The 70910-nt window shown below is 43.4% G+C and overlaps 5 protein-coding genes and 1 long non-coding RNA gene across 6 annotated transcripts in view; 3 read left to right on the top strand and 3 right to left on the bottom strand.

The window, feature by feature from the left end:
• Positions 1-12691: 12691 nt before the first annotated feature.
• LOC106609326 (ethanolamine kinase 1) lies at positions 12692-29344 on the bottom strand. The gene is made up of 8 exons (XM_014208016.3): positions 29053-29344; positions 23943-24202; positions 23053-23193; positions 21951-22093; positions 18168-18251; positions 17685-17845; positions 16328-16401; positions 12692-15872 (listed from the first exon to the last, which is right to left on the bottom strand). Exons 1-8 carry the CDS (start codon positions 29197-29199, stop codon positions 15800-15802), a joined length of 1083 nt encoding a protein of 360 aa, XP_014063491.1. The 5' UTR covers positions 29200-29344; the 3' UTR covers positions 12692-15799.
• Positions 27923-36332, top strand: LOC145880033 (uncharacterized). The gene is made up of 2 exons (XR_014392921.1): positions 27923-28301; positions 35736-36332. It is a non-coding gene; the product is annotated as an uncharacterized LOC145880033 (long non-coding RNA).
• A 1067-nt stretch (positions 36333-37399) lies between these two features.
• LOC106609327 (NOP protein chaperone 1) lies at positions 37400-41791 on the top strand. Its single transcript, XM_014208017.3, has 4 exons — positions 37400-37841; positions 38131-38214; positions 38458-38591; positions 39646-41791. The coding sequence occupies exons 1-4, from the start codon at positions 37745-37747 to the stop codon at positions 39832-39834; spliced, it is 504 nt and encodes a 167-aa protein (XP_014063492.1). The 5' UTR covers positions 37400-37744; the 3' UTR covers positions 39835-41791.
• Positions 41792-42081: 290 nt separating this feature from the next.
• LOC106609325 (mitochondrial 10-formyltetrahydrofolate dehydrogenase) lies at positions 42082-59778 on the bottom strand. Its single transcript, XM_045721995.2, has 23 exons — positions 59573-59778; positions 57951-58095; positions 54704-54938; positions 52261-52426; positions 52023-52124; positions 51425-51514; positions 51121-51255; positions 50737-50862; positions 50481-50572; positions 50150-50297; positions 47254-47373; positions 46928-47055; positions 46593-46743; positions 46333-46403; positions 46049-46154; positions 45682-45769; positions 45361-45454; positions 45169-45268; positions 44959-45057; positions 44615-44780; positions 43506-43611; positions 43189-43388; positions 42082-42939 (listed from the first exon to the last, which is right to left on the bottom strand). Exons 1-23 carry the CDS (start codon positions 59618-59620, stop codon positions 42884-42886), a joined length of 2772 nt encoding a protein of 923 aa, XP_045577951.1. The 5' UTR covers positions 59621-59778; the 3' UTR covers positions 42082-42883.
• A 1940-nt stretch (positions 59779-61718) lies between these two features.
• Positions 61719-68875, bottom strand: LOC106609324 (sorting and assembly machinery component 50 homolog B). The gene is made up of 15 exons (XM_014208014.3): positions 68684-68875; positions 68243-68356; positions 68010-68111; positions 67814-67901; positions 67533-67639; positions 67084-67214; positions 66439-66526; positions 66194-66322; positions 66007-66078; positions 65827-65913; positions 65637-65707; positions 65407-65474; positions 65148-65294; positions 63259-63400; positions 61719-62411 (listed from the first exon to the last, which is right to left on the bottom strand). Exons 1-15 carry the CDS (start codon positions 68702-68704, stop codon positions 62366-62368), a joined length of 1413 nt encoding a protein of 470 aa, XP_014063489.3. The 5' UTR covers positions 68705-68875; the 3' UTR covers positions 61719-62365.
• Positions 68876-69608: 733 nt separating this feature from the next.
• The window catches only part of LOC106609323 (signal peptide, CUB and EGF-like domain-containing protein 1), a 105799-nt gene continuing 104497 nt past the window's right edge, over positions 69609-70910 (top strand). The window contains exon 1 of the mRNA XM_082977217.1: positions 69609-69778. Coding sequence (XP_082833343.1) covers positions 69691-69778 — 88 coding nt within the window. The 5' untranslated portion in view covers positions 69609-69690. The remainder of the gene's footprint in view (positions 69779-70910) is intronic.

Below are 70910 nucleotides of genomic sequence, written 5' to 3' on the forward strand. Positions count from 1 at the left end.
TTGGTATTAACATAACAAGTTTCAACAACTGAGACATAAACTGAACAAGTTCCACAGACATGTGACTAACAGAAATGGAATAATGTGTCCCTGAACAAAGGGGGGGGGGGGGGGGGTCAAAATCAAAAGTAACAGTCAGGATCTGCTGTGGCCACCAGCTGCATTAAGTACTGCTGTGCGTCTCCTCGTGGACTGCACCAGATTTGCCAGTTCGTGCTGTGAGATATTACCTCACTCTTCCACCAAGGCACCTGCAAGTTCCCAGACATTTCTGGGGGGGAATGGCCCTAGCCCTCACCCTCCGATCCAACATGACCCAGACGTGCTCAATGGGATTGAGATCCGCGCTCTTCGCTGGCCATGGCAGAACACTGACATTCCTGTCTTGCAGGAAATCATGCACAGAACAAGCAGTATGGCTGGTGGCATTGTCATGCGGGAGGGGCATGTCAGGATGAGCCTGCAGGAAGGGTACCACATGAGGGAGGAGGATGTCTTCCCTGTAATGCACAGCGTTGAGATTGCCTGCAATGACAACAAGCTCAGTCCGATGATGCTGCAGCACACCGCCCCAGACCATGACAAACCCTCCACCTCCAAATTGATCCTGCTCCAGAGTACAGGCCTCGGTGTAATGCTCATTCCTTCGACGATAAACGCGAATCCAACCATCACCCCTGGTGAGACAAAACCGCGGCTCATCAGTGAAGAGCACTTTTTGCCAGTCCTGTCTGGTCCAGCGACGGTGGGTTTGTGTCCATAGGCGATGTTGTTGCCGGTGATGTCTGGTGAGGACCTGCCTTACAACTGGCCTACAAATCCTCAGTCCAGCCTCTCTCAGCCTATTGCGGACAGTCTAAGCACTAATGGAGGGATTGTGAGTTCCTGGTGTAACTCGGGCAGTTGTTGTTGCCATCCTGTACATGTCCTGCAGGTGTGATGTTCGGATGTACCGATCCTGTGCAGGTGTTGTTACATGAGGTCTGCCACTGCGAGGACAATCAGCTGTCCGTCCTGTCTCCCTGTAGCGTTGTCTTAGGCGTCTCACAGTACGGACATTGCAATTTATTGCCCTGGCCACATCTGCAGTCCTCATGCCTCCTTGCAGTATGCCTAAGGCACGTTCACGCAGATGAGCAGGGACCCTGGGCATCTTTCTCTTGGTGTTTTTCAGAGTCAGTAGAAAGGCCTCTTTAGTATCTTAAGTTTTCATAACTGTGACCTTAATTGTCTACCGTCTGTAAGCTGTTAGTGTCTTAATGACCATTCCACAGGTTCATTAATTGTTTATGGTTCATTGAACCATGGGAAGCATGGGAAACACTGTTTAAACCCTTTACAATGAAGATCTGTGAAGTTAATTGGATTTTTACAAATTATCTTCGAAAGACAGGGTCCTGAAAAAGTTTATTTTTTTGCTGAGTTTAGTAACTTTAACTTGAAAAAAGATTGGTTACTGTGTTTTTATTTATTTTCTAGAGAAGGTGGTTTTAAAACACAAATTCATCATAGGAGGAAGACATATTTAGGCCAAAAAATGTAGTAAAAATTAGAACATTTACAAAGTGGGTTACTTAGGTTACTGAAATGTATGTTTTTGGATTAGGAATCTTTCAAGCACTCTACACATACAAAATATAACCTTTCTATCTATTTTCTTCTCCTCTCTTCTGTTATCTTCTTTTTCTATATATATAGAAGTATGGGTACATTTAGACTAAATCAATAACTTTCAATGAAGGGAAAATGATCTTGTTGGAACATTGGAATTACACGATCAAAGAAATGTCAGTGCAGTAATGTATAAATAACATGAACAAATAAATAATGTTATCATTTTAGATGCATTATGTTGATTACAATGACACCTGCCAATCAATGAACACATTTTGTAACATCTCTTATGTTCTGTGTGGAGACCTGTTTTTTCTCTGGTAGGTAAAGCAGGATAAATGTGTGGTAAATAACTCATAGACTGATCATAGAGATACAATATAATATGATGTGAACTATCTAATTATGTGAGACTGAACAACACTGGCTTTGCCTCAAAGTATATTTCCCTCCATTTTGTCTGAAACAAAAATGTTCATTTAGGGGCACAATTTCGCACTCGGTCTCTAAAGTAAAATGTATTTTAAAGGAATGTCTATAATTATTTAAATGTTCTATTCTATCATGTCTGTCATATTATATTTTGCCTTCTGTTTTGAGCTTGTACAATGTTTAAATATATTATCACAATTCTCAGTAAAGCAACTCAAAATGAATAGATTAATCTAGGTTGATCCGTTATATTTATAAGTATTTAATCCAGATATTAAAAGCTAAATTGTTAAGAGGATGTGAATTGGAGTTTAATTATTGTGGTGCATTAGAATCTCTCATATCTAACAACTGGAGAATATATTGATTACATTCATGTGGACTTCTTACTTGTGGTCAAATGTACCAAATTATAAATTGTAAATATATCCTTTCTATTGAGGCGATTGTGATATTATGGCGTCAATATTCAGAGGTATCTAGATAAGTGTTCATTAAGGTCTGCCTTAAGACCGATCTATCTCAAGATCAGTCACATTGGCCAAATGATAAGACCTAAACGTTTTGCAAAGCTCACTGCTACCATCTGGTGGAAAAACTGGGAAATGTACAATTTGTGTGTTGAAAAATAATGCCTCGTGCACTCGGTCAGTATGAGCTATGAGGTGCAGGAGGCATAAAGTTTCTATAGAAATGTTATCTTCCCTCTCTGACTCACTGACCGAAATCACTTCTATGTAGGGACTGTGTGTGTGTGTGTGTGTGTGTGTGTGTGTGTGTGTGTGTGTGTGTGTGTGTGTGTGTGTGTGTGTGTGTGTGTGTGTGTGTGTGTGTGTGTGTGTGTGTGTGTGTGTGTGTGTGTGTGTGTGTGTGTGTGTGTGTGTGTGTGTGTGTGTGTGTGTGTGTGCGCGCGTGCGCGTGCGACAGTGGAGGCTGCTGAGTGGAAGAAGGCTCATAATAATGGCTGGAACAGAATAAATGGAATGGCATCAAACACTTGGAAACCAGGTGGAATGGTTTTAATACCAGTCCACCTATACCTCTCCTGTCATTACCATGAGCCCGTCCTCCCCAATTAAGGTGCCACCAACCTCCTGTGGTGTGTGTGTGTGCGTTTTATCAAGCAACTGTTTCCTGCCTTCTGTCTACCTATTCTCCTGTTCCCCGACTCCCACAATGCCCTGCTGTCCATTTGGCCCCCCTCCACTTTGCCAGAATGCTCCTGTGAGCTCCTGACGTATCTCACCATCCCAGCTCCTAGGCCACACACACACACACACACACACACACACACACACACACACACACACACACACACACACACACACACACACACACACACACACACACACACACACACACACACACACACACACACACACACACACACACACACACACACACACACACACACACACACACACATACAGCCCTCTTGAGCCAGACAGAGAGGGCAGAGAGAACATGTCATCTGCGATGTGGATTGTGTTTAATGTAGTCTTGTTGGGTGCAATCTGATTGGTTTCACAGCAGAAGGCCCCACAGTGTCCCCTCCGTAAGTCTGTGGCAACAGCCCTTTCGCTCAGTCCTCACAGGGACTGGAGATATGTCACTCCACAGGAAGTGTGTGTGTGTGTGTGTGTGTGTGTGTGTGTGTGTGTGTGTGTGTGTGTGTGTGTGTGTGTTTGGGGCAGGGTGTGTGTGTACGTGTGTGTCACTACTAATGATGACTAGAACACTGGAGGCGTTCAGCGTTGAGTGGCTAGGGAAATTAGTCCCCAAATATGCATGAGCAAAACAATTAAAAAATAAAAACAATTATAGCAAGTTTATCTAATATGAGAGTCACTGGTAACGGATTTTACCAAGCGGTTATTTTGCTAATACTGTAATTGCGAGGCAGCATTCATATTGGTGATAGGCAGCTCAGGGGCCTTACAATGCATTCATACAATACTAAACCGCTGTTGGCTAAACAATGTGGCTACACTGGTAATAGTACAAGCTGAGTGGCTTACAATACAGCTATGTTGTTGTTGATGGATCCCACGACAGGGACAAATAAACTCCTGACAAAGGGGTTTAACTTTATTATTTGTCCATCATCAACAGTGTCAGCACCACACTCTCTTAATGATGGTTCTCACAATAGACGCGAGAATAGCAGAGTTGAGATTAGCCCCCGAGGCCTGTGAGAGAGGGAGAGAGAGAGAGTCTGTGAGAGCGAGAAACTGACAGAGCGAGGGAGCGAAAGAGCGAGAGAACGCGAGAGCGAAAGAGATAGAGATAGAGAGTAAGTGGCAATAGAGTAACAGCTCTGGGAGGCAAAGCCTGTTTGATCCTGAGGGGATTGGAAGGGATGGAAGACGTTTGAAGCTGACAACCCCTTTGTGATGATAACACATGTTTTCATTGTAGCGCTTTACTCCCCCCTCCTCTCCTCCATCCCTCCACCGCTCCATCTCTCTCTCTCTATTGTATTAAGCCCTTCCAGACGGAAGCTCCCTGTATTGTAACGTCAGCGCTAATCTGAAACGATATCTTTAGCTGTGTGAGTTTATGAACAGCTGTTGGTATTGTGAGAGCCATGTTAATCTGGTTCAGTATTTTTAGCCCATCATTTAGCGCTTTGATCCTTTCCCATTATGGTGTGGCCTCTGTTTCTCTCTCTCTCTCTCTCTCCCCACACACCACACACACACACACACACACACACACACACACACACACACACACACACACACACACACACACACACACACACACACACACACACACACACACACACACACACACACACACACACACACACACACACACACACACACACACACCACACACACACAGTTGTAGATTGCCTAGCGGTTAAGAGCGTTGGGCCAGTAACTGAAAGGTCGCTGGTTTAAGTCCCACCGAGCCGACTAGGTGTAAAATCTGTGGACGTGCCCTTGAGCAAAGGCACTTAACCCTAATTGCTCCTGTAAATTGTTCTGGATAAGAGTGTCTGCTGAATGACTGAAATGTAAAACAATGCCATGTCAGTTGACTCTAAAGATGTCAACAGCAATGTTTACAGCAATGACAGCAACCAATTGTGTTTTTTTGTTCGTTTATTTGCGTTGTTTGTAACTTATTTTTGTAACTTCTTTTGTACATAATGTTGCCGCTACCGTCTCTTATGACCAAAAATAACTTCTGGACATGAGGAATGCGATTACTCACCACGGACTGGCAGAATCCTTTTTTTCTTTTAACGAGTCTGACGAGGCCGACATGAACGATATACTGCTTTCTCTGGAACAGGCCCAGATCCCCGTGATTTGCGTGAAGCTGAGAAAAAGGGTCCGGAGGGCGGGCTGCCTTCTGAGAATTCGTAGGTGATTTTTGTAAATAACAGCTGGTGCACGATATCTAATGAAGTCTCAAGCTATTGCTCGCCTGAGGTAGAGTATCTCATGATAAACTGTAGACCACCCTACCTACCTAGAGAGTTTTTATCCGTATTTTTCGTAGCTGTTTTCATACCACCACAGTCAGAGGTTGGCACTAAGACAGCATTGAATGAGCTGTATTCCGCCATAAGCAAACAAGAAAACGCTCCCCCAGAGGCGACGCTCCTAGTAGCCGGGGACTTTAATGCAGGGAAACTTAAATCCAATTTACCAAATTTCTATCAGCATGTTAAATGTACAACCAGAGGGAAAAAACTCTGAACCACCTTTACTCCACACACAGAGATGCATACAAAGCTCTCCCCCGCCCTCCATTTGGCAAATCTGACCATATATCTATCCTCCTGATTCCTGCTTACAAGCAAAAATTCAAGCAGGAAGTACCAGTGACTAGATCAATAAAAAAGTGGTCAGATGAAGCAGATGCTAAGCTACAGGACTGTTTTGTTAGCACAGACTGGAATATGTTCCCGGGATTCCTCCGATGGCATTGAGGAGTACACCACATCAGTCCTTGGCTTCATTAATAAGTGCATCGATGACGTCGTCCCCACAGTGAACGTATGTACATACCCCAACCAGAAGCCATGGATTACAGGCAACATCTGCACTGAGCTAAAGGCTAGAGCTGCCGCTTTCAAGGAGCGGGACTCTAACCCGGAAGCGTATAAGAAATCCCAATATGCCCTCTGACGAACCATCAAACAGGCAAAGCGTCAATACAGGACTAAGATCGAATCGTACTACACCGGCTCTGACGCTTGTCGGATGCGGCAGGGCTTGCAAACCATTACAGACTACAAGGGCCTAGAGCTGCCCAGTGACACGAGCATACCAGATGAGCTAAACTACTTCTATACTCGCTTCGAGGCAAATAACACTGAAACATGTATGAGAGCACCAGCTGTTCTGGAAGACTGTGTGATCACACTCTCCGCAGCCGATGTGAGTAAGAGCTTTTAACAGGTCAACATTCACAAGGCCGCAGGGCCAGACGGATTACCAGGATGTGTACTGCAAGCATGCTCTGACCAACTGGCAAGTGTCTTCACTGACATTTTCAACCTCTCTCTGCCCGAGTCTGTAATACCAACGTTTTAAGCAGACCACCATAGTGCCTGTGGCCAAGAACACTAAGGTAACCTGCCTAAACGACTACCAACCCGTAGCACTCACATCTGTAGCCATGAAGTGCTTCAAAAGGCTGGTCATGGCTCACATCAACACCATTATCCCAGAAACCCTAGACCCTCTCCAATTTGCATACCGCCCCAAAAGATCCACAGATGATGCAATCTCTATTGCACTCCACACTGCCTTTTCCCACCTGGATCAAAGCTCATCAATAAGCTAAGGACCCTGGGACTAAACACATCCGTCTGCAACTGGATCCTGGACTTCCTGATGGGCTGCTCCCAGGCTGTAAGGGTCGGTAACAACACATCTGCCAAGCTGATTCTCAACACAGGGGCCCCTCAGGGGTGCGTGCTTACTCCCCTCCTGTACTCAATGTTCACTCAGGACTGCACGGCCAGGCACAACTCCAACACCATCATTAAGTTTGCAGATGACACAACAGTGGTAGGCCTGATCACCAACAACGACGAGACAGCCTATAGGGATGAGTACAGAGACCTGACCGTGTGGTGCCAGGACAACAACCTCTCCCTCAATGTGATCAAGACAAAGGAGATGATTGTGGACTACAGGAAAAAGAGGACCAAGCACACTCCCATTCTCATCGAAGGGGCTGCAGTGGAGCAGGTTGAGAGCTTCAAGTTCCTTGGTGTCCACATCACCAACAAACTAACATGGTCCAAGTACAACAAGACAGTCGTGAAGAGGGCTCGACAAAACCTATTCCCCCTCAAGAGACTGAAAAGATTTGGCATGGGTCCTCAGATCCTCAAAAGGTTCTACAGCTGCACCATCGAGAGCATCCTGACTGGTTGCATCACAGCCTGTTATGGCAACTGCTCGGGCCTCCGACCGCAAGGCACTACAGAGGGTAGTGTGAACGGCCAGTACATCACTGATCCAAGCTTCCTGCCATCCAGGACCTCTATACCAGGCAGTGTCAGAGGAAGGCTCTAAAAATTGTCAAAGACTCCAGCCACCCTAGTCATAGACTGTTCTCTCTGCTACCGCACGGCAAGTGGTACTGGAGCGCCAAGTCTATGTCCAAGAGGCTTCTAAACAGCTTCTACCCCCAAGCCATAAGACTCCTGAACACCTAATCAAATGGCTACCCAGACTATTTGCATTGCCCCCCCCCCCTCCCTTTACACCACTGCTACTCTGTTGTTATTATCTATGCATAGTCACTTTAATAACTCTACCTACATGTACATATTACCTCAATTTACCGGTGCCCCCACACATTGACTTTGTACCGGTACCCCCCTGTATATAATCTCGCTATTATTATTTTACTGCTGCTCTCTAATTACTTGTTTTCTTTTTTTCTTATTCTTATCCGTTTTTTTTAAACAGCATTGTTGGTTAGGGGCTCATAAGTAAGCATTTCACTGTAAGGTCTACACCTGTTGTAGATTCGACACATGTGACTAATCAAATTTGATTTGATTTGACATGGGGTCAAGAGTTGTACACGAGACTGAGAAAGCTGGAAAGTGCAAATGGCTGTAAGCGAAGTGTTCAACTCAAATGCAAGGTCTAATTATACAGAGCAACCTTTTAATCCAAGTCATCTCTGATCTCAGTTAGCATCTACTACTATGAGCATAACAATAGAAAACATGCAGTTCCTGAGCCACGGAGCAACAAGGCAGGCTGTGTACAATTAACAGAAATATAAATATCACTTCATGGCTTGTGTCCCAAATGGCACCCTATTCTCTGTCTAGCACTACTATGGCCACCTCGTAGTGCACTACCTACGGGTTCTGGTCAAAAGTAGTGCACTAGACAGGGAACAGGGTGCCATTTGGGACAATATTTAAGCAGTCATTAATCAGATATAAATAGTGTAAAGCCTTTAGTTGATTAATGAGGTGAGACTTGTGCTAATTACTGTTTCCTGGGCTTGTAATTAGGTTGGCAGAGATAATCAAGATGAATGAACGCTCTGACCCCCTTCTCTTCTCCCCTATAAGGCTCCAGGCATTGTTCTCTACTGTTCTGTCTGTTTTGATTCACTGCTACTGCTGCATGTAGCATGTAGCAGCCCTCATCATGACACATACAATGCTCATAAAGCATAATGCTTATGAAGCCACAGACATTACCGATCTACTATTGTCCCATCAAAACCGTGCATGGCAATAGTTTACTTCAAGTCAGTTCTTCTATGCTGCTCTTATTGTCTATTTAGATAGTACAGACATTTACATTTACATTTTACATTTTACAGCTCAAATAATGTCTATCAGGTACTGTAGAAAACTCTAACATCCCCCCCCCCCCCCCTTCCCTGGAGGGGAGCCCACCCCTTATTGGCCGCCACACACCTTCATCAAACGTCAAACTGGACATTCCCAGTAAATGGTGCTCACCTGCATTCGTTATGCCTCTTTCCACCTACCAAACCAGTTCAACAGAGTCCTACAAATGCTTGTATAGAAAGTAAGTAATATATGACTGTGTTCTGGCCAATGTCAAGTATACTGCTCAAAAAAATAAAGGGAATACTTAAACAACACATCCTAGATCTGAATGAAAGAAATAATCTTATTAAATACTTTTTTCTTTACATAGTTGAATGTGCTGACAACAAAACCACAGAAAAATAATACATGGAAATCCAATTTATCAACCCAAGGAGGTCTGGATTTGGAGTCACACTCAAAATTAAAGTGGAAAACCACACTACAGGCTGATCCAACTTTGATGTAATGTGTGTGGCCTCCACGTGCCTGTATGACCTCCCTACAACGCCTGGGCATGCTCCTGATGAGGTGGCGGATGGTCTCCTGAGGGATCTCCTCCCAGACCTGGACTAAAGCATCCACCAACTCCTGGACAGTCTGTGGTGCAACGTGGCATTGGTGGATGGAGTGAGACATGATGTCCCAGATGTGCTCAATTGGATTCAGGTCTGGGGAACGGGCGGGCCAGTCCATAGCATCAATGCCTTCCTCTTGCAGGAACTGCTGACACACTCCAGCCACATGAGGTCTAGCATTGTCTTGCATTAGGAGGAACCCAGGGCCAACCGCACCAGCATATGGTCTCACAAGGGGTCTGAGGATCTCATCTCGGTACCTAATGGCAGTCAGGCTACCTCTGGCGAGCACATGGAGGGCTGTGCGGCCCCCCAAAGAAATGCCACCCCATACCATGACTGACCCACCGCCAAACCGGTCATGCTGGAGGATGTTGCAGGCAGCAGAATGTTCTCCACGGCGTCTCCAGACTCTGTCACGTCTGTCACGTGCTCAGTGTGAACCTGCTTTCATCTGTGAAGAGCACAGGGCGCCAGTGGCGAATTTGCCAATCTTGGTGTTCTCTGTCAAATGCCAAACGTCCTGCACGGTGTTGGGCTGTAAGTACAACCCCCACCTGTGGACGTCAGGCCCTCATACCACCCTCATGGAGTCTGTTTCTGACCGTTTGAGCAGACACATGCACATTTGTGGCCTGCTGGAGGTCATTTTGCAGGGCTCTGGCAGTGCTTCTCCTGCTCCTCCTTGCACAAAGGCGGAGGTAGCGGTCCTGCTTCTGGGTTGTTACATTGTGTTGTTTAAGTGTTCCCTTTATTTTTTTGAGCAGTGTATATCCCTATTGAGCAGTGTATATCCCTATTGTAAATGTAGCCCAAATGTATATATTGTTTGTAACTCAGTGTGCTAATTGGAGGCCATATTTAAAGCATGCATTATTGCTACAGCCTGAGTGATTTAATACTGATTAGCAACAATCAGTATTAAATCAATCAGGCTGTAGCAATAATACATTGTCATTCATCCTCAGACAAACCATGTTTTCTGGTCATAAAACTATTTGAAGAATGTATTGCTTGAAATCCAGTTTTTATAAAGTACAGTCTAACTGTTACAGTTAATAATAATAAAATGTAATATGTCAAGGGATGTTTTTTATTTGTTATGCTTCACCAGCCTTATTTAGGTTGTTGACCCACTCTTTCATATTGTGCCTCCACAGATGTTTCTGGAACTCTAAAATCAAGTGCCTAGGCAGCTTTTTGAGTTGGGGTTTTACTTACATTTTTAAACCCCTCAACTTGGAAACAAAATCAACTGGACCCACAAGGTAGATTCCGTGACTGATACGTATAGGTTGTCTACATCACCACTACAAATACTATGAATTTGATTATATTACTGCACTACTGGTGGCCACAGTCTAATACCAACCCTACCCCCACCCTTGGCTTTCCAGAGATGGTTATACTAGTTTCCTGGGACCACGGTTGGGGAACAAAACATTTTTTCAATATGAAGGAGACATGTAAATGCACCTTATCAGTCCCAAGCCAATATCGGCTTTTTTCACTCATTTCATTTATCTGCTTGTACAGCCTCACATTGAGGTGTTTTACCATATTCTTTTCAGGATGGTCTCATGGATGTTCCCCGGGACCCCGGTGTGACTTGAGGGCTGCCATAAGGAGAAAATGTTTTTTGTTTTGTTATTTTGGACCAACTTTACTTGTGCTAATTACATTTAAGTTGTGTTTATAGTGCTATTTGATCAACGAATTGTACTTCTATGTGCTAAAATGACCCCACTTAAAGTATACTAGGTGTAGTTGTAAGACATTATTTGATATGTCTTCTATACACTTACAATGTAGAGACATGGAGAGCTGCTCGAATGAAATAGTATGAAGTACAGCAGAAGTGTCACTAGAATATCCCATGTGCACTTCAGCGTTGGTGTACTCTTTCAGTACTTCAATACAGACTTTCATCAAACTGGTGTCTTTTATATCAGTGCATTTATATGGTATTGCAGTACATTACATTGTAGTGTTATTATACTAAATCACCGTGTATGTATGTATATATATATATAAACATGTTTGACATATTTACACACTTGTACTGTAGGCCTGAGTGTTTGTCTGTTTAATTGCACTGGGATGACTTCTGTCATTGCACACTCTCCAAGATAGTTCCAGTTGGAAGTGGTTATTGTACATTGACCTTTTGTGTGAAATGAAAACAAGTTGACTAGCAGATATTGAATCCACAATGAACGTGTAAATTAGACAGAGCTGGAGCAATGCTGCAGTTGTTTCACTCTGAAACTGCTGCTCACATTAAGACGAGCTGAAGACATGATCTGCCTGGCTGCTCTCAAAATTGTTGTTCGAAAATATTGTGTGCATTTCCATAACACTGTGTTGTATAGCCTCCCACTCAGTCATTCTGTAGGGGTCTATAGCCCTGGAATTGGATGCATATTTCAAAACTGCTTTTGCGTCGAGGACCGAGGGACCATGTACACAAACTCACATGATGGATTGTTCATTCAAATGAGCACCATCCACTTGTACAGATCAACTAAATACAGGCAACTGCCAAAATAAAAAACAATAGGCCGTTAGGCCACCACGAGTTGCCAGAACAGCATCAATCGCCTTGGCAGAGATTCTACAAAAAGATTCTACGAAAAATTCAATTTGCCGTTTTGTTGATGGTGGAAACTGTCCCAGGCGCCGCTCCAGAATCTCTCATAAGTGTTAAATTGGGCTGAGATCTGGTGACACACACACAACCCCCTATGCTCCTTTGAGAGCCCTCTTTTAAAGTCAATGAGATCTCTTCTTCAAGCCATGGTTGCCAATATAATAACTGGGCATTCTTAAACGTGGGATTTCGATTGCTCATTTACCTCAGGAACCACACCTGTTTCCTATAGACACTGTACTTTAGCAGACACTCTTATCCAGAGCAACTTACAGTAGTGAGTTCATTTTTCATACTGGTCCCCCGTGGGAATATAACCCACAACCCTGGCGCTGCAAGAGCCATGTTCTTCCAACTGAGCCACACTTTTTATCCCTCATTTACTCAAGTGTTTTTATTTTGCCAGTTACCTGTACAACGCAACAACACTTGGCCTTTCATTTCATCATGTTTGGCGCCATCTCCTGGTAACCTTGTGGTAGATCTGTGGTTAACAGGCAAATACTTCCAGCTTGGAGTACTCAAACAGACTAAATATTACCAGAGGTGCATATATAAAAATATAAAAAAGAAACAGGACAGGGTAATAGACTTTAATCTCCTTTCACAGCACTTGTGTACAGTATTCAAAAGTTAGATTATTTCACAGTTAAACAAAAAAAGACTACTTAATGTTAGAGCAATGTTTAGAAAAGAAAACTATGTACAGTCATTCACATTTGACAGTTCAAGCAAAGATATTACATTTGATTTTGAAATGTACATATACACATATGCTACAAATGCCAGAGAAGAAATAAGAATAGAGCATTTATACAAGTTTTAAAGAAGCAGACCAGTATTGAGTAAGCTGAAAGTATTATGTTGCCTTTTTTTTTTTTTAAAGTGGTCGTGTTCATTTCAGAATGAAACTCAACAGGGAAACAGACTTGCGTTACGAAGTATTTTTATGATTCCTGTTTAACATTATAGCGCACGTGTGTAGGCTACAGCTGTACAATTTGACAGTTGCATTTCAGCACTACTTGTGCACCCTGTGTGGTTAAAAACATGGCAAGGTCTACGGACGAGGACAACACAAACCTAACTTGAGTCAAGTGTAAAACAACCCTTTTCCTAAATCCATGCACAGGTGTCAGTAGAGAACTTTCACAAAAGTTGAGTAACTTAACGCACAACATCTCGCAAGTTAGGATCTGATCAACAACAACCAATTTCTGACCCGTCCTCCATTTCCCAGTGAAGGAACACAGACCTACCATCTCAGACATGTTGATTATAATTAAAACAAAGCCACATCAAAATAAAAGGCATGCTCAAAACAAAAAGTGAACAGAGTTAAGACAGGCATATACCGTAATGCCTAGCTGACTTCCCAGTTGGTGGTTTCTTCGCTATAGTAGATGAGGTTCACTTAACATGTAGAGGGCTGCACAGGTCAGGAGAGGTCTGTAGACTCGCAGCCGCTTCCTGAAAGGTGCCTTGAAATGCGGTTCTCAGAGGTGCTAGCACCCCCTAGGACCACGGCTGCAAGTCTGCAGACTGATAACCGTTGGCATGGAAGTGGTGAGTAGGAATGGAAAATACAGTCTGTCTGCATCCGAAATAGCACCCTATTCCCTATACACTGCTGACCAGCGCCCCATGTCAAAAGTAGTGCACTATGTAGGGAATAGGGTGCCATTTCAGCAGCCTATCAAGAGGTCTCTTCATCCAGGCGTCTTGCAGTGACAGCACAGACCTGCCCTGACTAACGCCGAATCTGTTTTAACACACTCCTAACATACTCTCCAAGACCTCCCAGTCAGAAAACAGATTATCACTTAAATAGGTATAAAACTGCACTTTAAAAGGTAAATATTGTACATTATCAATATCATTATTTCTAAATGGAAAAATACAATGTGCAATTATGTACAAGCAAAAAAGATCAGCACTTTGGTGTAGGTTGGTTTTTACCTATTAGATTAACTTTTTGTCGTAAAAAAACTTCTAGAACCAAGCAGCGCATACATTATAAACAAATGAAGACATGAAGCACTATACTTTCAAAGACACTCACTACCAAAGCCATTGGTCCTCCAATCATAGGTCTTACCTCAGTTCTCACAGATAGTTGAACTAAACCGTGTCAGACAACTCGCCTTGAATTTAATTCCGCTGCTCTATCGATCCCTACATACATTGTCTGAAACTGCCATCCCAGAAGTTGTTTGTGTGACTTCAAAATGAGGGGCGTTGTACGAAACAAACTCAACAGCGATCGGATCGTCTAACAAAATCTAACCAGAGTATCAAAGTTGATAACGTCATCCATGTAGGCCGGCTCTGGCCCAACCCATCAGTTTCTGGGACCAATCAGAACGGTCAGAATGTGTTCACATCCTAGAAATCATCAGGGAGGGAAGCAAATCCACACTCATCATGGAGAAGAAACTTCAGTTGGCCGGAGTGATGTGGATGGGTAGCCAGGCAACAATATACCAGCTTAAGCCTATACTCCTTAACTAAAAATCACTTCCAATGGTGACGCCATTGAACATCAACTCTCCACTGAAAGTGCCTTTTAGTCCAGGATTAGGTTGAGTCTAGCCAAATGCAACTGCCCCATGAGGTTACATGATAAAACAAAAAGTGAGTTAGCCCAGACAAGAGATGTATATATCCAATAGGAATGGCTCAGAGTGAGCCCACACACACTAATATTCCCAGTCAGTCAGCAGCACAACACAGGAGACAAGTTACAGAGTTGGTCCGGGTCTCCCCTGTGGGCGGGCACAGACTGGGGTGAGAGATGCTACTGGAATGTCACACTGAATTCACCATATTTTACGTGACACTGTTTTCATTTGGTTGTTCTTAACAAAAAAAAAGCCATGATCGTGCTCTTTCTTTCCCTTGCATATTTAGACATTTTGGAGGACTGGGTCTTAAAGACTTTCGTCTTTATGAAGAAGTGCATGGTTCTAGGCTTCTATAGCGAGCTAGGTAGGGATCTGTCTGTAGCAGTGATGCTATGGAATTGGCCCTGTGGAGTGTCAATGGATGGCGAGTCATGGTTTCTAACAGCTATGTGTTCTCAAAGGGTTCTATGAGTTCTCATATAGTTCTATAAGTTCCCATAGGGTTCTATGAGTTCTAATATAGTTCTACAAGTTCCCATAGGGTCCTATGAGTTCCCATAGGGTTCTATAAGTTCCCATAGGGTCCTATGAGTTCCCATAGGGTCCTATGAGTTCCCATAGGGTTCTATAAGTTCCCATAGGGTTCTATGAGTTCTATGAGTTCCCATAGGGTTCTATGAGTTCTATAAGTTCCCATAGGGTTCTATGAGTTCTATAAGTTCCCATAGGGTTCTATGAGTTCTATAAGTTCCCATAGGGTTCTATGAGTTCTATAAGTTCCCATAGGGTTCTATGAGTTCTATAAGTTCCCATAGGGTTCTATGAGTTCTATAAGTTCCCATAGGGTTCTATGAGTTCTATAAGTTCCCATAGGGTTCTATGAGTTCTATAAGTTCCCATAGGGTTCTATGAGTTCTATAAGTTCCCATAGGGTTCTATGAGTCTCTAGTGAGTGCCGAATGAAATCCACAGGAAGTGTGGACTAGGCTCTCTCCGGGTCTTCTTTCCGACACCCCCTAGAGGGCACTCTACGATGGACATGAGGACCAGATAGGGAGGACTTTTATTCTGGAAAGTTCAGCGCTGCAACCTCTGGCTTCATCTTGAAATACTGGCTGAAGCGAAGGACTGCGTATCTGAAACGAGCGAGCCAATGTACGTCAACGTTAGTAACAATATATCATAAGAAAACAAGATGCTGCATAAGGGCATAACATCAGAAGGTCATTCAGAGTGAAACAAAGTACTCAACATAACATTATTACAGAAACTATAAATATGCTATATCTACTAGGGCTGTAATGTCATGTCTTTGAGAGCTTGGGACTATAACGTTCCATCTGCATTTCGGACAACAGTTTGTTCCTGACAAAGCCTGGTTCTGGTCATTGTTCTCTAACTATATAGTACTCTAAACACCCCAATGCAAGTTGAAATGAATACAATAGAAAAATTGCTGACGCCATTCAAACCAATGAGGGTTCGGAACTCTACAGCCAATTATCTCAGAAGCATATTTTTGACGGAACCTGATAGTGCCAAGCTCTCGACTTGTCTCTGGATCAAAACCTACATTTTTGAAGCCACTTACCCCAGGAAGTCAAAATCAATGGTGGAGAACTCTGCCTGAATCAGAGCCCATAGGCCCCAGAAGAAATGAGATGCCTGAAGAGAGGGGGGGAAAGAATGGGGGATAGTCATGTTATTAAATGTGGGTCAGTGTTCATAGTCCTGACTGGAATGGAAATCTTTAACACCATTGTCACACCAAACATGACAAAGCCCATAGTAACAACCAACAAAGGTGTTGTCTACCGCGGAAACCGAGTCTACCACGTCTATCTTCAGTAACTACACGTGTAGTTACCAAAGGAGGAGGTAGGGACCAGTCTCAGGTGGAGTTGGGATATTCACCCAGGAGGGTGTTGTGCAAAATCAGAATTCTAGATCGTACTGGAAATCGCCAAGGAGCATGCTATTGAGTCTCCCTACTTCAAAACCGGTACAGCAAGCTTCTTTTGCTGTTTGTTTAGCCTATGGATTTGCAGCCCTACCGCCATGTATAGCTAATGTATGGATAACCCCAGGGACTCTATTGTCCATAACAAGGCTTAACTCTTCTCATTCGTTTTCAATACGTTTGCAAGGTCACTTCTCTCTATGTGACATTGTTTAAATTAGTCGGTCTAGTATGGTCCCTCCTTTGATCTTTGAAAGCAGTGTTAAGGCTTCTATTGCTATTCAAACCCTTTGGAACCTTCTTCAGCTGAGCTGTAGTGTAAAGTACTCTGATAAATTAGCAGTACTGCACTTCCGTTGCACAGCAAACAGTCAATTAGAAATATTTACAAAGCCATTTATCCTGCTTCGTTTGTCTCTCATTTGCAGGTCTACTATGTGTTTCTTTCAAAGTTCTCCACTGCCTTTCAATTCCCAGGGGACATACCTTCTAGATGTGTCTACGCGTTCAGGGAAACAACAATCTCTGCGAGGTACCAGAGGAGACAGTTCAACACAATAGACTACACTCCCCTAACCATTGATTAAAGGCCCAACCAATTAACTTTGAGCGATTGGCCCGAACACACACATCCTTGTGCAATTGATTTGTGTTGGGTACATTGTGTCGTTTCTCTGAAAGAAGTGAGCGGAGAAGAGCGGAGGGGATGAAGAAAGAGGGAAGTTGAAGGGCAGAGCAGTGAACTGAGAACATCAAAAAGACAGAGATGACTGGCATTGAAGATCTCCCTGTTGAAAAGCTTCAAAAAGAGCCTTTCAACTTTACCTAGGAATGCTACTCGCTGACTTCCCTGTGTCAAAGTCCCACTAAATACTTCATCTCGTAAACAAAACTCAAGTAAAAATGTGACAAATGTACGAAGGTTCGCCAGCTTAGTCTTGGGTGGAAACCACAAATTAACTACACAAAAAAGGAGAAGTGAACTCACCAGGGAGAAGCGGTTGACCTGTACGTAGAGCACCTCCACCTCGGTCTCAGTGACCTCTGACCCTTGGCCTTTGTGTTCCTTATAGGCCTCCAAGTAGGAGCGCAGCCACTGCAGCTGCAAGCTCCGCTCTGGGTAGTGGCTGTAGTCCACCTCATTCAGACCTACACAGGACACACACACACACACACGCTAAGTAAAAAGGTCAAACACACAAATGCTTAGTACAATGACCAAACAAGCTTAACACACTGACCATAATATAATAAAAGGAATTTAGCAGATGGTTTTATCCAAAGCAGTCATGAGTGCACATTTTACAAGTGGCTCTGGGAATTGAACCCACTATCCTAGCGTTGCAAATGCCATGCTCTACCAACTGAACTACAGAGGACCACAACAGATACTGTACACGCAGCACTTAGTAAAATGACCAATGAGCATTCGCACTTGGCAACGTGACCCAAAACACACACACTCTCTTACCTGCAAATTCATTGAAGTGGTTCCCAATGTCATAGGCTTGGTAATTGTACCCAGCGTATTCGTAGTCAATGAACTTGACATTTTCTGAAAGGAGCAGAGAGGAAGGTTTGTTTAGTACAGGACAGAGATCAGTCACATTAGAAATGATAAAGCTGTGCATTATTAACCCATCCCTCTAGCCTAAGTGGTTCTGATGCCTCACTGACAGCCTACTGTAAATACCGTAGGCCTCTGGGGTTGAGGAGTAAGAGTTTGCATTTTGAAGGGAAGTGAGAATGCTTCGAGATAACAAAGACAAGGAAGTTGATAAAAATGCAGACACATAGAAAGTGGGCAGATAGACAGACATATAGGCCTAGTTGATGCAGACATGCAGTTCGCCTGGTCCAAAACAGGTAAATGTCCTCTAGCTGATTCCTCTGACTAGCGTGGTCATGACAGTGGTTGTCATGTTATATAACAATCAGATGAGTTAGCTAAAAAAAATGACATTCAGATGTCGGACCAGCTTCCACCCAGTTTGAATTTCAAAGTGCTCTGGAAAAAGTTGAGAACTGATATTTTCATAGAGTTCAGAACGAGATCGATTTTATGTTCTCCTTCTCAGTTTCACTTCCATTCTTTCTGCCATTATATAAGAGTGGGGGTGACCACAATCCCAATATAGTCTGATTGAAAAATGGATTGGATTATCCAATTCAGAAGACAAATAATAGTCCGTTATCAACTTTTTCCAGGAAATCTCCTGATTGGCTTCGCAAACAAATTAGCTCACACAGATCCTATTATACACAGAGGAATAACGTATCATTTTTACATGTTTAGTTCTTGTTGTTGTTTGGTTAGTGAGATATGTTAGAAATAAATACACAGAGGAAAATGAAAAGAGTCGAAATGCGTCATTTAAAAAAGTAAGAAATCTATATTACTTTCCACGGCAAGTTTATATTGGGTTAGTTTGGTTCATATGCCGTTGTGGAACTTGCAGAGGAATTGGTTTGGTGAAAGGTCATGCGTTGAGAAAGTGATTGTGCTGGAAAGATGGAAAAAGATGCACCATGCAGAAGGAATGTGGTGTTGGGAGGTAAAGAGATGCAACACTGCCCTCTAGCGAAGAAACAGTACATGAGGTGATGTCAACATACAAAGCCTTACCCCCAAAAAACTAACTAGAAAGAGCTGTTTTAGCTCTCTCCCTGACAACAACAAAAATACCCATTCAAATGCTTTTGGGTCTTTATCGTTTTAGCATTTGATTTACTATGCAGGTCATATTCAAGAGTGCTTGTTGAAGCATCCTAAATTCCAAATGTGTTTGTCACAGTACAGTTTGACATACAGTGTGTGTATGAGTGTTTTGGTGTGTGTTTCTGAGGTTGACTTAGTAAAGACACGTGAGATGGTTACCGGACGCCGGGCGGTCCTAGCAGGACACAACAGAACACCTCCAGTCAGTGGCTAGTAGCCCTGTACAGCAGACGAAAAGGTTTGGGCAAACTCACATCCATCACACACACACACACAGACACAGACACACTCTCTCTCACATTCACACACACAACCACGGTCACACAAACTGCAGAAACTGCCAACTCTCTCCTTTGGTCTCTCACACTTCCCCCTTTTCGGAACAGGCCCCTTCAAAGCGACACTCTGATTGGTCCACGTGGGACCTAATGGAGCGACACCTCCCTGCTCCTATGTAAATGAGATAATTGAGTGGCTTCCTGTTGTAAACTAAGCAACACAGGTTGGAGTCTCAGGGACTTGGGGCAGAATTTGTCTACTTCTCTCCCTTCATCACCTGACTTGACTGAGAGCCGAAAGATAAACAGAGCAATGAGGCCTTGGGGGAAAAAAAGGGAGGACACAGTTTTTCAGATGAATAAGACAAACAACCCTGCTCTCTTATTGGGTGAACTGAAATGACTCTTGTAAAAATCTTAATTCAGTTTCAAGTTCCCCTAATCTTTCAATTTAGTCAGTTTCAGAGGGTAAACTGCTTTGTTATTGTTGGAAGGAAGAGGCTTCCCTCTGCTCTCACAGAGAGACCGTACTAAAACCGTCGCTGAGAGACTGTGGTTGAAAGAGCTGTGTGCGCTCTGACTACACTAACTGTAGTTAGTTATGTTTTCGGTGATTATTTTTTGTTATTGCCGAAGCTTGAACACAAAAGAGCTACCCTGTCACCAAGTAAGCCAGGTGTGGTCTAGCACTGGGTTGGATAACAGTATGGTAAAAAGCTAGCACTGGGTTGGATAACAGTATGGTAAAGAGCTAGCACTGGGTTAGATAACAGTATGGTAAAGAGCTAGCACTGGGTTAGATAACAGTATGGTAAAGAGCTAGCACTGGGTTAGATAACAGTATGGTAAAGAGCTAGCACTGGGTTGGATAACAGTATGGTAAAGAGCTAGCACTGGGTTGGATAACAGTATGGTAAAAAGCTAGCACTGGGTTGGATAACAGTATGGTAAAGAGCTAGCACTGGGTTAGATAACAGTATAGTAAAAAGCTAGCACTGGGTTAGATAACAGTATAGTAAAAAGCTAGCACTGGGTTAGATAACAGTATGGTAAAAAGCTAGCACTGGGTTGGATAACAGTATGGTAAAGAGCTAGCACTGGGTTGGATAACAGTATGGTAAAGAGCTAGCACTGCAAGGGCCGTCAGTCACGGAGTGAAAGTAATAAAAACAAATGGTGCACTGAGCTAGCTAACACAGAGTGGTCAGTCACTGAGTGAAAGGAGTGAGATAGGCCCTACTGCTGCTCTGAGCTGAGAGCTGTGGCGTAGAACATTGGTGTGTTCTGAAGTGGGTCTGTCAACCCTCCCTCTGGATGGCCAGCCGCTCCCGCCTGTCACTCTTAGGAGAGAAAAGCTGGACACGAGCTGTGAGATCACCCCGCCCCTTGCCGAACATATCAGCGATGGGGTAGACAGCGCTCTCCCTCATTCCCATGTTTTCTCAGGTAAAAATCAGCTGAATCCCTCTCCCCCACCTTAGCCTCAGGTAAGAATGCTCTCCTCCTCCACCCTCCGGTAAAAGCACCCGCCACTCCCTCTGGAAACATTGGCCACCTGGCGGGTCTAGTCTGGTCTGAGACCATTTTACTTGCATCCGCTTTGTACACGGGCGGCCGTTAGTACCAAAGGCATTCACAACACAAACAAAACAGCATTCCCAAAGAACCACAAATAAAAACATGTATTGATAAAAAATTGAAATGGACTACGGAGCTCCCTCCCTTCCCACCCTTAGCTAGCATGACCATGATGGGCAAAGCCTGTTGGCTCTGTGATGGTAGTTGGCTACACAAGATGCACTAAAGCCAAGGCCCTGTTCAGTTGAGCAAAACAGGAGAAAACACTTGGAAACAGAAACCAAAATAAGCCAATTGAACAAGTTTGGGTACTTCATACCTTCTCTGTTTCAGAATGTTCTCTCAAAATGTTTACCTACTGAACACTATGGTCAGTCCTTCCTGTGGTTTGTGGCTTGTGACTGAGATAATGCCGTGCAGAGCAGTAGTGCAGTGCCTCAAATCTATTTTAACTCCAGAACTAAACTAAAATTCAATTTCTCCTCATTTCTCTTCAATGTGGAAAATCAGAATTGGAATTTCAGTCGAATTCCTGAATCGACTGAATTTAAAAATGGAATTGACCCCAAACTCTGGTGCAGTATATGAAATCAGGCCTACCTGTGACTGGGTAGTGGTGGACAGTGCAATAGTGGCTAGGTGCAGTGCAGTATGTTTGGGCATGCAGGGTGAAACTCACCTCCTTGCTGATTATAGATTATGTTCTTACACAGCAGGTCGTTGTGGCAGAGGACTACAGGAGAGCCCAGCACAGACAGACTCTGCTGCATCCACACCATCTCTTCCCTCAGTCGCCTTCGACTAGGCACCTCACTGTTTAACCTGGGGATGGAGGACGTAGAGGGTGGAGGTAGAAAGGAAAGAGAGCGAAAGAGGCAGAGATAAAGAGAGAGAATTGGAGAGAGACGGGGGGGAGAGAGAGAGCGATTACAGAAGTACACAGGGAAAGAAGTAGAGGTGTTGCGCAATCTCGGGGGTACAGTATTATTGTTCCATATCTGACCAATAAAAGAAGAGGGTTGGAATCTACTAGAAAACTGACATCAGTCAAGAGTAAACTCATCAATACGTAATCTCAGATCAATAAACTACGACTGCATGGGAGTCTTGTAAAGGCTTGAAACTCCAAGCATAGTGCATAATCTCCAATCCACATGGCTTTATTAAAAAGGTCAACATCCCGAACTAAAACTGGACAGTATTTATTTATTTATTTAACTAGGCAACGGTACATATTGTTCATGAATAGTGGGTGTGGTTTGAGTGACAGGGGGCTCGTCCTCTTCTGGTAAAGACACCTGGTGAAGCAAATGTGATGGATGGCAGACAATCACTGTGCAATCGCTCAGGCATGCCAGAGGTCACAGGACAAGCATCTCTCGTATAACTCTACTGTTCCATTCAAGAGCTTCCTGGCGGAAAGTTCCAGACTAGAGCCCCAGGGAGTTTCCTCATCACTATGTAAACAGACCTTACCTAGAAAAACTCCTGGCCACGTTAATGAGTCATAAAGTAGGAAATAGGTGGAGGCAAAATATTCAAGCATCAATAATAACAGTTTTATAACCTTAAAAAGGTATTGACGAGAAACCTCCAGATTTCATGTGTCCCTACAAAGATAACGCAGTCCTCCTATCTAGACCTCAACTACGTCCCAATAGCTCAACTAGCATACTATTCAGTGTGCATGGCATGAATACGCCAACACAGGCGTTCATACCCCCGTACCATGCAGGTCTGGATATTGGGACCCAGTTCCTTTCTTTATCGACACCACTCACCTCATGTTCATCTCTGGGTCTTGGAAGAACTTGGGCACCAGGGCGAAGTACTTGCCCATTGTCAGCCACAGGTCTGACTGGGGCACCCATCCGTTGTGAGCATGGATGGCATGGTACTTAGCCAGCTGCCTCGCGATGAGCCTGTAGGGTGGTGGAAGCGATGTGAGTTGGCGATAAGGGGTTTGAGAGGAGGGACCAAATTCTTGAGGCCAAGACCGTAAAACCCTTACTTCAGTACTAACTTATACACTAGAGGCCATATTTGTAAAGAATTCCAGAATTTAATGAAAGTCAGGTCATAGGAGAAACCCAAGACTGTCAACTCACTAAGCTTAAGGTGAGTTTACACCTACGGGTGAGGCTATATTTGTCTATGTACATCGGTGTACCCGATATTAGACACGTGTGAACTGAATGCATAGCCCTGGAGCGGTTGGGCTTTAGCTAAAGAATGGTTCTGTAACCATAGAGCCAGGATGAGCTTTCAATCACACTCCTGACCTGTAGCTGTCTATCTATGTCCCATGTTTCTACTGTTAGTAATGTTCCTCAAGGGAACAAGTCACATTACCTTACCATACTGACTCACCCATATATTAGGTTCACAGAAGATTATGGAATGTGTAAAGAAGTGCAGGTGTACTGAACATGAATTCAAAAGGTGTGGTGTATGTAGAGCACTGGGTGTTTTATGTGGGAGTAGTTCTTCTAAGATTAGGGCCTGGTAGGATAGCTCAGAGTTTCTACCCTTTTCTATCCAAACCTAAGGGGGGGGGGAGACAGGGTAGGCAATGGGGGAGGGTGTGGTTATCTCAAAGATTTAGGATAGACTAAGAGTGCTCTTGGTTCAACAAGTTGTACTCAACGCGGTGGGCTTTCTGTCGCTGTACCTGGACATGGGCAGGCTGCGGATGTGTTCAGGTTCCAGTGCCTGGCCCTGTAGGAACTCATAGCAGAGGCCGTTGTTGAAGGTACAGTAGAGCCGCGGGGCGCAGCGGTGTGCGTGGAGCGTCCGGAAACTCTTCACCTCGTTCTCCCGGTCCACAAACAGCTCTGTCTTGTTGCCATAGATACGCACCAGGACTACATCCTGCATGACCCCGCCCACGTAGCAGCCCAGCAACTTATTGGTGATTCCATCTGTGAAGAACTGAGAGGAAAAGATGAATGGTAGACAAATTATTGCAATTGAGCATCATCATCGCATCCAATGCCTCAGTATAAAATAAAAATATATATTTAGGAGAATTCACTCAGTTATTCATAGGCTTATGTCAAGTCATGCAGGATTTCATAACAGGGATGGCTATAGGCCCCTATTATATAGCCGATTTACTATAGGTATCCTATACTACAGGTACAGTAGACTTCAGCTTTATCGTATTTCTATTAATACTACAGACGAGGACATTTCTAAATACGAATATGTCTACAAGCGCGGTCCTCTGGACCGCTACCATCCACACACAGCATCCTGCCACCTACTGTAGTATCATTTTCATCCTTGGGACTGAATTCTATGGTTCCTTTTATAGGTTGTCAATTGATTTCGGATCTGATGGAAAAACAAAGGACCCCAGAATGCATTGATGGTAAAGAGGAATTGTCTGGGTGGGTTTAAACCCAATGGTTGTTTTCATCCCCAATGAAAACTGGAACATTTCTGTGGGGGGAGGGGGGGGGGGGCAGGCATTCCACCCCTGATCGTATACACTATCAGGGATTGACCATGAGCGTAGAAGCATGTCCGGAATTTTATTTTGCAAGAGCAAGCCATGGCTGGCATGTGCTGAGTCCTTGCTTTGTGAATGAAAATAGGCAGGGTGGTTGTGTGTGTGTGTGTGTCTACCCTGCCCACAACACCCCCCTAGAGCTGTGTTTACATAGAGAAACCACACCCCCATTCTGTGTTCGTCAAGACGACCACTCCCCCCCCCCTTTAGTTATGCTTTTATTTAGGAGGAGGAAACTGAAATTGCCCCAATTGTGCCGCTCTTGTATGGTCACTAAGTCTTACGCTACCGCCCGTTTAACAATCAGCATGCATGATAGACTTGTTTACATAAGCTAGGTGGTGTAAACCTGGGTGGTGGGTTAGTAAAAGTTTGCCATGAACAAACCACATGACTAGTGGGTCATAAGACCAGTTAATGGAAAACTCGATGTCCTGATGCAAATTGCCAACTAGGCTATGTTTCCTTTCTCAAAAAAGTGTGTTCACCATTTACACTAGCCCAACTTTAAAATCACACAGAGCCCAGGAGAAACACGGACTGGATTAAGTTGTTTTTTTCCCTCATGAATCTACACACAAAACCCCATAATAACTAAGCAAAAACATGTTTACACAATTCTTTGCAAATGTATTATTAAAAAAAAAAAAGAAATCTCACATTTACATAAGTATTCAGACCCTACTCAGTACTTTGTTGAAACACCTTTGGTAGCGATTATATCCTCAAGTCTTCTTGGGTATGACGCTACAAGCTTGACATACCTGTATTTGGGGAGTTTCTCCCATTCTTCTCTACAGATCCTCTCAAGCTCTGTCAGGTTGGATGGGGAGTGTTGCTTCACAGTTATTTTCAGGTCTCTCCAGAGATGTTCGATCTGGTTCGGGTCCGGGCTCTGGCTGGGCCACTCAAGGACATTCAGAGACTTGTCCCGAAGCCACTCCTGTGTTGTATTGGCTGTGTGCTTAGGGTCATTGTCCAGTTAGAAGGTGAACCTTCACCCCAGACTGAGGTCCTGAGCGCTCTGGAACAGGTTTTCATCAAGGATCTCTCTGTACTTTGCTCCGTTCATCTTTACCTCAATTCTGACTAGTCTCCCAGTCCCTGCTGCTGAAAAACATCCCCACTGCATGATGCTGCCACCACGTTTCACTTTTGTGATTGTGCCAGGTTTCTTCCAGACGAGACGCTTGGCATTCAGGCCAAAGAGTTCAATCTTGGTTTCATCAGACCAGAGAATCTTGTTTCTCATAGTCAGAGTCCTTTAGCGGGCTGTCATGTGCCTTTTACTGAGGAGTGGCTTCCGTCTGGCCACTCAACCATAAAGGCCTGATTGGTGAAGTGCTGCAGAGATGGTTGTCTGGATCCAGAAGGACAACCATCCTTGGAAGAACCATCTCTGTGGAGATGGGAGAACCATCTCCACAGAGTAACTCTGCAGCTTTGTCAGAGTGACCATCGGGTTCTTGGTCACCTCCCTGACCAAGGTCCTTCTCCCCCGATTGCTCAGTTTGGCCAGCGGCCAGCTCTAGGTAGAGTCTTGGTGGTTCCAAACTTCTTCCATTTAAGAATGATGGAGGCCACTGTGTTCTTGGGACCTTCAATGCTGTAGAAATGTTTTGGTACCCTCCCCCAGAGCTGTCCCTCAACACAATCCTGTCTCGGAGCTCTACGGACAATTCCTTCAACCCCATGGATTGGTTTTTGCTCTGACATGCACTGTCAACTGTGGGGATCTTATATAGACAGGTGTGTGCCTTTCCAAATCATGTCCAATCAATTGAATTTACCACAGGTAGACTCCAATCAAGTTTGAGAAACATCTCAAGAAAGATCAATGGAAACAGGATGTACCTGAGCTCAATTTTGAGTCTCATAGCAAAAGGTTGAATACTTATGTAAATAAGTTATTTTTTAAATGTGTTTTTATAAATTTGCACAAATTTCTAAAAACCTGTTTTCGCTTTGTAATTATGGGTTATTGTGTGTAAAAAAATATTTAATACATTTTGGAATACGGCTGTAACATACCAAAATGTGGAAAAGGGTCTGAATACGTTCTGAATGTGAAACTTGTGCATTTCTACATTTTGTAGTAAAAAAAAATATAGGAAGATGTGTTTCCAATGACGTCAGCCAATTGGCTGAGTAGACAATTGAGTAGACAATGCCTACTCATAATTGGTTAAAATAATATTTTCACATATGTGTTGGAGACGATGAATATGAAGTGGAAAAATTGACATTTTCCTATAAAAAGGTGCACTATACATTAATCTCTCCACCCTTTCCTGGTTGCTAAAAATCAAATAATTCACTTAATGTGAGAAAACAAGCACGTATAGTGTAGAGTCATTGTACCATCTAACCCGCTGTGAAATATATTTTCCATTACCAAGATTTATTTGGCATTTTCAGCTGTTTGAAGCTGGTGTACAAAACTGAAAGTAAAATAATCAAAAACAAAACTTAAGTACAGAAAGCATAGAAAAAGTGCACTTTCAATGAGAATAACAGATCCAAAGAACTCGCATTTCTATGTGAATTTAGTCAGGTTGCCAAAAAGTGATATATTGCAGCTTTAAGAGTGATTTTAGGTTGTGATTACATTATTGGTTTAAGTCAGTACACTATTGATAAAAACATTATTTGCCCACTTTATAATGTAATAATCAATGCATAATGAGCCAAAACTATTATTACGCTGTGTTCAACATATTTATTAAATGATCAGCATTTATTACATTATAAATGCAAAAGTTATACAATTACTAGGAACCCATTACTTTATTGGCAGTTTTTACATTATCAGTTGCTACAGGGTTTAAGAATTAGCATTTTTTAAGTATCAATGCATCAAAGTCTCAAAAGAGTCAGAGGTTAATAAAAAAAAAAAATTATGCTTACCTCATTCATAGACACTAACTACCTTAGTGCCTATTGGTGATAGGTGATATTTGCTGCAATATGCAGCTTTTTGGGCGACCCACACAGAATGTGCGTTATAGATCTGTCAGTCTTATTGAAAGCAAGTCTAAGAAGCGGTAGATCTGTTGTGTGTGCGCTATTTCTATGCTTCCGGTTTTTTCCTTTTGTACACCAATATATTTCACAGCGGTTTAGATGGTACAAAGACTACGTGCTTGTTTTGTCAACAACCAGGAAATGGCAGAGCGATTTCTGCATAGTGCATCTTCAAGAGCCCCAACTCTTACTCTAAACAATAACACACATAGTTACTGCGGTACTGTTTTGGAAAGATAAGGAACGTATCTTTCATATCAGCGAGTACTGAATATAGATAAATTACGACACATTTTTATAGGGTTAGTGTACCCACACGGCCATATCTCCAGGTTACAGCGCTTGTTTACGGAAGACAGACGGAAGACGTCGCCACCTGTGCTAATTAGCCATCCAGCGTGCACCGAATACCCGTGTGTAAGCTAACAGGAGAGGAAGTGTAGTTCGTCAACTGGAGGCAAGCATTGAATGGACTTGTGCAAAACTGCTACAGTAAGTAGCAATCGTTTTTATTTTAACGTTTATTTCTCGCTGACATAAAGACAAGGGGTATATCACAATGTTTCGAAAACCGTTTCGAAAGCGATGGTTGACGTTTTAAACGTTAAAACACAGCGTCGGAATGGTAGTTTACACGGGCGCCAAATGTGGGCGAATGTAATGTGGCTGAAGGGTTTTCGAGATCTAGTCTGCGCTCAGCTCCTTGTTGGAGTTGAGTAAACGTTACTTGGCAACCAGTCCCAGTACTCATGATCATAGATTCCTGGAAGTTGTCTTGAAATCGTAGAATGGCACTTAATATTACAAAGACATAAGAAAATTGGCACCAGATCAAATGCATAGCTAGCTATTTGTCAACTACTAAACCTGGCCAATTGTGTTTTGTACCTGGTGACGCCTATAATATCCTTGAATTTGATAGATGCTTTGTTGCAATCTCTTGATGTGATACAGAACGCACAGTGAGTTACTGATCTTACTAGATCATGCAAACTACGTCAAGCAAGAGGCCTATGAATTCCACTGCCTCTATTCATCCGTCAATCGGCTGGCTTGAATGCTACACTGTTGCTAGCTAGCAAGTTGACGCAGTTTCTATTTAAAAAGGCGCAACACTCCAGTTTCAAAATTATGTAATAGCTGCCTGGTAAGCAGTATGCGACAGATGACGACTGACTAGTCTCTTACGGTCATCGTAGAAACATATTAGAAATTAATACGTCGAATGTGACAAATGTAATACCTTCATTTTGACCTCGGATGGTTTCCAGAACGGTCTCAGTTCCTTGATCAGTCTCAATGCACCAGATCTGTAATCGTTCTCGTCTAATGTGACATCTATTTTGGGTACAGCGGGCGCCTCGTCGGGTACGTGAATGTAGTTGGCCATAATGAAAGGTTCCGGCTAAATTGACAAGAAGTTCACTGTATGCGGCTGCAAATGCGTTTGTATGAACTATTTCTTGGCTGCGGAGGTTAAAAGACTACTCGCTTCTAGTGCTGCAACGCCTCTCAGAAAATTCCACCCATAAAAAAAAAAACCCACTGATTTGCAGTGCATGCTGGGAAATTTGTGACTCACCAATCGCCATCAACCTTCTTATGATGGTCTAAAAGGTCAGCCATTTTGGTAAGGGAGTTAGTCAAACATGGTTCGCCAGTGCTGTGAAAATATTTTTATTTTAGCTTTATTTTATTGTGTAAAACAATGAATTTGAACCTTATCTGCTTGTTAGAGGAATGCCATCCAGTTTTAAAGGCATGATTCCATATTTATTTTAATTTTATTTTTTCACGTTAGTTTAACCGGGTAGGCCAGTTGAGAACAAGTTCTCATTTACAACTGCGACCTGGCCAAGATAAAATAAAGCAGTGCGACAAAAACAAACAACACAGATTAACACATAATCTAACGTACAGTCAATAGCACAATAAAAAAAAAATCTATGTACAGTGTGTGCAAATGTAGAAGAGTGGAAGGTAGGCAATAAATAGGCCATAGAGGCGAAATAATTACAATTTAGCATTAACACTGGAGTGATGGATGTGCAGATGATGATGTGCAAGTAGAGATACTGGGGTGCAAAAGAGCAAGAGGGTAAGTAATAATGTGGGGGGGAGGTAGTTGGGTGTGCTATTTACAGATTGGCTGTGTACAGGTACAGTGATCGGTAAGCTGCTATGACAGCTGATGCTTAAAGTTAGAGGGAGATATAAGACTCCAGCTTCAGTGATTTTTGCAATTCGTTCCAGTCATTGGCAGCAGAGAACTGTAAGTAAAGGCGGCCAAAGGAAGTGTTGGCTTTTGGGATGACCAGTGAAATATACCTGCTGGAGCGCGTGCTATGGGTGGGTGTTGCTATGTTGACCAGTGAACTGAGATAAGGTGGGGCATTACATAGCATAGACTTATAGATGACCTGGAGCCAGTGGGTTTGGCGATGAATAAGTAGTGAGGGCCAGCCAACGAGAGCATACAGGTCGCAGTGGTGGTGTCACGGCTTGACCGTAGAGATCATTATTATTCTCTATGTTTGGTTAGGTCAGGGTGTGACTCAGGTGGGGAAGTCTATGTTTTTTGTTTCTTTGTTTTTGGGTGAGTGTGGTTCCCAATCAGAGGCAGCTGTCTATCGTTGTCTCTGATTGGGAATCATACTTAGGCAGCCTGTTTTCCACCTGTGTTGGTGGGAGGTTGTTCTCTGTTTAGCATTCTGAGCCTGACAGAACTGTTCACTTTCATTTGTTTCTTTTGGTTATTCTTGTTTGAGTGTTTCTTGAAATAAATTATCACGAACACTTACCACGCTGCGCTTTGGTCCACTTCTCCTTCGAACGACGAGCATTACAGGTGGGTAGTATATGGGGCTTTAGTGACAAAACGGGTGGCACTGTGATAGACTGCATTCAATTTGCTGAGTAGAGTGTTGGAGGCTATTTTGTAAATGACATCGCCGAAGTCAAGGATTGGTAGGATAGTCAGTTTTCCGAGGGTATGTTTGGCAGCATGAGCGAAGGAGGCTTTGTTGTGAAATAGGAAGCCGATTCTAGATTTAATTTTGGATTGGAGATGCTTAATGTGAGTCTGGAAGGAGAGTTTACAGTCTAACTAGACACCAAGGTATTTGTAGTTGTCCACATTTTCTAAGTCAGAACCATCCAGATTAGTGATGCTAGTTGGGCGGGAGGGTGCGGGCAGCAATCGGTTGAAGAGCATGCACTTAGTTTTACTTGCATTTAAAAGCAGTTGGAGGCCTCGGAAAGAGTGTTGTATGGCATTGAAGATCGTTTGGAGGTTTGTTAGCACAGTGTCCAAAAAGGGCCAGATGTATACAGAATGGTGTCGTCTGCGTAGAGGTGGATAAGAGAATCACCAGCAGCAAAAGCGACATCATTGATATAAACAGAGAAATGGGTCGGCCCGAGAATTGAACCGTGTGGCACCCCCAGAGACTGCCAGAGTTCCGGACAACAAGCCCTCCGATTTGACACACTGAACTCTATCTGAGAAGTAGTTGGTGAACCAGGCGAGGCAGTCATTTGAGAAGCCAAGGCTATTGAGTCTGCCGATAAGAGTGCGGTGATTGATAAAGTCGAAAGCCTTGGCCAGGTCGATGAATACAGCTGCACAGTACACGGTACTGTCTTTTATTGATGGTGGTTATGATATCGTTTTGGACATTGAGCGTGGCTGAGGTGCACCCATGACCAGGTCAGAAATCAGATTGCATAGTGGAGAAGGTACGGTGGGATTCGAAATGGTCTGTGATCTGGTTGTTAACTTGACTTTCGAAGATTTTAGAAAGGCAGGGCTCTGTGTGTGTGTGTGTGTGTGTGTGTGTGTGTGTGTGTGTGGCGCTCAGTTGGTAGAGCATGGTGTTTGCAACGCCAGGGTTGTGGGTTCGATTCCCACGGGGGGCCAGTATAAAATATATATTTTTTAAATGTATGCATTCACTACTGTAAGTCGCTCTGGATAAGAGCGTATGCTAAATGACTAAAATGTTTTTTTAAAAAATAGTTTGGGTTGAGTGTATCCTCCTTTGAAGAGGGATGACCGCGGCAGCTTTCCAATCTTTGGGGATCGGACGTACGAAGGAGAGGTTGAACAGCCTAGTAATAGGGGTTGCAACAATTTCAGTGGATAATTTTAGAAAGAGAGGGTCCAGATTGCCTAGCCCAGCTGATTTGTAGGGATCCAGATTCTTTAGCTCTTTCAGAACATCAGCTTTGGGTGAAGGAGAAGCTGCTAATTAACTGCCAATATGCCAGCATTCCGTTTAAACAATGCAGTCAATCCACAGCCATACACTGGCTGAAGTTACATTTACATTTTAGCCATTTAGCAGATGCTCTTATCCAGAGTGTATACATTTTAATACTGCTTTTCATACTTGTCTCCCGTGGGAATCGAACGTCGCAAGCGCCATGCTCTACCAACTGAGCTAAATCAGTTGATGAAAGGACATATTCAAATTGTAAATGCAACAAGTAGGCCTACTGATATTGTATCATATAATAACACTCACAGCTTTCCAAGAAAACAACATTTTAGACATTTGTGTTCGGTTTACTTATATTTTAGAGGCTATTTATACAGAACATGTGTATAAAACATACATAACTGTTTTTATAATTATAGAACAATATTTTGGGGTGACAATATTTGTAATACACAATTTCTGATATATTACATGCCTTTTATTTTCCTGCATAAGTAAAAGCAGGAAATGCATCACCTATGCCTCTACTGCCATTCATTCTTTTTAGACTGGATTGGATTTCTCTCAGACCAAAATGGCTGCCATTTTCACTCCATTCTGGAATTTTGAAGGATTATGACATAGCATATAGCCCCTCTAGTAATTTAGTAGGATCTCTATGCCCACTGACGTTGGTGACAGTGGCGATTTTAGCATGTAAATCTTGGTGGGGCAAAAAAAACTAAATGTGGGATGCATGCCAGCAAAGCCACCACGCAACACAACACTAAACAATACATTAATTGACAAACGGTGCCCACAAACGGCCTACATAAAGCTGCGCCAACAGCAGTCCCAACATCTTACCACTGCTACTGGCAATCAGTGGAGCCTTGTCTGGCAGCGAAACAGTTTCTTCAGCCTCATTTACATAAACATAGCTGATATGGCTGACTTGCTTAAACAAATGTGGTTTCTAATGACAATTGAGATGTACAAACTATGGCATAAGGGGATGACAAATGGATAAGAGGCAATCCCTCATTTCGATTAAGACATTAATGAGCGAGCTTGGATGGACGTAGTCAGTATAACTATTTGTTTAGCGCTTTTGAAATGTACAGCGACAGAATTCAGAACATGGGCCATTCTTAGTGTTTTCCCTGTACACCAAGTCAGAACCGTAGGATAAATAAAGGGGGCATATAAGCAGACAATGAAAGCTCTTACAATATTCAATGATTACATTTCTCTAAAACAGGTTATAGGCTACATGTGCACCACCAAGTCAGAACAGTAGGCGAAATGAAGAGGGGTAAATAGACCAAATTATTAGGGTGACGCACATAGGCCACTAACATCTTACTACACAACATACACTTAGTATTACTTTCTTAGCTACAGTATACATATCTCATTGGCATATTACACCATTTATGCAGCAGCATACAATACATTTTTGGACGCAACTTGTTGTGCTGTGCTCACTTGAACAGGAAGGTGAACAACAAAGTCTGTAATTCTCTGGATTTATGGTGCTTTCAGAACAACTGGGAACTCAGGGAAAAAAACAAGGTCGAATCATGATGACGTCATTGATCTTCATGTCGTAGGTCTCGAAAGAGGCCGGATTTACAATTCCGAGTTGAATGACCATTCAAAACGTATTTTCAAATAAAATCAAACTTTGTCACATGCACCGAATACAACATGTGTAGATCTTACTGTGAAATGCTTACTTACAAGCCCTTAACCAGCTCAAGAAAGAGTTAAGAAAATATTTAGCAAATAAACTAAAGTCAAAAATAATAAAAAGTATCACAAAATAACAGTAACAAGGCTATATACAGGGGGTACCGGTACTGAGTCAATGTGCGGGGATACAGGTTAGTCGAGGTAATTTGAACATGTAGGTAGGGGTGAAGTGACTATGCATAGATAATAAACAGCAAGTAGCAGCAGTGTAAAAAACAAATGGATGGGGGGGTCAATGTAAATAATCAGATGGCCATTTGGTTAAATGTACAGCAGTCTTATGGCTTGGGGGTAGAAGCTGTTGAGGAGCCTTTTGGTCCTAGGCTTGGCGCTCCGGTACCACTTGCCGTGCGGTAGCAGAGAAAACAGTCTATGACTTGGGTGACTGGAGTCTTTGGCAATTTTTTGGGGCTTTCCTAATATGTATGTCATGGATGGCAGGAAGCTTGGCCCCAGTGATGTACTGGGCCGTATCCACTACCCTCTGTAGAGCCTTACGGTCAGATGTCGAGCAGTTACCATACCAGGCGGTGACGCAACCGGTCAGGATGCTCTCAATGGTGCACCTGTAGAACTTTTTGAGGATCTGGGGACCCATGCCGAATCTTTTCAATCTCCTGAGGAGGACTAGGTGTTGTCGTGCCCTCTTCACGACTATCTTGGACCATGATAGTTTGTTGGTGATGTGGACATCAAGGAACTTGAAGCTCTCCACCTGCTCCACTACAGCCTCGTCGATGTTAATGACAGCATGGTCTTTGTTAAATGTTTATAATTTTAAACTTGGGAAAGAGCACCTTAATCCCAGATTTGGAACCACACAGCCACTCCACTGAATAGCAGGCTAGTGATTTCTTTGCAATACTTGCAGTTAGCCACTGTTACTGATTCCTTCCAAACCACTCATTGTTGAATTTGCAATTTCCAACTTGTTGTGTAATGTTTATGTGCAATGGTTGATGAGCACCGATAAGATTTCTCTTCATTATTTCTCTTCAAATGACAAGGATTAAAAAGGATTTGCCAGTAGAATGTCGACTTGATTCATGATGATGACTACTAGCTAAGATTTTGAAAGTATGATGTTGACATGATCAGTCCAATCAAAGCTACTGTACATGTAACGTGATTTGATGTAATTTTATCTGTGACCAATGACCTTGAGCCTTCTTGGATGGGCACTTCTAATGTAACTCTATGGCAGCACCCAAGGGGCTAGAAGTTTCTATCTCCACCCTTAGACTTGGCGGTGACGGAGTGTCCCCATGAGTGACAGAACAGTGAGCCAATCACGGTGCAACGTCCGTATTTTCTGCAGGCTTGCCGCACCACCACAGAAAGCACTGAGCTTGGCTGAAACACCTGCATTTTGGAGCTGCCTTACTACAGGAAACAAAAAAGAGACCATGTTTGTATGAGGCTTAATTAACTCAATGATATCTTTTTTTTTTTTTACATTGTTTGCAAACTGATATGTGACACGTATTAATGCCAAACAGAAAAGCCCCCCCCCAAAAATATATATATTTGGTTTTTTTTGCTTAAAATGTGGGGCTCAAAATGAATGACGGGTTGCCACTGGTTGGTGATAATTCCTTGGATCATATGGTCGTATGTCAGAGCACTTTACTTAATGTACAAGCTGTGTTTTCGCCCCCTTGGTTTTGCGCCCCCTCGGGCTCGTGGAGGAGATCTTCGTGGGCTATACTGAGCCTTGTCTTAGGGTAGTAAGTTGGTGGTCTGTTGATATCCCTCTAGTGGTGTGGGGGCTGTGCTTTGATAAACTGGGTGGGTTTATATCCTGCCTGGTTGGCCCTGTGTCCTCAGACCCCCCGTCTCAGCCTCCAGTACCTATGCTGCAATAGTCTATGTGCCGGGGGGCTAGGGTAGATCTGTTATATCTGGTGTAATTCTCTTGTCTTATCTGGTGTCCTGCGTGAATTGAATTCTCTCTCTCCCTCCCCTCCCGGAGGACCTGAGCCCTAGGACCATGCCTCAGGACTACCTAGCCTGATGACTTATGGCTGTCTACTGTCCACCTGGCCGTGCTGCTGTTCCAGTTTCAATTGTTCTGCCTGCGGCTATGGAACCCTGGCCTGTTCACCGGACGTGTTACCTTTTTTTGACTCTTCCTCCTTCTCACTCTCTCTCTCTCTACTGCAACTGCTGTCTCGAACACTGAATGCTCGGCTATGAAAAGCCAACTGACATTTACTCCTGAGGTACTGACCTGTTGCACCCTCTACAACGACTGTGATTATTATTTGACCCTGCTGGTCATCTATGGAAGTTTGAACATCTTGAAGAACAATCTGGCCTTAATGGCCATTTACTCTTATAATCCCCACCTGGCACAGCCGGAAGAGGACTGGCCACCCCTCAGAGCATGGTTCCTCTCTAGGTTTCTTTCTAGGTTCCTGCCTTTCTAGGGAGTTTTTCCGAGCCACCATGCTTCTACATCTGCATTGCTTGCTGTTTGGGGTTTTAGGCTGGATTTCTGTATAAGCACTTTGTGACATGTGCTGATGTAAAAAGGACTTTATAAATACATTTAATTTGTTTGCCAGAAGCTTCTAAGCCTGTTATGTTATTTACTACATCCTAAAGCTCCAAAAGCTTTCTTGGCACAAATTGCACCACTCACACTCCCGATGCTCTACAAATGTCATAGGTTTAATAAAAGATGTCAGTTCCGTCAGTAATAATATTAAATGTAGCACATTATAATAAGAGTCTTCGTGATATAGATAAATACAGACAGTAGTGACCAATCATTTGGAGTCTAATATAATTAATCGAATTGTATCACCAGAAAAATTCTAAAATAAACTTTAAAAAGTAGTTGACAAATTGTACAATTATAGCTATTTCATTTAATTTTACTATCAATGTCATGATCTTCCCGTCTGGTGTTCAACCTTCCCAAGTTCTCTCACGTCACCCCGCTCCTCCGCTCTCTCCACTGGCTTCCAGTTGAAGCTCGCATCCGCTACAAGACCATGGTGATTGCCTACGGAGCTGTGAAGGGAACGGCACCTCCATACCTTCAGGCTCTGATCAGGCCCTACACCCAAACAAGGGCACTGCGTTCATCCACCTCTGGCCTGCTGGCCCCCCTACCTCTGAGGAAGCACAGTTCCCGCTCAGCCCAGTCAAAACTGTTCGCTGCTCAGGCACCCCAATGGTGGAACAAGCTCCCTCACGACGCCAGGACAGCGGAGTCAATCACCACCTTCCGGAGACACCTGAAACCCCACCTCTTTAAGGAATACCTAGGATAGGATAAAGTAATCCTTCTAACCCCCCCCCCCCTTAAAAGATTTAGATGCACTATTGTAAAGTGGTTGTTCCACTGGATATCATAAGGTGAATGCACCAATTTGTAAGTCGCTCTGGATAAGAGCGTCTGCTAAATGACTTAAATGTAAATGTAAATCTTGACCATGAAATTAGAACAGGGAGAAATATTTTATATATATATATATATATATATATATTTTTTTTTAAATACTTTTTTTATTGACAAATGATTCAAGTCAGGCAATAACACGTATACAAAAAAAAAAGATGACAGACCACAACTTTATACATAAAATATTGTATTATAATATTATTCTAAAGTACAGACATTTTTTCTGTTACTATGTAATTTGAGGGAATTTAATACATTTTTGGGGGTCAAATTAATGTCAAAAGTAGATTTTTTGGGGGGCATTTTAGCTAACCCTAATCCAAACTCATGAATAGCATAGCTGGCTGTGCCTTGAGTAAGGCACTTAACCGAAATTTGCTCCAGGGGCACCATACTACTATGGCTGACGGTTTGAAAACAGCACATTTCACTGCACCAAACCCGTTTATGTGACATCCTCTTCATGCTACGAAACTCAGGGACTTTTATTTTGAAACGTCTTTCGGCGTTCATGACACCGGAAGTAGACTCCACGTTGCGGAAGCAAGCACAAAACAGCGGCAGCACACATGTTGAAGCAAAATCATCATACGACGAGAATGGAATTAAATTTGAACAACAACAAAACAAGCTCACAAGACTTGCTCGCGTGTGGCAACGGAGGAGGTTTGATCCTTTTTCCGTAATTGCTTTATCAATTGATTTGACTGAGGAGTTGTTTAGCCTGTTAGGTATCCTAGCTACATGCACAAACTCTTAACAACATTGTGTTCCAGTGGAGGCTGCTGAGGGGAGGATGGCTCATAATAATGTCTGGAGTGGAAAAACCATGTGTTTGATACCATTCACTCCATTCTGGACTTTATTATGAGCCGACCTTCTCTCAGCAGCATCCACTGTTGTGTTCATACTATCAGTGTGGTCAGATGTAAAATGTCGGTGTCCTTGTACATAGGTCTTCATGACAAGCTTCTCCTCAAGTCGAAGGGGCCCAAGACTGGCAGTTCTTTGCAAACCGAGAGGATCCCAAGAAGTAGTGGTGAGTTAAAAACATTTCTAGCGTTTGTTTGTAGATGGGCTAAAATCTACAAATAGTCACATCTTCTGCCAGGGTGCACTGTTATTCCGTTTCAGGTCATTACCGAGACAGAAACAGAATAATAACAGCACACCGTGGCTATTTGTAGATTCTAGCCCATCGCAGTGTGTATTGCTTGCTAAATATGTTAAGTAGATTGCTAGGTGTGTAGTTACAGTTGTATGTAAATGTGTCGCGTTTCAGTTATGGACAGACTGCAGAACTTCCTGCCCCAGATGGCCCAGGCCAATGAGAAGCTCAAGTTGCAGATGGAGCAGGCACCTGAGGGCCACTATGACATAGAGAGGGTGGAGGAGTCTGGAAAGGTCATAGAGATGGTGAGTCTAGTGTGGCTGACTTTTTTTTTATAGCGAGGGGAAGTGTGAAGTCGGAACACCACGAGCAGGCCTATCATATTGTGTAGCCTTAACAGCCGCTATTGGTTGCTGTTTATCTGTCTTTTGACGGTCCCACTCCAAAGGAGAGGTAAACAGCGTCCACTATCGGCTGTTCAGGCTACATTTTGTGGAATAACTGAGCAGAGAAAGGGTCCTTCCAGTTTCCATCAGCTCAATTAAAGTGAGACTCTGCGATATGACATTGCCACAATCAACAGGTTGAACCACAGGTACTGCAGATGAGTGCAACAAGACAATGTGCACGGCTATTTTTTTGTTTGTTTCTGCTGCAACATTATAGCTCCCAGGGCAACAACTGTGAAGTTTAGCCTTGTGCTTCGCACTCATAGTTCAAGTCTTCCATATTCTGCTGTTTACTTTGCACATTGCTGGCTCTGTCCTTAAACTGCAGGTGTGACGTGGGGCGAGTTGATCACTTTTGTGAAGTCGGGGACCATCGTTGGTCACCGCCTTTGAAAGTGTGTTGCATTATCTGGATAAAATTTGTCAGACTTGCACCTACATGTCGACTGCATGAACTTTACAAAAATCATGTGATTAAAGGTCAAGGTTTGACTGCATGTTTCTGCAGTTGCTCTTCACCAACTTAATCCTGCAGCCACTGCCTGCATTGTGGGAGGCTCTATTGTCAACCAATCATTAGGCTGTTTTTGTTTGACGCACGTGAACGTGATTGAAACAGGAACCAACTTTGCTGCAATTCATGTATACAGTGGATATGTACAAATTCAATGTGATATGAGTCTTTCTCACCAATTGATTGTACAATGTATGCATATATTTTCAGTTTGAGTGTGATATGTGGGTTGGAGACGTTTATTTTGACATAATAAAGAAAAACTTGGGATGGGAACACTGCTATGTTGGAAAACCACTTCATTTTTCGGCTTACAATTCAAATGAGCCTATTATGTTGATGGGATAAATTGTGTTATGTCGTTGATGATGACATTGATTCCCTTGTCTCTATCAGGATGTGTCGCTGGTGGAGCTCAGTAGTTCAGACAGCGACTCGGACAGAGAGTCTTCACAGGACAACGACGCTAACTCAGACTCTGAGGAGGGGAGTGCGCTCACAGAGGAGAACCTCAAACTGCCTGGCAACAGCCAGAGGCAGAAAAAGAAGGTTCATATCCAAGTCCTGGAGAAACAAGTGGATTAGGCCTCTAAAGAGACGACTGGGACAGTTGCCGTGCAGAATATTGACATGCGTTGGCAAAACTAATCAGCTGACGTGGGATCAGTTCTCCTCCAAGCCCTTTTCATAACTGTTATGAGTGAAAGAATGAGAACTTACCGTAGGTCAGTGAGGACATGGTCCTGGAGGGCTAATGGATGGAGGTAACCTGCTGCAGTGAGGGATAAAGGGGACATTGGGGGAACACTGGTGTCTGTACTATAAGGGCCAAATATCATGTGTCAACAAGTGTTTCCATGCTATCTGAGCTTTGTTTTATGAATAGTCCTAGTCCCAGCATTGTTACGGTTGGTCACAAGGTTTGTGAGCTGTGAAGTTTTTCCCAGAAAAAAAAGTTCCGAAACCGTGTACTGTATTTCATAAGTGTATGAAATCCAAGGTTGTTGTGTGGTTGTGAATGACACAGCATACACAAACGCTCATGTTTAAAAGGAAAAATGGAAGTATAGACCATGACATTGGATAAATAAGAAACGAGTATTCACCATTGTACAACATTTACACTACCGTTCAAGTTTAGGGTCACTGAGAAATGTCCTTGTTTTTGTCCATTAAAATAATTAATCAGAAATACAGTGTAGACATGTTAATGTTGTAAATGACTATTGTAGCTGGAAACGGCTGATTTAAAAAAAAAAAAAGGAATATCTTCATAGCCGTACAGAGGCCCATTATCAGCAACCATCACTCCTGTGTTCCAAAGTTTATCATTTTAAAAAGGCTAATTGATCATTAGAAATCCCTTTTGCAATTATGTTAGCACAGCTGAAAACTATTGTTTTGATTAAAGAGGCAGCCTTCTTTAGACTAGTTGAGTATCTGGAGCATCAGCATTTGTGGTTTTGTTTACTGGCTCAAAATGGCCAGAAACTGTGTCTATAGTACCCGCAAAACACCAGTCTCAACGTCAACAGTGAAGAGGGGACTACGGGATGCTGGCTTTCAAGGCAGAGTTGCAAAGAAAACTGGCCAATAAAAAGAAAAGATTAAGATGGGCAAAATAACTCTGCATCGAAGGCCAGCATCCCAGAGTCGCCTTTTCACTGTTGACATTGAGACTGGTGTTTTGCGGGTACAATTTAATGAAGCTGCCAGTTGAGGACTTGTGAGGCGTCTTTCTCAAACTAGACACTCTAATGTACTTTTCCTCTTGCTCAGTTGTGCACCGGGGCTTCCCACTCTTTCTATTCTGGTTAGAGCCAGTTTGCGCTGTTCTGTGAAGGAAGTAGTACACAGCGTTGTACCAGATCTTCAGTTTCTTGGCAATTTCTCGCATGGAATAGCCTTCATTTCTCAGAACAAGAACAGACTGACGAGTTTCAGAAGAAAGGTCTTTGTTTCTGGCCATTTTGAGCCTGTAATCGAACCCACAAATGCTGATGCTCCAGATACTCAACTAGTCTAAAGAAGGCCAGTGTTATTTTTGCTTTAATCAGCACAACAGTTTTCAGCTGTGCTAACATAATTGCAAAAGGGTTTTCTAATGATCAATAAGCCTTTTTAAAATGATAAACTTGGATTAGCTACCACAACGTGCCATTGGAACACAGGAGTGATGGTTGCTGATAATGGGCCTCTGTATGCCTATGTAGATATTCCATAAAAAATCAGCCGTTTCCAGCTACAATAGTCATTTATAACATTAACAATGTCTACACTGTATTTCTGATCAATTTGATGTTATTTTAATGGACAAAAAATTTTGCTTTTCTTTCTAAAACAAGAACATTTCTAATTGACCCCAAACTTTTGAACGGTAGTATATGTTGGAAGACAAACAATACTGTATGTACCGGGGCTGGTTTTTGCACAAGGTTCAGAGGAGAATAGTCTCATATCTCCATAGAGACTAGATTTCCCTGTAGTTTTCAAAATGCTAATTGAAAATGGCACATACAATTAAAATATATTCTTGAACGTATACTTTCTTCATGTTAGCCGTTGTATTCGTATATCAACACTAGTATTTCAAAGATAGTTTATTTAATATATTTAAATTAATATATATATTATTTACTAAAAACTTAGGGGCAATCTGCAGTTTCTACATCTATTTTTGGACTATTAAATTGATATGTACCCATTGATTCTTGAATATACCTTAGCAATGCTTAATGAGCTTAGTTCAACTGTCGTACCCCATCATAACACCAAATATAAGCTTTTTCTACTTCATTTTTTGTAAACAAAGTAAACTACATAGCCTCAAAGCATGGTTAAAACTATAATGTTGATGTCATGGAAGGTCAGTCCTTGCATCCATAGCTCTGTCTATACATTTGAGAGTAGTTACATTTCTCCAGCCCCATCCCTCAGTTTTTTACCACAACAGGCAGGTAGGTTGGTGTGCTTTAAAAATGCATAATCTAGTGTTGTAACCTACAGTGCTCCTTTTCTGACAGAAATATGTCAAAAAAATATATCCAATTATTCAGTGTGTTTTCTTTTGTTATAAAATATTTACAAATAACAATTTAACTAAGGGAGTTGTGGGTATCTTCAGCAGAATTGTGGCACCTAACATTGCTGAGCAGAAATGACATATGAATTTGAACCTGCATGCTTGAGCTAAAATGAAATGTTGCATAAAATGTGACAGAGCAGGAGGAGATTGCCTGAAGCGCTCGGCTTTTGAAAAGCAAAACGTTCTTTCATGATGAGTGGAGGAACGGAAACCTTAAACTCAAAGTAAAGTGGTGTTGATCCAGTCAAATCCACCTTGGCTCTGGAATACTGAAATCCACCTCTTGAGTTTGATATGCGCGATTTCCCTTTTGTAACTTTGGGGAAAGCCGCCTGTGTCCATAATGCAAGTTTCCGAACAGAATGCTCAAAACTGTTGGCACCTTGAGACGAGGTCGTGGCAGAGGGTAGGCTGCACATGAAAGGTCTCCTCTCTCTCACACACACCTGCTGTTAGGAAAGCGGAGCTGGACTCCTGATCGAGACTGACTGGTGAGTCGTGATCAGGTGGATTGATTGATCAGTCGTCGTTACAGTTTATTAGGCTGCCTTAGTACTCCACAGTCACTGCTTTGGTCCTGAGGTATTCGTTAAGAGCATCCTCTCCTGCCAACAGTACAGTTAAATCGGTCAAACTCAAATCAAGCATGTTGGGCTCACAAGGCTATTCAAAGCTCCTAGGCTCATTTTCTTTGAACTATGTTTCAAGAAAACGGTAAACAATGGAAAATAAATGGAAATCTATTCACGACAGACCAACAAAAATCAGTATACGATATGATCCACATTCCAATATAACAGTATCCAACGTGAAACCCCTTGCCTAAATGATTACATGATTAACCCCAGACTCACCAAGGTCTTTGCCGAAGCCGGACTGTTTGAAACCGCCGAACGGCGAGGCCACGTCGGTCTTGTTGTAAGTGTTGACGAACACGGTCCCGGCGTCCAGCCTCTCGCTCACGTACATGGCCTTGTTGATATCACGCGTGAACACACCGGACGCCAGGCCGAACTCAGTGTCGTTGGCTCTGTTTAGCACGCCATCTATGTCACTGCAGGTCAGAAGGGGAGAAAAGGGACGTTGGTCAGGGTTGGGACCCACAAACAGCTCTATTACTTGGGTCTGTGATGAGGAAAGGTTCTCTCTTTAAAAGACTGAGGAGACGTACCCGTCTTTGAACTTGGACACCACCATGATGGGGCCAAAGGACTCCTCTTTGGCGATGAACATGTGATCCTCCACGTCTGTGAACAATGTGGGCTCCATGAAGAACCCTGGAGGGAAACCATATCATAGTGTAGTTAGCAATGATGATGAAGGTGGTTGGCTGAAATATTGCATTACAGTGGCCTCCAATTGTGTTGTACTGTATCATCAGTATTCACTAACCAGTCTTATGTTACCAACTATTCAGGTACATATACTATTATATCCTACGTATTCTTCAGATATACTACATATTCTATCCACATACTGCCCATAATGTCTATACATCCCATCATATATATACTCTGACAATGCTAATATTTCTATATTCCTTAATTCCATTCTTATACTTTTAGATTAGTGTGTATTGTTGTGAACTGTAAGATAATACTGCACTGTTGGAACTAGGAACACAAGCAATTCTCTACACCTGCAATAACATCTGCTCAATACTGTATGTGTATGTGACTACCGTAATTTCCGGACTATAAGCCGCAACTTTTTTCCCATGCTTTGAACCTCGCGGCTTAAACAATGACGCGGCTAATATATGGATTTTTCCCGCTTTCAATTTTTTTTGAAAGGCGATGACTTCAGTGGTTTCAGTGCACAAGAGGAGGAAGATGGTGACCAATGACTTTCTTGGTAGGCTACTGTTTACTGCAAATTTTTTATTTTTTGTTACAAGCCGTGTTTCGTTAAAGCCTATTTATTTTTGTTACAAGCCGTGTTTCGTTAAAGCCTATTTATTTTTGTTACAAGCCGTGTTTCGTTAAAGCCCGTGTAAAGTTCATTTGTTTCAATGTACCGGTAGGCACCTGCGGCTTATAGACATGTGCAGCTTATTTATGTTCAAAATAATATATATTTTTTTAATTCAGTGGGTGCGGCTTATATTCATGTGCGCTCAATAGTCCGGAAATTACGGTAAAACAACTTGATTTGATTTTAAACACAGGTTATTCTACTAGCTACTTTGGTAGGAGTTACTTAGCTACTTTGGTAGGAGTGCATACTGTGATACTAAGAGGGCCTACAGTACTGAAAAGACAATGCTTCAAAAGTGTTTACCTGGTCTGTCCACCTGTTTGCCCCCGTACACCAGCGTGGCGCCCTCCTTCATGCCCACCTCACAGTACTCCACCAGCTTTTCCATGTGGGCCTTGTGGTTCTGGGGCCCGTGGTCCGTGGAGCGGTCCAGAGGATCACCCACCTTCATCTTCTTTATCTCCTCCAACTGATGGGGTGAAGAGGAGGGGAGACGGAGGAAGAGGAGGAATGCAAAGGCTATGATGAGGAAAAGGATCTTGAGAGACCCTTGAGCTACGCTACACAGAGACTCAGTTGTGTGGTGGAGGGAGGGGGAAAGTGTATTGTGTGTTTTGGACTGTTGTGAGTGGGTTCAGGATACTCACCACTCTCCTGATGTACTCGTCATGTATGGACTCCTCCACAAACAGGCGTCCAGCAGCGATGCAGTTCTCTCCTTTGTTGAAGAACACAGAACTCATACCCTGCAGAAAGGGAGATGGAGGGGAAGGGAATATGATGAAAATAAGAGCAGGTTCTCCTCTTTTCCTTCTGTTTTAGTTACTCCCTCTCCTTTCTTTTCCTCCCTCTCTCACCATGCGCACAGCCTTGTCCATGTCACAGTCGCTGAAGATGATGAGTGGAGACTTCCCTCCCAGCTCCAGAGAAACCTTCTTCAGGTTACTCAGCGCACAGCTGCAACAGGAAATGACACGTGAGCCTGAGCAGGAAGTAGCCCAATATCAGCATATCAGGAATAAGTGGGCTCCCAGCCCCCCCTACTGTACCTTTTCATGATCTGTTTGCCGATAGGGGTGGAGCCTGTGAAGCCCAGTTTACGGATGTCTGGGTGGTCAGACAAACGCTGTCCCACCATCCCACCTATTAGAGATGGGGGATAGGGAGGTAGAGAGAGAGAAAGGGGTCAGAGGACAGCAGGGGGAGAAAGGGTAGTAGAGATGAGGGAGAGAGGGTGGTAGACGGGGAGATGGAGTGAGAGAAACAAAAAAATAAAGATTAGAATCAAAAACCTTATCTAATAAGATCTCACAGATCTCCTGGAGGACCTCTCCCTTCCCACAAGCTCTTGCTCCCTTGTGTCCTGTTACCTGAGCCAGGTACGATGTTGATGACTCCCTTGGGAATGCCAGCCTTCACAGTCAGCTCAGCAAACTTCAAGGCTGACAGAGGAGTAACCTTTTGGACGAGAGGAGAGAGCGAGTGAAACATGTTCCTTGCTTTGGACACGGGGAAACTCTTCAAGTGCCATCTGATATTCACATATGTGGTCCAGCAATGTGCAGTGCTAGAGAGGCTATTTTAAGACGTCGGCCTGCAGAGAAAGGTTACGTTAGGTAAAGTTGTGCGTGACAGGTAGAGTCGTGTGTGACTGCCGTGTTACATGAGTTGTTCACCTGCTGGTATAAAACCTACGACTGAATCTGTTGTAACGTATGCAGGTGTATGTGTTCTCACCTGTGCAGGTTTCAGGACCAGTGTGTTTCCAGCAGCGAGGCAAGCGGCACTCTTCCATGCCAGCATCATGAGCGGGTAGTTCCAGGGAATGACGATAGCACACACACTGGCACCCAGGAAACACACAACACTCACCGTGAGCAGGTGCCACAGGTCAGCCAAATGCAGTGGTTACTACAACCAATACTCATACTAAAACCACTACTCATGAATCATGTTCATTTCCAAATGCATCTTGATATTTCCTAGTAGAGTTGTATCACATGTGAACTCTGACCCCTTACCCCAGAGGTTCCTTCTTGGTGAAGGTCAGATTGCGATTGGGCCTGGCCTGGTTGATGGGTATCGTCTTGCCCTGCAGCAGACAGTATATAATAGAAAATATCCTTAGACTACTAGATTACTGAAAAAGATGGAGACAACTAGGTCAGGATTTGGCAACAGGGAAATGTGAATGAAAAAGAAGTGGAGCCAGTTTCATCATACAAAACCCTCCAAACATCTTTATATTTCACATATCTGGTCCATGCAGGTGAAAGTCTACCTGGATCTTGTCGCACCAGCCGGCAAAGTAGCGGAAGGTCTGGATGGACATGCCTACGTGGGTCTTCAGAGCCAGGGTGTAGACAGCTCCAGAGTCTATGGACTCTATGGTGGCCAACTCCTCCTGGTGCTCCTCCATAAGGTCAGCCAGCCTGGTAGGGAGGGGAGGTCAACAAAAGAGATGGAGGTAGGGTCCACTGGCAGTCTTTGTCCTCAAAATATATTATTGTTGTATAAATGGATATAAATCTGCACTATATAAACAAGTCCCCTGATAGTAACTATACTCCATAATGAGTCGAGGCCTCGAGGAGGCGCTGTAGTCTTGGTGCTCACTTGAACAGCAGGGTGCCACGGTCTCTAGGGTTCATCCTGCCCCAGGGGCCAACCTCAAAGGCCTCTTTGGCTGCTGCTACCGCCCGGTCCACATCTCCCACTGACGCATAGGCTACCTTACAGATCACCTAGGGAAAAGGGTTAACATTTAATGACCTATCAATACAATAATGTCCACAAGTATGTATATCAGTGTGTATATCTAAGTATGATAGATGAGTAATAGTAGGATGTGTGTGTGTGTGTGTGTGTGTGTGTGTGTGTGTGTGTGTGTGTGTGTGTGTGTGTGTGTGTGTTCAGGTGTATCTGTTTGTATTACAACTCACAGAGCCATCGGCAGGGTTGATGGTATTGGCGGTCTTGCCGTTCTCTGCGTCCTCAAACTTGCCATTGATGAAACACTGCCAAGGCATCTTCACCGTCATGTTGTTGACGTCTTTAGTTGCCTGGGAACCAAACCATGACAGTGACATAACATTACACGTCAAAGACAAATTACAGATCCAGGTGTGTCTTATAAACACGTGTATATGTGTATACGTGTCATATAAACGCTTGAAAATACAAGTGGAAAGTGAGTGGGAAACAGTGTTTCTCATCATCATCAATAGTAACACCATCTCAAATCAAACTTTATTTGTCACATGCGCCGAATACAACAAGTGTAGGCTTTACCGTGAAATGCTTACTTACAAGCCCTTAACCAACAATACAGTTCAAGAAGAGAAGAAAAATATTTACCAAGTAACACAATAAGAATAACGAGGCTATATACAGGGGACACTGGTACCAAGTCAGTGTGCGGGGGTACAGGTTAGAAGAGGTAATTTGTACATGTAGGTGGGGTGAAGTGACTATGCATAGATAATAAACAGCGAGTAGCAGCAGTGTACAAAAGGGAGGGGGTAGAAGCTGTTCAGCATCCTTATGGCTTGGGGGTAGAAGCTGTTGAGGAGCCTTTTGGTCCTAGACTTGGCGCTCCGGTACCGCTTGCCGTGCGGTAGCAGATTAACAGTCTATGACTTGGGTGACTGGAGTCTTTGACAATTTTTTGGGCTTTCCTCTGACACTGCCTAGTATGTATGTCCTGGATGGCAGGAAGCTTGGCCCCAGTGATGTACTGGGCCGTACCCACTACCCTCTGTAGAGCCTTACGGTCAGACTTCGAGCAGTCACCATACCAGGCAGTGCTATGGTGTTGAACGCTGAGCTGTAGTCAATGAACAGCATTCTCACATAGGTGTTCCTTTTGTCCAAGTGAGAAAGGGAAGTGTGGAGTGTGATTGAGATTGCGTCATCTGTGGATCTGTTGGGGCGGTATGCGAATTGGAGTGGGTCTAGGGTGTCCGGGAGGATGCTGTTGATGTGAGCCATAACCAGCCTTTCAAATCACTTCATGGCTACCGACGTGTGTGCCATGGGGCGGTAATCATTTAGTCAGGTTACCTTTGCTTCCTTGGGCACAGGGACTATTGTGGTCTGCTTGAAACATGTAGGTATTACAGACTCGATCAGGGAGAGGTTGAAAAGGTCAGTGAAGACACTTGCCAGTTGGTCCACGCATGCTTTGAGTGCACATCCTGGTAATCCATCTGGCCCAGTGGCTTTGTGAATGTTGACCTGTTTAAAGGTTTTGTTAACATTGGCTACTGAGAGCGTTATCACAGTCATCCAGAACAGCTGGTGCTCTCGTGCATGCTTCAGTGTTGCTTGCCTCGAAGCGAGCATAAAAGGCATTTAGCTCGTCAGGAGGATAGAATTATAGTCAGATTTGCCAAATGGAGGGCAGGGGAGAGCTTTGTAGGCATCTCTGTGTGTGGAGTAAAGGTGGTCTAGGATTTTTTTTTCTCTGGTTGCACATGCTGGTAAAAATTTGGTAAAACTGATTTAAGTTTTTCTGCATTAAATCCTCCGGCCACTAGGAGCGCCGCTTCTGGGTGAGCATTTTCTTCTTTGCTTATGGTCTTTTAGAGTTGGTTGAGAGCGGTCTTAGTGCCAGCTTTGTTATGTGGTGGTAAATAGACAGCTATGAATAATATAGATGAGAACTCTCTTGGTAGTGTGGTCTACAGCTTATCACAAGGTACTCGACGCTTCTTTAATATCAGACATCGCGCACCAGCTGTTATTGACAAATAGACACACACCCCCACCCCTCGTCTTACCAGAGGTAGCGTCTCTGTTCTGCCGGTGCATGGAAAATCCTGCTAGATCTATATTGTCCATATCATCGTTTAGCCACGTCTCGGTGAAACATATATGTTACAGTTTTTGATGTCCCGTTGGTAGGATAATCTTAATCGTAGGTCATACATTTTATTTTCGATTGATTGCACGTTAGCAAGAAGAACTGTCACATCCTGACCAGCAGAGGGAGCAATTGTATTAGTTTTGGTCAGGACGTGGCAGGTTTTTGTGTGTTAAGTGTTGTGTGGTGATTGGACTCCCAATTGAAGGCAGGTGTGTTGAGTTGCCTTTGATTGGGAGTCCTATATAGTAGTGTGTGTTTTTCTTTGGGGTTGTGGGTAGTTGTTCTTGCATTGCGTTTTGTGTGCCTGCAAGACTGTTCCTGTCGTGTGTATTGTTTTTGTCCGGTGGATGCTTTACTCTTTTTTTGAATTAAAATATGAGTATCCACATTCCCGCTGCGCCTTGGTCTTCTCTCCAGTACGACAACTGTGACAAGAACGGATGGCAGTGGGAGTTTCTCGCTCACCTACGGATTCTCAGAAGGCTGCCCGATCTGTGGCCCCTTTTCCTGAGTCTTTTCTTCACGCAAAAGGCATGGATCTGGGCCTGTTTCAGTGAAAGCAGGATATTCTTCTCTCGGGCTCGTTAAAGGAAAAGGTTTCTTACAGTCCTCTGTGAGTAATCTCAGTTCTGATGTCCAGAAGTTATTTTCGGTCATAAGAGACGGTAACATTATGTACACAATAAGTTAAAAAATAAGTTACATAAAACGCAAAAAAACTAACGAAATAGCACAATTGGTTGGGGGGGGGATGTAAAACGTCAGCCATGTTCTTCGGCGCCATCTGTGCTCTGTATGACTAGCCTGGTCCCAGATCAGTTTGTACTGTCTTGCCAACTCCTTTGGTCATTAATTGTGTTGTCTTGCCAACTCCTAAGATCATTGTTGCACAACTGACCATAGGAGTTGGCAAGACAGCACAAACTGATCTGGGACCAGGCCACTGTATGACAGTTGTTTGTCTGACTCACATAGTCGATGACCATCTCCTCCTCCTGGTCCTCTCCCCTCAGCCTTCTCACAAACATCTGGATGAAGTCCTGGAATGTGGTGGCCATGTACACATCCTCATTCTGCAGCTGCAACCCTACACACTTCTGCTTGATCTCCTCCACCAGCCTGGGGAGAAGATGGGTTTATAGCAGGGTCATAGTGAAGTTATGTCAGGTCATAGGAGAATATGTCACTCAGGTACAATGGGGTCAACTAGAGTCACAAAAGTCACCATGATGATTAAAAGCTGATCACTGCTAATAAAATGTATAACAAACCAGGTCAATGCCAGTGCAAGCATACACTCACCTGACCACGTCCATAGAAGCAGCTCCTGACTTGAAGAAGTCTGTGGTTTCCTCAATGGCAGCAACGTTGCTCAGAATGCCTTTCCAGATGTCCTGGAGTGACAACACACTGAATCAGTGGCGCTAATTGAACAGCTTCTATCTGAATCATGCGTTTACAACATGGCGGTATACTAAGTAACAGATTCTGTTGTAGTAGTGTCAAACTATCACACAAGGCTATGTGGAAGCCTTCAGAGATACAATGAGAGACGTACTCGTATCTCCTCTGCTATCTTCTTCTCGTCATCAGTCAGCTCCACGCTGGCGGTGTCTCCTGAAGAGAAGTACTTAGCAGCAGAGATCATCTTCCCATCCTCAAACTGCAGGTTCTTCACCATCAGCTGTGGAGGAACCAGAGGAGGAAGAGGGTGAGGAGAGGGAGAAGGAGAAGAGGCAACAAATAGGGTTAGGCCTGAGCTATGTCTTAATGACTAAACTGGAGAAATCATTCACAAAATGAACATTAGAAGCCATTGGAGGTTGATTGATATAAGACTCTATGTTACAGCACAGGTAATACAGTTAACAGGGTTGCCACTAGACACTTGCCTGTACATTTTTCTATTCATTTCCCATTGATCTCATTTTCTGTGACTCACCGCTTTGCTATCTGACCCGTACAGAACCAGGCCGTTCTTGGTGACGACACCAGGCTGGGACGCCCCCTCTATCTCCAGGGGCTGACCGGCTGGCACCGACTCCCCCAGCATGGATGACCCGTACAGAGTCACAGTCTAAGGAGAGAGAGGACATGGGTTCGATTGACATACTGCCAATGGGACAGACAGACACACACACACACACACAGTAATAAAGAAACAGAACATAAGACAATACGTACAGTTCATACATACACTGTAAATGTAATTGTGTGTGTGCAAGTGTGTGTTTTAGGGAACGCACCTGACCATCAATGACCGCCCACGCCCCGGGGACTTTGTCGTGGCCACGGATCCAGTTGTGGATAGCCTCTGCCGGCTGGGCTAGGTTGACCTTGAGGACAGACAGAAGGTGGGTGAGGAAGAAGATCTTCCTTTTCAGGCACTTCTTTCCTTGGTTTCTAGGAACCAGGGGGAGGCCAAACAGTTAGCTGCCTATTATGCAACACTTAGAAGAGGGACCTTAAAAATAACCCCTCACTCCCTCCTCGCCTTAAGAATGTTGGCCAGTGCTATAGGCTCTAGTAAGTTAACACTCCCCACCCCCTCAAAGCCTACAACCCCACCTTATACAACCCCTCATCCCATTACTGGCCCTAGTACATCACCCTCTCGCTAAGTAGGACTTTTCCAAACTGACTAATGAATGGACGTATTGTGGAATTAAATGGCTACAAATTGAGCAACATCAAACTGCCATTATAATTTGAGCAGAAAAGTGACAGGACAGGACATTATTTGAATGTTTATTTCCTAACATGATATTTGACTTAGTTTCCTTCATTCCCTACAAACAGCCTTAACCAGGTGACGCTGTTTCACAGCCACATTCAGTATCTCACCTTGGAGTTGGACTTCTTCTGGATACCCTCGTAGCTGGCCCCCTCCTCTGTCTGGGGGACACGTGGGGCCTTCCCATCAGCGATCAGCTGCACTGACTCCACCTGCACCACAGGAATACACCAACCCCCAAGCAATGTCACTGTGTTACGTGTTACAGCAGTGGGACTGTGATATGTTTGATCCTGATTGTGATCCGAGGATGGACAGATGGAGATGATGGTAAGTTGCTATGGTTACCATGGCCTTGATGCCCTCTGGAAAGAGGAAGCGATTGTAGAGGGAGTCCACCGTGTCGTTGGGTTCCACAGGACACTCTCTCTGGAGCAGGATGGGACCCGTGTCCAGACCATCATCAGCCCAGAAGATGGAGAACCCAGCCTTCTTATCCCCCTGGATCAGAGTCCTGAGGAGGACACAGGACACAGAACCAGGTCAGACACAGAACCAACGTCATGCATAGAACCACGGTCATACATAGAAACAAGGATGTACACAGAAACAGGGTCATACATGGAACCATATGGAGCAGGCCTCTCATGGAATCAGGGCATGCATAAAACCAGGAACTAAAACGTGACAAAGCTATTAGCTAGAAAAAAGTAGGCTACATGAAAAGTGCAATAATGTTAATATAACCATGTGTGTGTGTGTGCGCAGGTTTTCAGTGAATTTATGTCAATCAAGAAGCTCATCTGCATTTCCTGCAGAGCAGGAAAATTCTCAGCAACAAAAGAGTGATCAAATTAAGATTCTACACCTGTAGTACAGAGCGAGAGAAAGGCAGCCTTTTCCATAGAGCCCACTCACATGTAGGTTAAAGAGCCAAGTCAGACACAGATCAGTGTCAAATATGGGCTAAATCCACATAGCTGTTCACACACAGAGACGTACATAGACACACACACACACACACCCCCAACACAGATAACAGGAACCGAGAATAGATAAGGGTAGGAAAAAGATAAGACAAACTGTACTCAGCCAAACACATTACAAACAGTTCATCCCCAAACCAGACCAGTTAGATAGCACCACTCTCACTCCTACTCAGCTCTCCAGCAGTTGTTTAAAACTCTTTAGGGATAGGGGGCAGCATTGGGAAGTTTGGATGAAAAGCGTGCCCAGAGTAAACTGCCTGTTACTCAGGCCCTGAAGCTAGAATATGCATATGCAGATTTGGAAAGAAAACACTCCAAAGTTTCCAAAACTGTTAAAATAATGTCTGTGAGTATAACAGAACTCATATTGCAGGCGAAAACCTGAGAAAAATCCAACCAGGAAGTGGGAATTCTGAGATTTGTATTTTTCAAGTGAAAGCCTATCGAGTGTCTGTGGGGTCAGATTGCACTTCCTAAGGCTTCCACTAGATGCCAACAGTCTTTAGAACGTTGTTTCAGGCTTCTATTGTAAAAGGGGAGCGAATAAGAGCTGTTGGAACCAGTGGTCTGGCTGAAAGCCTTTAGTTTAGTCACGCGCGTGGCCGTGAGCACGAGCTCTGTTCCCTTTCATTTCTAAAGACAAAGGAATTGTCCGGTTGGAATATGTATTGAAGATTTATGATAAAAACATCCTAAAGATTGATTCTATACATCGTTTGACATGTTTCTACAAACTGTAATGCAACTTTTTTTACTTTTCGTCTGGACATTTGGAAAAGTGAACTAAAGGCGCGAACAAAAAGGAGGTATTTGGACATAAAGATTAACTTTATCGAACAAAACGATCATTTATTGTCTAACATGGAGACCTGGGAGTGCCATCAGATGAAGATCAAAGGTAAGTGATTATATTTAATGTTATTTCTGACACCTCTCCTTGGTTGGAAAATGGCTGTATGGTTTTTGTGGCTAGGCGCTGACCTAACATAATTGCATAGTGTGCTTTCTCCGTAAAGCCTTTTTGAAAAATCGGACACAGCGGCTGGATTAACAAGAAGTGTATCTTGAATCGTATGTATAACACTTGTATCTTATATCAATGTTTATGATGAGTATTTCTGTAATTTGATGTGGCTCTCTGCATTTTCACCGGATGTTTGTTTGAGACAATGCATTTCTGAACATAACACGCCAATTTCAAATGAGGTTTTTGGACATAAAGATTAACTTTATCCAACAAAACAAACATTTATTGTCTAACATGGAGTCCTGGGAGTGCAACCAGATGAAGATGATCAAAGGTTAGTGATTAATTTTAACGCGATTTCTGACTTTTGTGACACCTCTCCTTTGGAAAATGTCTGTATGGTTTTGTGGCTAGGCGCTGACCTAGCAATCGCATGGTGTGCTTTCACCATAAAGCCTTTTTGAAATCGGTCACTGTGGTTGGATTAACGAGAAGTTCATCTTTAAAATGGTGTATGGTTTTAATTATGAGATTTCTGTTGTTTGAAATTGGCGCCCTGCAATTTCACTGGCTGTAGGCCAGGTGTTCCGCTAGCGTAACCCCCTTCCCAGAAAGGTTAACTATAAAGGCAAGGCACACACTAAAGACTTTACACTGGTCACGGTTACGTATTGACAACAGCTGAAATGACCACATGTAACTCTGCACTTGACCGTCTCCATTCACCACACACACACGCGCCTATAATCTTAACCCTTTCTTTTTCCCTCCCTCCCTCCCTCCCTCCCTCCCTCCCTCCCTCCCTCCCTCCCTCCCTCCCTCCCTCCCCCCTTACCAGTTGATGGCGGAGGCCCCGCGGTGCAGGGGCAGGATGGAGGGGTGGTAGATGATGGATCCGTGGGCCGGGTGGTCGATCACGTTCATGGGGATGAACTGGGAGCAGAAGGGCATGACGTTGAGCTCAGCCCCCACCGCCTTGTAGGCCTCCACTACTTCCGGGATGGGCTTCCCTTTGACACGCCACCGCGGGAACTTAAAGACTGGCGTCCCGTCCTTCTCCGCCACTACCGCTGGGGGGAGAGAAAGGTGAGGGGGGGTAGACAGAACATTAGAACATTTCTATATTTTCTCTATGTTAGTTTAAATTAGTTTTTACTTTTGTACAGTATACAGTGTGTGAGTGTCTAACTGTGTGACCGTTATCTGTGTGAGCTGGGTGTGCGTCAGGGTTGGGGTTAATTTTGAATTGAGTTGCGAATTTCTCTTTAATTTCAATAAAAATTTTGAATTTGAATTGGCCACACCCAACATGAAGCAGAATTTGAATAGAATTTGAATGAAAGGAAGTAGAATTTAATTAAATGAAATTCAAATGGATTATTCATTCTACACATTACCATAGTAATGTTTATTTTGATATCATGCATGGTTGGTTACCAGTACCATAAGGTTGAAACATTTCATTTTTAAACTCATTCTCAACTATTTCAAATAATTAGTGGTCTGGACAAATTCTAAGATCATGTTGTGGGTTGTCTATAATAATTCATAATTCCCTTAGTGTTTTTAAATATCAGAAAAAAATACATTGCATTTGATGAAACACTGCAGTATGGAAGGGAACATCTCATGACAATGACAAATACTGTTTGACATCTTTGAGTTGTAATCAAACTAATATTTGAAATGGTATGTGAATTATTTGCATTAATAAGTAGCATATCCTGTTGATAAAAGACTTCTCATATGAATGAGACTTTCATGTTTCACGTTGAATTGCTTTGAATTAAATTCTAATCTAATTCTGCTTCCTGTGGTGTGTGGCCAATTCAAATTCAATTCCAAATTCACTGTTTAAATTGAATTAAACTCCAAAATTCCGAATTGACACCAACTCTGGTGTGCGTGGGGGTTCCGGTCTTCCCCAGTTCCAACCAGTTCCAGGGCACAGCCTGCTCTACTACCCTACTAGGGTTATGGTTACATGAAACCCACACTTTGGCCCCACCTGCTCCACACAAATTAAATTACACACACACGCTGATGGGAGGGGTGGGACAGGACAGGGGGCTGGCCTGGGGGCACACGGTCCGTCTCAGAGTGAGTGCGTGTCTGTGTGTGTCTGTGTCTGTGTGTCTGTGTGTGTGGGTGTGTGTGTGTGTGTGTGTGTGTGTGTGTGTGTGTGGTAAAGGCCACATGGAGCTGTTGGCCTCATCCAGCCAGCTATGCTAATCTGGGTGCTAAGCATGGTAGTAGCCTCGTAGCAATGCTTTATAAGAAGGCCATGCTTTATGCCATGGCAATAAGTGAAGTGTTAGAGGCTGTTTGACTCACCGACGGTTAGGCTAATAGTGCCATTTTCTGTTTACCATCCAACGCTACGTTCGAGTGATGCGCGGGCATCCTGACATCAAAAAGCTCTGTAGCAGGATAGCTAAAGCTGATGTCGGGACCTTGACAAACTTAAAAGCGAGTGAGTGATGACCATGAAAACACACAGGACTGGTTGCTATAGCTATTTTTAACAAGTATATTATTCTTCTGGCTTTATCTAACTCTATTGTTCATATTTTACCTTGACTTGCTAGCTTGCAGTGGATAAGGATCTTATCCACTGCTCTTATCCACTGCTAGGTAAACAAAGAGGTTTCTGATGACAAACTGTGCATGCAACTTTTTATGACGTGGGAAATGGGTCTATAGATGTGACGTTACATCATCATTACGTCATCATTACATTGTCAAGTAAACATTTACACAGTAGACAAAAAACACCCACAACCAAACCATCTGCTCGGTAAATACTTTGCCTCAGGCTAATAACAGGCAAATCAAATGTGAAACAATGTTTTACTCAAATGTTTGACCATATTGTGCAACAAGGTTTCCTTTACAGTACCTGTGTCCAGCAATTCAGGCCCTGACAGGTCTCTGGACCAGAGGTCCTCTGCCAGATTAACTCAACGGGAATATTATTTTTACAGGGATGCCAAACAAATCGTAATAACACAGATCTGTTTCCCTAGCCAAACGGCAAGAATCTCTCAATCCTGTGCCAAGAACACAGTGGGTCGCTGTATAACCTCACTGCAGAGCAGAGGAGGCTGGTAGGATGAGCTATAGGAGGACGAGCTCATTGTAATAGTTAGAATGGAATAAATGGAAGAGTCAAACATGTGGTTTCAATACGTTTGCTGTGTTTGATACCGTTCCATTCCAGCCATTACAATGTGCCTGTCCTCCTATAGCTTCTCCCACCAGCCTCTTCGGCTGCAGAGTCAGGCTGAACTGAAGTTAGGCTAAATCAGGCTAAATCAGGGTAATTGGGACTAACAGGGTTTGGTCAGCGGTGTGCATCTCCCGTGTGTGGTTGTTTGTTTGCCTAGCAAGGACGCAGTGGCGTTAAACTACGGATATTGTCCCATCTAGTCAGTTATCCTCTCTATAGAGAGAGAAGATAAAGCAGAGATAGAATGAAGAAAGAGAGAGGGGGAGAAGCACAGAACAGGGACCCTTGCCATCCCCGCTGATGCATGCTGGGTCAAAATAATTTGCATCATATCAAACCAGGGCCTCTCCCTACTAAAGCAATGGGCCCACAGTCCTAACGCTGGGCATAAAAGCCTGTCTTTGTACAGGAGCCTTACAGAGTCAACACGGATCTACCTCCCTCGCTGACAGGGACAGTCAGTCCTCTCCTGACCCAGAGAGACCCAGGGCTAAAGGGGCTTCTGCCCCAGGTCATCAGGGTAACCACTGAAGCCATTACATCTTATTTAGAAAAGTGACTGGGAGTAATCATTGACACAAACTCCACTAACTCAGTTAGACCGTGGGAGTCTAGGAGAGGACAGACTGGATCATGACTGAGGCCATGCAGATGGTAACAATGTAAAGAGGTGGCCATGCTCTGGTGAGGATATAAGCATACCACTTCCATAAATGTTTTGCTGCAATATTCATTCACTGAGTCATGATAACTTGTGTACCCCTCCAAAAAAGAGGGCATGAGGAAGAGAAGGAAATAATGGACAAGAGAGAGAGACTCCCCCTCCAGTCATCACCAGTGTGTCAATACTTACCCAGAGGGTCTGCTTTTCCATCCCTATCTGGCACAGTGAACACACCCACCACCCTATGGCCCTGCTTCCGTAGGTTGGTGTACACTTCCTGTCCAAACAGGCTCTGGCCAATCAGAGCCAGTCTCAGCTTATTTTGGTAATAATTCTGGAGGAGAGAGGAGAGAAGAAAGAGCATGTGAGTTAGAGTGGTAAAAACTCTTTCTGACACATGAGAATAGCCTATACTGTACTGGTGGGCTTTAAGATCAAAACGCATACATTTTCCCCATACCCCTCAGGCTTTGAAGCAATATGACCGAATACCGATGGAGACAAACTCCAACTTTCAATTGGACCATACTCATGTCCATGACCAATATTCAGTTTCACTTCTAACGTCCCTCGTGTTGAGTATACATAGGCATTTTGTAACGTTGAAAAGCATTTATACTACTCTTTCCCTCTCCAATGCTCTTCCCTCTCCATTGCCAAGATTTTTTTTAGGAGTTTCTGGCAGCCAGACTGGCCCAATGGGCAATAAATCTTGGTCCTCTGGGAGAGAGAGTGGTCTGAAATGCTATTGGCTACAGAGAGCACAACCCCCTCCTCCAACTAGAATGAATGCTCAAGTAAGTTCAAAGGAGGCTACTCCAATCAGTGTGTCTGTCTGGAAGTTCATGTGAAAATGGAAAGTTTCAAGTTTCCTATGCCGAAATAGACTAGGAATAAAGTAAACACGATAGCTGTTCGTGCGTAATAACGTAACACGTGTTAAGACAATGTAATAACCACATCATTCATGTTATGACAATGTGTTATTCAATTGTTATAGCCTAATGTAAACAGCTCCGGTCAATGCTTGCATCCAGACACGCATGGTAGGCGAACATTTTCCAGCACTGAGTGACTACCTATCAGCCAGCTAAAACGGCAATGATAAGAGATGCATTTCTGCCGTTACATTGGAACCACCTACAGTAGCGGTTTGATATGGGCCGGTGTTGTTTACACAACTACAAAACAATATCGTATCAGTCCCTTTTCCTTGCTAATATCCTGACAGTAACTTCCATGTCAGTCGAATTATAGGCAGTTCGTTGCGTGTATGTGGATTTCTGGATGGTGTGTTGCTAAGCCGCTCCGTTCAGCTGTCTGTGGTCGCTCTCGTTCAGCTGATGCAACTCCCCACGAACTGTACAATGGAAGTCATTCGTGCAGCGATGGAGACAACGTGCATAACGTGGCAACTGGCAAAGACATGTCTTTCTTCGTATGGTTGTTAGAATACAAATACATAGTATGAATTCGCCTTTATAGTAATTACTTTACCAATGCTGCATATCAGATATCAAAGAAGAGAACTGTCAAGCATGCATCATATTTTGATTAGATTGTAGGCTACTGTGAGTGTGCACTGTGCACACTCAGGCATTGACAGATCTGAGACCGAGTCATTCATTCATTGTAACATATGAAGATTACTCGATTTTAACCTGATAGATATTCATGCATTAGAACAACAATGACAACATCGTGTGAATCAGCTGGCAAGCAATTAGGATTCTCCATAGCGACAAAGGGAGGGCGCGGGGGGGGGGGGGGGGACAGGGGTTAGCGGATGCAACATAAACAATGTTACTTACAGAGCTGGTAGAGAATTTCCTAATGATTCTGTTCGCTGTCCACAACATGATGGCTGTATTAATTAACACAAATTAAAACAACAGAATTAGTCCAACGTGGTCTGGGGACGTGTACGAGCTTCTGATGACACACACACCTGCCTCGCAATGACAGCGGTTCGAGCTAGCCACAGCCAGCTTATACCCGACAACCGGCGTGTGCGCGTGGTACTGTCTACGTGCGCGCTCACGAATCCTACTACTTCCTTCAATGAGGGACGCATGTATTTTTCATTTGTCATTCTTACTGGCGTTATAGTAGGAATTGCTTTTCTCGATTAATTGTGCGTGCTACCAGTGGAATATCTATGCAATTTTATCAAAAGACCACGAAACCGGCCGGACACGAACACGCAACATTGATCGACATTCATGTAAAAAAAAACGCATAACCTTCATCTAGCGCCCCTCTTGAATGGGTTATGACCAGTAGGCTACTATTCCATTGTGATTCCATTGTGATCAAATACAAATAGCAGCCATTATGTACTATTTTAGATTGGTGCATTTTATACAAAATGATCTGTATTAGTTTATTTCAATGTTTATCATAATAAAATAATAAAACCACACACACACACATCATCACAGACCATGTGTAACTTTTGTGATTGTTGAGTCATTCATTTAATTTCATCCATTCAGTACAGGCCTAGGTCTGGACAGCTTTTCCATCTCGGGAAAACCATCGATGTGTAAACATACTTTGACCTCTGCTGAACACCCTGATGGAAAACTAGAGCAGGGCAGCTCTCTCTGGATAGTAGTAGAAGGAACCCCAAACGTTCACAACAAGGTGCTTTAAACACTCCAGTTATGCCCTCTCCTGAGTGGAAATTGTGTAACATGAGGAATTATGCATTTGTACTGTTTATGACTGAGGACAATCGTATCCGTATCAAGGTGATTTGATGTTCTGTAATTCAGATTCAAGTTTGTAAAGCAGAATCAATCATAAGTCTCCATTTCATCATACGGTATATTATATCTTTCATTGTAGGCAGACTCAGTTGGTTCAATGTTCAACTGTTAGAACACACCAGTATTTACTCTCTGTGTTGCATAGTTATATCATCGAGAACACACCTGCTGCTGTGACTCCCAAAGTGAATGAGCTCTGATCAAACATTCTTCTACTCCTATCCACACTGAACTGCCTGGCACAGGTTCCCCCATGCCAAGGTCAACAGGGTTACTTCTCAGTATGAAGAGATGCTCAAGCAAGGATGAACACCCCCCTCCCCCACACATGTCTACTAATATCACTGTGGTCATCTGGGCAGTGTTGTTGGCTTTGACCCCTAGTGCCCCCTATAAGCCTGCTGATTTCCAAAGGGATACTTACTGTGTTACTGGTTTGTATCCATGTCATAGTCATGACAACAGTGTACTGTTTTGGAAATAATCTTTTGGAAATAATCTTAGTACGCCAATCTGTCATGTCTTGTTTGCCTACAATGTGTCCTCGTGTCAAAGTTTAAAATGTCATGAGGGAAATATAAGGTACTCCTCCGTAGCACCCATGCTCATCATCATAAAGAGCCATGTATCAGTGGGGGAAAAAAATTTTACAAAAATGAAGCTAATCACAAAAGAACAGTGTTTGGAAGGACAAATTGGACAATTCCATCATGACATTTTAAACTTTGACACAAGGCTACATTTTAGGCACAGATCAGTAAGTCAGTCTCCCCTACTATTTATTAAATATAGAATTGGTTAGTTATTGTCGGTACAAACTAGATGGATTACCATGAGATTATACTTGATATGTTATAATTACAATGTAAGTCAAATGTTGACGATGCAGTGTTCACTAGTTGCAATTGGACATGCTTTGGATATCTGCATGCTGCAGTTAAGTATAGACAGTTGGTGCACTCCCAAGCCATTGAAAATATCAGGAGTTGACTTCTATACCAAAGTGTGACTATTAATAACTGCAGGCTGATAAAACTGGCTACAGTGAGACTTAGTCCCATTCCTGTATGTGACACACCTGTGTGTGTTGTAACTGCTGTCATTAATGCAGGTCTGAGGGTGTTTTAGATGAACTTTGGATCTGAATAAAGTATTGCAAATGTGTATGAGAAACCACAAACAAAGATTAAGGGGAACAAATGTGATTTATTGTGTAACTTAACTTAGACAACATTAAAAAGAAGACTAACAGTAAGAGCACTGGTGGTGGGTCACACTTGGGGTTCCCAACTCAGATTCACAGGGGCTGCTGTGGAGAGGGGGAGTCAACTCAATTCTACACGTCAAATAGCAGAACTGACCGTTTTGACATGAGTTGTCAATTCCCTTCCATGGGCTAAGTGAGTTCTGTCATCAAAACAAAGTGCTGGTTATATGTTCTCCCATTAAATTTGATCCCTTCTATTGCCTCAGCATCTTGGCATGTACAGGATTCTATTGACAAATCAGTTGGCAAGAGTTCTAATAAGGTAAAATAAATATAGAACCAAAACCAATAGTCACTTCCCTATGGATAGGGCAGGCAGCAGTCCTGGAAGGCAGGGGAGATATATGCCCAAATCTCTTTGGCCAGAAACGTAATTGGTTGGTGCAAAAGTAACACAGCAAACATAGTGGGTGATATCAAAAAGGGGGCGGGGCACTCCTCCAGGACTGTGCATTCTGGTAGGCTCCCACAGCTAGTGTTACACTCAACGGATAACAAGTGACAATGCTCTTCTCCCTTTCCCATTGTGCTCTCTGCTGCTTGACCCGGGCAGCAGGGTGATGACATCACAGGAAACGGATTCCTGCTCCAAACTGGACGCCGTCGCATATCCTGAGGCAGGGTAGGAAAAAGAGGGAAGATGAGCCAAAGAAAAGTTTTGGGACCTATGTGCCGCACCTGGTGTATGTGTATACCTAGGTGTTATGGCTTGCGTGTGTTTATTTACAGCATATATGAGCTGTATAGCATTCTAGCAATAACACCGCTCATCTCTTGTTCTATCATCTCTGCAGTGGTGGAAAAAGTACCCAATTGTCATACTTGAGTAAAAGTAAAGATACCTTAATAGTAAATTACTCAAGTGAAAGCAAAAGTCACCCAATAAAATACAACTTTTGTAAAAGTATTTGGTTTTAAATATACTTAAGTATCAAAGTAAATGTGCAAGTTTAAATCATTTAAAATTCCTTATATTAAGCAAACCAGATAGCACAAATTTCATGTTTTTAAAAATGTGCAGATAGCTAGGGGCACACTCCAACATCATTTACAAATGAAGCATTTGGCAATAGGGATGAACAGCAATGTTCTCTTGAGTGTGTGAATTGAACCATTTTCCTGTCCTGCTAAGCATTCAAAATGTAACAAGTACTTGTGGGTGTCAGGGAAAATCTATGGAGTAAAAAGGAATGTAGCGAAGTAAAAGTTGTCTAAAAATCTAAATAGTAATGTATAGATACTCCAAAAAAACTACTTAAGTAGTACTTTACACTACTGCATCTCTGTGAGTGTATATGAGAGTCTGCTCTCACGCTCTTTTCTAGAGCGCTATATTTCATTTTAATTTCACCTTTATTTAACCAGGTAGGCCAGTTGAAAACAAGTACTCATTTACAACTGCGACCTGGCCTACAAGAGCCAAGGCTCACCTGCTCCTCCAAATGTGTGTGTGTTGTACCTGTCCCCACTCTGAACCCCCATGGGAATGCAGTAGTTGAGCTCCAGCCTGGCGATGTTCCCGAGACGCAACACAATGCCTGCTCCATACGACCAGCGGATACACTCCGCCAGTTTCTGTAGATGTGCTCTTGGACCCTCTCCTGGAGACAGGAAAACAGATGCAGATGCACAAACAGACAATTGAACATTTATTTGCAGTATGTACTGTAAGTACAGTTGAAGTCAAAAGTTTACATACACCTTAGCCAAATACATTTAAACTCAGTTTTTCACAATTCCTGACATTTAATCATAGTAAACATTCCCTGTCTTAGGTCAGTTAGGATCACGACTTTATTTTAAGAATGTGAAATGTCAGAATAATAGGAGAGTGATTTATTTAAGCTTTTATTTCTTTCATCACTTTCCCAGTGGGTCAGAAGTTTACATATACTAATTGAGTGTTTGGTAGCATTGCCTTTAAATTGTTTAACTTGGGTCAAACATTTCGGGTAGCCTTCAACAAGCTTCCCACAATAAGTTGGGTGAATTTTGGCCCATTCCTCCTGACAGAGCTCGTGTAAATGAGTCAGGTTTGTAGGCCTCCTTGCTCTCACACGCCTTTTCAGTTCTGCCTACATGTTTTCTATAGGATTGAGGTCAGGGCTTTGTGATGGCCACTCAAATACCTTGACTTTGTTGTCCTTAAGCCATTTTGCCACAACTTTGGAAGTATGCTTGGGGTCATTGTCCATTTGGAAAACCCATTTGTGCCCAAGCTTTAACTTCCTGACTGATGTCTTGAGATGTTGCTTCAATATATCCACATAATTTTCCTACCATATGATGCCATCTATTTTGTGAAGTATACCAGTCCCTCCTGTAGCAAAGCACGCCCACAACATAATGCTGCCACCCCCGTGCTTCACGGCTGGGATGATGTTCTTCGGCTTGCAAGCCTCCCCCTTTTTCCTCCAAACATAACGATGGTCATTATGGCCAAACAGTTCTATTTTTGTTTCATCAGACCAGAGGACATTTCTCCAAAAAGTACGATCTTTGTCCCCATGTGCAGTTACAAACCGTATTCTGGCTTTTTTAAGGCGGTTTTGGAGCAGTGGCTTCTTCCTTGCTGAGCAGCCTTTCAGGTTATGTCGATATAGGACTCGTTTTACTGTGGATATAGATACTTTTCTACCCGTTTCCTCCAGCATCTTCACAAGGTCCTTTGCTGTTGTTCTGGGATTGATTTGCACTTTTCGCACCAAAGTACGTTCATCTATAGGAGACAGAGCGCGTCTCGTTCCTGAGCGGTATGACGGCTGCGTGGTCCCATGGTGCTTATACTTGCGTACTATTGTTTGTACAGATGAACGTGGTACCTTCAGACGTTTGGAAATTGCTCCCAAGAATGAACCAGATTTGTGGAGGTCTACAATTTTTTTTTCTGAGGTTTTGGCTGATTTCTTTTGATTTTCCCATGATGTCAAGCAGAGGCACTGAGTTTGAAGGTAGGCCTTGGAATACATCCACAGGTACACCTCCAATTGACAAAAATTATGTAAATTTGCCTATCAGAAGCTTCTAAAGCCATGACATCATTTTCCGGGAATTTTCCAAGCTGTTTAAAGGCACAGTCAACTTAGTGATACAGTGAATTATAAGTGAAATAATCTGTCTGTAAACAATTGTTGGAAAAATGACTTGTGTCATGCACAAAGTAGATGTCCTAACCAACTTGCCAAAATTATAGTTTGTTAACAAGAAATGTGTGGAGTGGTTGAAAACGAGTTTTAATGACTCCAACCTAAGTGTATGTAAACTTCCCACTTCAACTATAACTCATCATTAGTTAATGGGGGCAATGAAAAACAGAACATTGACTAATATGGAGTTCAGGATTCCCACCGTAGTTGAGGTTGCACAGGTTCCCAGCGTTGAGGAAGAAGTGTGTCCTGAAGAGGTCTCCGAAGCCGCCCCGGCCCGGACGGAAGGGCAGAGGAGTGTAGAGGTGGAGCCCGCCTGCCCAGTATGCCTCTCCCCCCAGGTAGTCACCTACAGTAACACAGGTAAACCCTTACATTTCATCATCATGACTCCGGGCAACTGACCCAAACCTGTGCACCACACATGCCTGTTCAAATAAACAGAGAGCACGTGACCTCACCCTCGCTCTGTGGGCCGATACTGTACATTCCAAATCCTCGCACACTGGTGGGACCGCCCAGATAGAACCTGGACAATACAGAAATATGTCAATGACAGGCCAAATGTCACTCACAACATCCCCTAAACACTTGAGGATAAATACTTCACAGAATGAGTTTTAACTCAATGGCGCTACCTAGCGATTTCTATCAAAGCCATGTGCCATGAATCTGTTGGGAGTGATCCTACCTGTCAGCAATGGAGGACGGTCTACCTCCAATGGGGAGGAGACACCCACCCCAGAGGGAGGCAGAGAGGACCTGAAAGAGACCACCAGGGTCATGTTATATGACATGTTGAACACTCAGGTACCCATAATTCACCTCCTATTTGTCCTGGATATTTCCCCCAGGTTAGGGACTGAGTAGTGTTCCCTTACCGAGTCCCAGACCAGCCGTCTGTTGACCTGCAGCTCAAAGTCCTCCTTCAGGAAGCTTGCGTCTCCGCCTGTATAGCCAGCCAGCTCCTACAGAGAGCAAGACAACACACATCAGCATGGCCACTTCATATAGATCTACAGTGGTGTATTATGCAGAGGAAGTCACATACACAAACATACCTGGTTGATCCTCAGTAAGGCACCTTTCTTGGGGAAGATGGCAGAGTTCCTGTTGTCAATGGACATGGTGTGCTGCAAGACAACAACGGTCAGTGGATTGACTCAGATTCTTGCTATTTTGAGAGTGAAGATCATTAAGGGTTACGAATATTTGATAAAGGGAACTGAGAGACAAAGGGCTTTGTACCGAGAGAGCAGACTTGAGGGTGTGCCCGCTCTCTTCTCGCACGGCGAAGGAGGCACTGCGTGCCAGACAACCCAGCTCCCTCCACACACCCTCCCACTTCAGAGTGTGGTTGGTCCTCCACAAAGGAAACTATAGGAGAGTGAGAGAGAAAGTTATCCCTGTGGAAATTCAAGGCAGATAAAATGGAAACAACAAATGTGACACACACAGACCCACACAAACACACACAGTAGGAGTCCTCTTACGTTGAGCTCAGTGGAGACTCCTCTGTCTGTCTCTTTGAGGGAGCTCCATGGAAACTGGCCTGTGACTTTGTACAGGTTTAGAGTGAGGCTGCAACAAGACAACACCTGTCAGGGCCATGATCCATACAGTGGTCGTCTCATTACTGAACTATGTTCAACATAAAGGTTATAAATACATCACCATGGCAACTTAACATACTGTCAATATGACCTGAGGGAAACAATCAAACTTGAAACAAAATGGCAGCCATTACACCGCAATTGCTATTTTGTTTTTTTGTTGTTGTAATATTTACCGCCTTTATCTCCCCAATTTCATGATTACGATCTTGTTTCATCGCTGCAACTCCCCAATGGGCTCGGGGGAGGCGAAGGTCGAGTCATGCGTCCTCCGAAACATGACCCGCCAAGCCTCGCTTCTTAACACCCGCTCGCTTAACCCGGAAGCCAGCTGCACCAATGTGTCGGAGGAAACACCATTCAACTGACGACTGGTCAGCTGCAGGATCGAACCCCAAGCTGTAGTGACACCGCAACACTGTGATGCAGTGCCTTAGACTGCTGCACCACTCGGGAGGCCTGCAAGTGCTATTTCAATTTCCTATCGACACGGAGAGCAAGGACAGCGGTGTTCACTGTTCGTACTTGCGTTCGAAGTTGCCTGGCTGGGGCTTGAAGAAGGACAGGCCGTAGGAAGTCTCCTTGGTCCCGTAGGAAAACTGGAAGGTTAACTTCTCCGCACGGCCAAACACGTTAGGAAGCTTCACACCCAACACCTGGAAGACAGAGACAATGTTACTCCCAGGTCAGGGTCACACACCTGTTCTACCTGTCTGTGAACGTACATTACCACACTATGCACCTATTTAGAAGTGTTTGCAGTGAAAATGAGGCAGAGAAGCTGCTTAACCTATCTGTCTGCAAACAATCTGGAAATCACCTCTATATCACACAATTGTATTTAGGAACGTCTTCCCTGGGTCATCGCGACAGGGGTTTCAATGAACAATATTGTGTGATGCTTTGTTATAGCGCTCCTGTAAGTGTGTCTGTGTGTGAGAGAGAGTGGTGTTTCTGTGTGTGTATTCTCTCACCATGCTGCCCTCGTTGTTGCCGACCATGGTGTTGTAGCTGCCTGTCAGCCTCTTCATCTCTGTCACCTCGAACGTCACGTCCAGACCATTGGGCAACGCATCCGCACCTGGGAGGGGCAGACCAAAACAGACCGTGACCACAGCTACACTAACAGAGGGCTCCTCTCCAGTGACGCAAATATCTATTTACTGGTTATCCTTTCATATTGGCAACATCTCATGGTTGAGATAGGTTGTGATATTGTTTCAGACACACACGCGTTTATGGGTGCACACTGTACCATCTGATGTATCAATGACGACCTCCACCTCTTTGAAAATGCCCAGACGCAGCAATTTCTGTCTGGCAATATGAGACTTCTTCATGACCTGTCAAAGACCCAACAAACAGCTTTTAGCACAGGGAACATTTCAGAGTGTGTATGTAGGTTATGTGTGCATGTTTAAGCATGTGGAGTCCATAGTGCTCATACTTACATCAATAAGGTTTTTAGCATCGAAGACCTCTGAGATTTCATAGCCCAGCAGATCCTCTTTGGTTCTTCCCAAGCCCTCAATGTTGACATGTTGGACAACAACCTGCAATGAAGGGTCAGATTCTCAGCATCCATTCCAACTAGGTGATCAATGATTTACTCAGCTCCCTTTGCTAAGGAGATGGCGAACAACTTGTCATTTGAGTAACGTTAGCTTGGATAAGAGATGCTTACGTCTTTGTTTTCTAGGACCTCCTGTTTAGTCTCATGTTCTGCCTCCTGCATCTCAATCATGTCGTCGGGATGAACGCCCATGTCACGACCGTGCATCGGGAGAGGGTCCATACTCTGAATAGTGTCGAGAAAGTAGAAAAATAATGTGAAGCTATGACCATGCTTAAATAGCTAACTAGCTAGCTTCGTTCTGTCAAGGTGGTACATTTTCTAGCATGCTGACAGATCAGACACAATCCATATTGCATAACATTACATAAAATATGGTAAAATAACTATTTGCCTCATGTCATACAACTCTTTGCCATTAATGTAATTTCTGTATCTAGTCCACGGCCTATGCGTTCGTCCATAGAACACCGCCATACAATAAACACTGAACGGGGAGGTCATGCAGAATTTCATCCCCACGTCCCGTGGTTGTAAGAAATAAAGATTTACCCTGGCGTGGACAGTCCCCATGGTGACGTCTTTGTCTTGAAAAATATCCCGTTTGATAAGTAAATGTTTTTTTTAACAGGCCTTTTTACAGAAGAAAGACACTACTGACAATGGCTAGATTTTCCAGGTCCAAGCCCCCTTCAAGGGAGACGCCATGACACTTTGCGAAGCCTGCTCTACGCACAGTGATTGGTCAAACATGTGCCTTTGTCACTGACAGGTGGGCGGGACAAAACCAGCGCACTGACGTAATGTGTCTCGAGACCAGCAGAGGACAGTATCTGTACACTCAAACTTCAGCCCTGTGGAAAGTTCCTGCTTTGACTGTGGCAAGTCCAATCGTATGCATGAGTTGCACTTGCGTGCATTATATTTACAGATTAAGTTGGTCCCTTCAGATGTATACTTCTTGTGACTTAATTTATTTCAAAGTATTTACATTGCATTGCAAAGAATGACAGGAATATGCCTACCCACCACAACCAACTAAGTGCCCAAAACTGCCCATTAGGCTACGCATGTAGCCTATTGAAATCAGCGCCTGCGGGACAATTTATCTGAAAAACATGAAAACGTAGCTACATCTGAGCTCTTTTTTTTCTCATTATTATTCACCACGATTGTAAGTTGAAGATGTATTACCTTATTAATAGGCCCACATTATGATGATTAATGAGTTCCATTATGGGCAATTGAGACATCTGCTGACAATTTGGCCCCGCGCTAGTGACAAATATCTGAAAACATTTATTGATCAAGTTTGATGATTTTCTGGGTTGATTGTGGTCTCGGGCGTTGAGTACTCAATTGAACCAATGCAACCAATTTTTCTCTCTCTCTCTTCTCTCTCTACACCTCCAACCCGCACTTCAAATGCGTGCAAGCCAATCAGAGAGCGGCTCCGCTGGTCTCGCTGTCCTCTTCTACTGCCTCTGCCAGTACCAAAACGGTTCTCTTATCAAAGAAACACATAACCAAAACACTGCATTCAATCACCGCCTTTTACCATGGGAAGTGCTTGTTTTTCCTGGGACGTTTGTTTGTTTTTCGTCCTCATTAATACTTGTGAGGTGATGGGGAATGTTGGACTCGCAGGTAAAGAGCTCTCACCTCTCTCTCTCTTTATATAATTTTGACACATTTTTAAGATAGGCTAGTGCTGCCTATTTTTCCTGTTAATGGTATATTGAACTGTTAAACCAGTGTATGACAGCGTAGAATAGGTGAAACGTAGTGGATTTCTTTAATGCACAGGCTAACGTAGATTATATTCATTTTAATTGGAGAGTATTTGTGGACTGAGATTACAGTTGAGATAGTTGAGATAACATGGTCCTTTGAGAACCACTTGGTTGAGGATGGATAATTTGGGCTAGCAAAATTTCAACAGCATGGAAAGGAGAAATAGCTGAACACCGATATTGCACAACAACAGTGAATGAAATATATACATGTTAAGCCAAATCTAGCTATTATAATAGGCTTTGGATTGGTGATGTGATATAATAAATAAATCAGAGGCTGCAAAAACGTTTACGTTTGGCCTTGCGGAGCTGAACCATTATCACCCATTTTTGACTGACAATAAAATACGGCGTGTTAGTAAATCTTTTGGACAATATTACTCTAAACACTATTTAAAGTTGAGTATTTGTTTCGCCTTATTGAATTCCCCTTTCTGAATGTTTAAAAAAGTGAGAAGAGTCTACAAGAAATTAGGTCCATCGACTGATATCCATCTGAATGTTTTACCCGTCGTAGATCAATCTGTGAGGTAGGTCCTGGACTGGTTAATGTGTGAATAAAAATATGAATGACTAAGCATCTTTTCACCCCTCTGCTTGAACGAATCCCTCCTATGAGCCGATACATAGCATCTTTCCCGGAGCAGTTGCCTGCCCAGAGGTGTCCATACGGACGTGGGTTGGGAAGGTGGCCTTCACGGTCCCTAGAGGAGTCCGTCCCAACCTGCTTATCGACGACCTTTCAGCGGATAGCGGCGCACATTGTCTCCCTCCCCACTGTGGATGAGCGAGAAGTCAATATTGGGACGGCCACTGAAGCACGGGAGAGGCCTTTATTTAACTATTAGTCAACGATATTTCATAATAATAGTCCTATGGTGAACCTGCAATAACAGTTTCCTGCCTTATATCTATTCACTGTCAACAACTCAGTGAGACCTTGCAGTTGAACTATCAAGTCCAGGTTTTACAGGCTATATCCC

The sequence above is a fragment of the Salmo salar genome, chromosome 07 (assembly GCF_965601325.2).
Source record: "Salmo salar chromosome 07, fSalSal1, whole genome shotgun sequence".
Taxonomy (NCBI): Eukaryota; Metazoa; Chordata; class Actinopteri; order Salmoniformes; family Salmonidae; genus Salmo; species Salmo salar.

Bases quoted from the DNA above. Each gene is read 5' to 3' on its own strand.
- LOC106609326 (XM_014208016.3), bottom strand. From the start codon at position 29,199: ATGGCCAACTACATTCACGTACCCGACGAGGCGCCCGCTGTACCCAAA. The intron at 23,194-23,942 runs GTACAGCGACAG...ACCACCCTACAG, and splicing joins CGCAGCCTGCCCATGTCCAG to GCTCATCGCGAGGCAGCTGG. The intron at 16,402-17,684 runs GTGAGTTCACTT...CCCTCTCTTCAG, and splicing joins AGGTCAACCGCTTCTCCCTG to GCATCTCATTTCTTCTGGGG.
- LOC106609325 (XM_045721995.2), bottom strand. From the start codon at position 59,620: ATGTTGTGGACAGCGAACAGAATCATTAGGAAATTCTCTACCAGCTCT. The intron at 46,404-46,592 runs GTAGACTTTCAC...TGTCTGCTGCAG, and splicing joins GCTGGTGCGACAAGATCCAG to GGCAAGACGATACCCATCAA. The intron at 46,155-46,332 runs GTAAGGGGTCAG...CCTGGGTGCCAG, and splicing joins ACCAAGAAGGAACCTCTGGG to TGTGTGTGCTATCGTCATTC.
- LOC106609324 (XM_014208014.3), bottom strand. From the start codon at position 68,704: ATGGGGACTGTCCACGCCAGG. The intron at 67,902-68,009 runs GTAAGTATGAGC...GGTCTTTGACAG, and splicing joins ATGCTAAAAACCTTATTGAT to GTCATGAAGAAGTCTCATAT. The intron at 67,215-67,532 runs GTGAGAGAATAC...TCTGTCTTCCAG, and splicing joins GCAACAACGAGGGCAGCATG to GTGTTGGGTGTGAAGCTTCC.
- LOC106609327 (XM_014208017.3), top strand. From the start codon at position 37,745: ATGTTGAAGCAAAATCATCATACGACGAGAATGGAATTAAATTTGAAC. The intron at 38,215-38,457 runs GTGAGTTAAAAA...GTCGCGTTTCAG, and splicing joins GAGGATCCCAAGAAGTAGTG to TTATGGACAGACTGCAGAAC. The intron at 38,592-39,645 runs GTGAGTCTAGTG...TGTCTCTATCAG, and splicing joins CTGGAAAGGTCATAGAGATG to GATGTGTCGCTGGTGGAGCT.